General features: G+C 38.0%; 2 protein-coding genes across 2 annotated transcripts; both read left to right on the top strand.

Moving 5' to 3' along the window:
• The first annotated feature begins 28936 nt into the window (after positions 1-28936).
• LOC145055141 (Aha1 domain-containing protein) lies at positions 28937-31085 on the top strand. Its single transcript, XM_079003432.1, has 3 exons — positions 28937-30022; positions 30579-30658; positions 30768-31085. The coding sequence occupies exons 1-3, from the start codon at positions 29153-29155 to the stop codon at positions 30859-30861; spliced, it is 1044 nt and encodes a 347-aa protein (XP_078859558.1). The 5' UTR covers positions 28937-29152; the 3' UTR covers positions 30862-31085.
• Positions 31086-33075: 1990 nt separating this feature from the next.
• Positions 33076-34158, top strand: LOC145050925 (uncharacterized). The gene has a single exon (XM_078999103.1). The coding sequence runs from the start codon at positions 33076-33078 to the stop codon at positions 34156-34158; it is 1083 nt and encodes a 360-aa protein (XP_078855229.1).
• The last annotated feature ends 37931 nt before the right edge of the window (positions 34159-72089 follow it).

Below are 72089 nucleotides of genomic sequence, written 5' to 3' on the forward strand. Positions count from 1 at the left end.
ACTATGACATGACCCTTAATGATCTTATCTATTTGGTTGGTGTTGCTGAATCAGTATTGATTTGGAGCACTTGAAAACAAATTTGATTAGAATATCAACTTCCCAAACTACCATGTACATTGACAATGGTAACATTGGATATCCAGAAAAGCTTTCTCTTCCCAATGGAAAGGCATCGGCCATAGTCGACTCGGTTGACCAAATGGTAAAGAGAAAGGCTAAGTCTGAGAAATTCCCATGTACCATTCCCAAAGGGTCCATATGTTTCTATTGCCAAAGGAAGAGGCATTGGTTGCGAAGCTGCCCTAACTACCTGAAAGATTTGAAAAAAGGTCAAATCAAAAAGTTTGACTCTACTTCAGATATAGGATCGATTGCATGTGCTATAATATTCATCATTTCTAAATTTTCCAAATGCTCAGGGCATTAATATAGGAAAAGTCTAGAAATGGATATGACTAAAATGATTAAACAATTGTCGAGGAAAATCTAAGGTTACCAAAGATTGGTTGCTCAAGGACAGTTGGAAGTATATTGTTAATTTTGGGAGGACCATTTTTGACATATTCTGAAAAGAGGCAACTCTTGTTCAGAAGTGATAGTCAGAATGGAAATATGGAAATGACTCCATAGGTGGAAGTTATTCAATCTGTGGAATATTAGGCTCTTAGGCTCCATGGAATCAAGCTACATGAAAAGGTATGTCTTCTAACTTGTTTATATTACCCAAGTATAAATGGTTGTATGCTAGTTAGGGTAATACCTTGGAAAGTTCAATTTTGCATGTATAATAGAGAAAACATAGATCCAAGGCATTTAGGGTTGCATGTACACCATAGGAGTGTTAGAATGCTCAAAACCCTTTAGTGGTATCAGAGCCTAGGCTTGTTTTAAATTATACTTGATGCAAATTGCTGAAAAATATTGAAAATTTTGATTTTCTGTTGTTGTGGACAGTGGACTCGCCGAGTCCACTGATGGACTCACCGAGTCCAGGCATAAAATCATCCAAGTCGTCGATTAGGTTTATGCACTTGACGAGTTGGACCCCCAGACAACATATTTTCGAGGTTTTTGGATGGAATTAGACTAGGAACATTACCCTAAGCTGTTTTTGAACTTGTAAACTTGTTTTTGATGTGGTAATGTTCATGCTAATCCAATTTCATAGATAATTGTCAATAGATTCATGTTTTATATTAGTTTAATGGTTAGGCTAATTACATGAAAAGTGTTTGATTTGAATTATCTTGTTCTTATGAATTGATTTAGATTAATATAAAAGTTATGTAATAATATGTTTTCAATCCAAATTAATCTAAAAGTTGTTCATAATATGTGTTTTTGTAACTTGTCCTCAAGTTATATGAAAATTCACATTTATGATTATTAAAACTCATAAGATTTCCATAAGTTATGAAAAATGGAGAGTCTCATTTTTAAATGTTTTAAAGTCTTCCATAAGTTGTCCTCAAGTTATGGAACTTGAAGAGTTTTCCATTAAAACTACTTTAAACACATAAGTTATGGAATTGAAAAGTTTCCCCTCATGAATATTGTAAAGTTTGATTGGAATTTGTAAAGTTTCCCCTCATGAATATTGTAATTCCAAATTAAACCCTTAGAATTTTAAAAGTTAAAATTCAACTCTTATACTTTATAATATTATAAGTTAATAATATGTATATGTATAAGACAAAGTCAGTCTTACCGTTAGTAGGCCTCGTTCACGAAGCCGGTCTATAAGGGGGTATAAGGTTACTGCCTATAAAATGGCAGTTTAATGGGTGTCCACTCTTACCCACCGCTTCCTTGACTGGTGGAGGGTCGTTAGCCGAACGGGTAGGACAAGGACTAGAACTTTCCCTTCATTAAAAGTATTAATGATAAATACTAAGTAACTAAACTATTATGAATTCCAAATCTTATTTACTTTAGGAAAATGTGAATTTGGTGCTAACCCATGAAATTACACTTTGCTTAAGTCGGTTAGTGGAGCGTGTGTGGTTAATAGGCACACTAGCTTGATTTAACAAGGTAGGCAAAGGGTAACTTAATGTTTATCATAGTATCGGTGGAGCGAGTATGGTTAACCGGCACATTGATTGAGGGGTATATATTAAGGGTACCAGGTATATTTGCATGGTTATTCACACCTTGTTTTGTGATCCTCAGCATCCCAGTCACAAAAATTGAGAGGACACAATCGAGATTGAAACATGCCATTGAAAAGTTCAATGAATCCCAAAAGATCTAGGAGTTTCAAATCCAATTAAAACCTAATAAACTATTTCGTTTTTCGTGGTGGAAATTGGTGAATCGTCATTTGCCTACCTTCAAATATTATATAGCTTGGATTACAGCATCCCTCTTCCAAGTTATAAAATATTGTGTTGGCTCCTAGCCTTAATATTTCATATTGGGTGTTATATTAAGGACTTAAATCAACTAACTTGAATATCTCCCATATTATATGTCTGGTTTAGACATCTATGATCTTCCCAAATCTCTTGGAACAAGCTTTCCTTTTGAAGATGATGTCCCGTAGTTGGATCATGGAAATCATACTTCAATTCCTCCACCTCCTCCAATTATTCTCCCTAACCCACAAGTTCAAGGTCACTCAAGCCCTGTTGGAAAGCAAGGTCTATGTTTGCTCACATCTTGGAGATGAAGTCACATATTGACAAGCCGGGAGAGTTGGGTGTCAAAGTCTTGAGGAAGTTGGATGTTCAATCACTCCCTAAGTCACATAGTGAGTTCTTTAAGGACTACTATGTAATAGACTATGGCATGATCCTTAATGATCTTATATATTGGCTTGGTGCTGCTGAATCAGCAATGATTTGGAGCTCTAGTAAAGCAAATTTGATTAATAGATCAACTTCCCAAACTACCATGACATTGACAATGGGTAACATTGGATATCCAGAAAAGATTTCTCTTCCAAATGGAAAGGGATCAGCCATAGTCAACTCGTTTGACCAAATGGTAAAGAGAAAGGCAAGTCTGAGATAGTCCAGTGTACCATTCCCAAAGTGTCCATATGTTTCTATTACCAAAGGAAGGGGCATTGGTTGCAAAGCTGCTCTAACTACCTGAAAGATCTGAGAGAAGGTCTAGTCAAAAAGTTTGATTCTGCTTCAGGTAAGTCCACTATCTAACTCAACTAAGTTTCTATTTGAAGATTCTTAATACATTTTTATGTATGGCATGATCAAGCAAAGGAAAGGAACCTTAAAGGAAGATTATGTTGAATCTGATCGCGAAGATGGATTTCAAACGCATGGTTCGAAGATCGGATTCTTGAGCTATTACTTAAGGAGTTATGATAGATTGCTAGGAAATATGTAATAGCATAGTTTTCATTTAAAGCTACATTGTAAGGAAAAAGTTTTTCCGCATTTTATAAATAAATAAAATTTTGATTTTATTTTAGTTTATATCTCCTTGCAATGACTTTTATTGAAAATTGATATTTGTGTGTTTCTAGCAATAATGGAAATGTGAATTTGATTCTTTCATTTGTGATAATGTCTAAATTTACCAAATAAGGAAAGATTCTCATCACCCAAGTTCTCAATTGGACCGAAACTTGGAATCATGCAAGTTGTATAGTATGATGAATAAGAACTTTTAGCTTTGGAAAATTAAGACTAATTCCTTTTTCACATGTATATGTGAGTCAAGTGAAGGACTAAGGGATCGAGTACACATTCTTGTGCACTGATCAAGTCCACCACAAAAGACCGATAAGACTATTCGTCATGATTTACTAAAGTTTAGTAAATATGGTTATACTTACAAGTTTAAGTATAATTATGAAACATTGGAAATGTTTCGATGTATGGAGGAACGAATAAGAAGAATCAAATTAGGCAGAAAGACAAAATTTTCTCAAATCTGAAAAGATGGGAGAGTCCTTTAGTATCATGTTTTGTGATCATCTTAATGATTAAGAAACCATATCACAATTGGTTCTCTAAGGACATCTTAGTGCATTCCTATAGCTAAGAAGAGGGATCGTGAATTGTTGAAGTGGTTAAATCAAGAAGATGAGTCATACTTCGTTCCAAAACAAGTCTTAGAGTCATACTCCAAGATTGTAATTTGAGTGACACATCTTAAAGAAGGTTTATTAACACTTTTCAAATGCAAGAGTAAAATGGGTCCTACTCTTGTACATTTGAAATGGGTAAGTTGTGATGTTTTGGATGAAACAATGACCAACTAAGGCCAATTGTGTGAAGTGTTTGTCTTGATAAAGAATCTACACTATCTCTTGAATATTTGGCAAGTGAGTCTTATATGTCAAGAGGACAGTGGGAGTCTTAAAAATCCTGAAAGAATTTCAAGATTAATCAAGAGTAAAACCTGTAGTTTATCACCAACTCACGACTTGAGGTTTATAACCTATCGTGTTGACATATTCCTATTTTTGTGCCCATTCCAGTTAAAGTTGGCTTTGCATATGAGTTCTGAGAGTTCTCAATTGGTTTTATAACAACTTGGAAGCAATGGCAGACCCTTGAGCTGCCAGGTGGCAAGAAGTTAAGACTGCACAAGTTCAGTCCATATAAGTTTAGATTTGTCATTAACCTTGTCTTGTGATTTTGGTTTTGACAAATTCACATGGATAGGAACACATACACCATAAAATCTAAGTGTCATAAGGTTTCTCTCTGATTCATGAAAATGATGGTGAGGAAACGCTTTCACTAAGTAGATTTTAGGTAGATAGCAAGTGTGATATTTGCATTCTCAAAGTCGTTAGTGGAGCGTGTGTGGTTAACCGGCACACTAACATGGACTTGTGAGGAATGCCAAAGGTCTAAACAATTGAGACTATGATTACGACATCCCTTTTCATAGTTCTGAAATTATTTAGACAAACATGTGTGATATCTAAAGAAAGGTGTATGATTTCGATAAAGTTTTATCAAAGCATCTCGTATCAGAAATCTGAACTTTGGAAAGAAAGTCAATAAAGTATTGATTTCTAGAAGTCCAGCTGATTTCTGAGTACATGTCAAAGCTAGTGGGAGCATAAGTGTTATGCTGATAATTCTCATGTTAGTGGGAACATGATAATTATGATAAGTGTTGCAAGTTAGCAATGTTAATTATAGAAACAAAAATTTCAATTGAGAAAAGTTGTTTTGCTATAATTAAAGAAGAGGGAATTATACTTCATTTCAATCCTAAAAGCTTAGATTGAGGTTTTAATCATCTTTAGTCAAGGATATATATATATATATATATATATATATATATATATATATATATATGAATTTTATGTTGGAATGGCTCAACATAAGGAAATTGTATATATGAGTCCATTATTTGCGTTCTAAAATTCAATTATGATTACGACATCCCTTTTTCATAATCTAAATTATGATAACTTGGCAAATAAAAATAGAATATTATAGCAAAAAGATTGGTCTAGTATCATGCCCTTATGTGAGACATCATGAATCGTGTCCCATATACTTCAGATATATGATCGATTGAATGTGCTAAATTTTCCAAATGCTCAGGGCATTAAGATGGGAAAAGTCTAGAAATGGATAAGACTAAAATGATTAAACAATTGTCGAGGACAATCTAAGGTTTACCAAAGATTAGTTGGTCAGGGACAGTTGGAAGTATATTGTTAATTTTGAGTGGACCATTTTTGACATATTCTGAAAAGAGGCAACTCTTGTTTAGAAGTGATAGTCAGAATGGAAATATGGAAATGTCTCCATAGGTGGAAGTTATTCAATCTGTGGAAGATTAGAAAACTTAATGCAAGAAGGATGTTCAAAGCAATGTACTTTGAATATGAGACTTTGGTACCATGGAGTTGATCTCCATTGGAATACTATGTAATGTCTGTTGACAAGTCTTTATGGCTTTGTGCATAATCATTACAAAGGATCAATGCACATAAGTTTAAAATCTAACGGATTTCGGTAAATGGCAGGAATTTGGAATTCTTGCATTTGCGGTAAGGATTTGGGATTATGAAATGAGAATCATTGGAATTATCTTCAATCGATCTATTTCACAAAGTAACGATCATAGACAAACTTAGTGTGCATACTTAGTGTATGGCATAACTATTGTTTGGAAAAACATGGTGTGCATACTTGGTGTATCGCATAACTAGTGTTTAGAAAACATAGTGTACATGCTTGGAGCATGGGACAACTAGTATTTTAATTCAAGTATTAAGTTGATAAATTTGAAACATTATAATGTGTAATCAATATGGTGATAAATAAAAGGTGTTCTATTTATATTCATAAGTTTTGAGACCATATTGGATTCGATTATTCTTGTGTTTCACTTTGCATGTTTTGACTTCCAGAATAACTAGGTCGTTCTTCCTGAATGACTAAGTTATTCAAACCATCCACAGTCGGTCATATGTTGGAAGTAGATACGAATCAAGACAGTCATGAAGCCGGTTTGCAGATGTCCAAGGTAGTGGACATAACAAGAGTTGCTGCAACATTCATGAGTGCTCATAAGTTCTGAGGCTGGATTGAACCCACGCTCATTTGACTCACTTCATGAATTTTATAATGAGTGATCATGAGACGATAATATCTTATATTCTTCAAACCTAGAGATACGAGTTGTTGCCTATGAGTTGGTTATGCATTGATTGTACGAAAATGCATTGGTAACTCGATGTTATAAAACGTGCCTTTGTGTATGATTCAACAAGTAGTAGAACAAGCATATGGGTCGAAGTTTATCCATTCCTTTTACCCTTGGAGGTATAAAAGCGAAATATGTGGGCCCCTCGATGATTTAGTGATGACACCCCGAAGTGCTTGGCCAAGCCTGGACTGATTTGATTTGTTCAATTAGTCGGTTGTCATAAATCGGAAATCGAGAAACAACAGATGGACAGAGAGAATGATTATAATCCATGTCTCAGTCCATATGATATCTAGAATGGAGGAATATATGACCCCTTATCTAATGGACGCGTCATTGATTTGTTCAGAGTACGGCAGCGGCTTTAAGAGCTACAATTGCCAGTCGGGTTTTGGAGTCATACGCAATGATAGTTTGACTTATCCAAGTGGGAGACTGTTGGATTAGATGTATAATCCCATAACTATTATTGGTATGTATTCGAACCGACTTGGCATGGTCCATTTGGGTTGCACTTCAACGAAACAATTGGATATACAAAATGAGAAAAAAGATACTAGTGATTTATATTAATGTATTATAAGTTCTAATATATTAATATGAAATCATATTATTTAATTAGTATTGATCAAGAATTAATTTAGAATTAATCTAGTGATCAAAAAGGAACTAATTAAATATGGACTCTTATATATATATATATATATATATATATATATATATATATGTGTGTGTGTGTGTGTGTGTGTGTGTGTGTGTGTGGTGGACCAAGTTCATTTAGGTTGGGCTAAGCTTTCATGGATAGTCCATGGAGTTTTTAACCCATGGATCCTATGGAAATGAAAGGTCATGGGTATTAGGGCTTACATGAATGTAACCCTAATCCTCCACACTATATAAAGAGGTCATTGGTTCATGAAAATGACACTAGTGAAAAGAAATGAGGGCAAGGCCGATTTCATAAGAGGAATCTAAGAATCCTTATTCTCTAGTTATTCCAAGTTGGTTTTGGTGATTTGTGATTCCACTTGAGGCTTCCACACTATTGGGGCTAAGCTCTTAAAGATCAAGACTTCAAGCTTCATCAAAGGGTATGTCTTATAACTTGTTTATATTACCCAAGTATAAAAGATTGTATGCTAGTTAGGGTAATACCTTGGAAAGTTAAAGGTTGCATGTATAATAGAGAAAATGTAGATCTAAGGTATTTAGGGTTGCATGTACACCATAGGAGTGTTAGAATGCTCAAAACCCTTCACTTAGGATCATGAAAGAGATCACCCTGGCTATGAAGGGAAGATTGCGGATTCGCAGGTGTTGTAACAGGGGATGCTTCAGTCATATTCGTGTGATGCAATACATCATCAATGTATTTTGCTTGAGACAAATTTATTCCCTTCGAGTCTCTAGAAATTTGTATCCACAGGAAGAAATTTAGATCTCCCAGATCTTTAAGGTGTGAAGACCTAATGAAGTTGATTGATGAATCGCTGAATCTGATCAGCTTTTGACCCTATGATTATTAAATCATCCACATACACGAGAATATATATGATAGAGGTAGTAGAACAATAAACGAATAAGGATGTGTCTGACTGGCAAGCCCTGAACCCATGAGTCACCAGATAATTTTTGAGTTTAGTAAACCAAGCTCGTGGGGCTTGTTTAAACCCTTAAACTGCCTTGTGTAAGCGACATACATGATTGGGTCGGGATGGATCTTCGAACCCCTGTGGCTGTTTCATATAAACTTGTTCCTTTAAGTCACCGTGAAGGAACACATTGTTGATGTCGAGTTGATGGAGACACCAGCCTTTGGATAAAGCAATAGAGAGGACCAAGCAGATGGTTGTTGGCTTAATAACTGGACTGAAAGTCTCGAAATAATCAACATCAGCTTCTTGATTGAAGCCTTGAGCTACCAACCGGGCTTTAGGTCGTTCAATTTTTCCATCCGAGCATCTCTTTATCCTGTATATCCACTTACAACCAACAAGATTTATGTTACTAGGACAAGGGACTAAAGACCATGTTTTATTTCGCATAAGGGCATCATGTTCAAGTTGCATGGCTTGAAGCCAACAAGGATGTTTGATAGCTTGTGCAAAAGATTTAGGTTCAAACTCAGTATCAGAGGAGATGAGAGATGTGGTGAAGGTTTTGGGCTTTAATGATTTGGTGCGAGCTCTGGTAGTCATGGAGTGAGTATTGAGATCAGCTGCACGATAATGAGATGTGGAGGGTTGTTTTTGCTTAGATTGAGAGCTGATGGTGGATTGTTGGTGGGAGGGCGTTGAGACAGTCGGGGTAGGAGATGGCGATGGTTGAGGTGAGGGTGGTTGTGGTGAAGGGGGTGGAGGTGCTTGTGGTAGAGTGGCAGTGTGTGCTAAAAGGTCAGTCGAAGTAGATGAAGGATGTGTGGGAGGAATAAAATGTGAGATAGATGAGATGTTTTATATGGAAAAACTTCTTCGTTGAAGACAACATGGCGTGAGACATAGAAACGGGAAGAAGGTTGATGAAAACATACGTACCCCTTATGGGACGTACTGTTCCCGAGAAAAATACAAGGTAGAGTTCAATAATTGAGCTTGTTCTTGTTGTAGGGTCGAAGGAAAGGATAACACAACCAACCAAACGTTTTGAGGAAATCATATTGGGGGGGGGGGGGGGTTATGATACAATTTCTGATATGGAGAGTTAAACTGAAGAAGAGGCGTGATGGTGCGATTATGGAGATAAGTAGGGATGAGCAAAATGACCGAACTGGACCGGACCTGGGAACCGGCTTCGGCCAAAATCAAGAACCGAACCGGCCTGGCGGTTCTACCGGTTCTTATCGTTTCTTCAAATGTTGGAATCGGTCCTCGAAAAATAGCATCATACGGTTCCGGTTTTTGCCAGTTCTACCGGTTCCGGTTCCCAGTTCCAAAAATTCACAAAAATAACGTCCAGGTCCCGGCTTGACCGGTTCCATCGGGTTCCAGTTTCGGTTTTCGGTACCGGTTCCGGCCGGTTCCCCGGTCCATATGCTCATCCCTAGAGATAAGTGGCAGCTTTGAAGGCGTGTTCCCAAAACACATGCGGGAGGGAAGATTAGGCTAATAGAGTAAATCCTTTTTCAACAATGATACGGTTGTGTCTCTCGACTGCACCATTTTGTTCTTGGGTATATGGGCAGGAAATTCGATGCTCAATGCCATGGTGGTGAAGAAAAGTAGAAATGTTTCTAAACTCACCACCCCAATCAGATTGCACACTCTTAATGTCACGCTGAAATTGAGTTTTAACCATAGTTTTGAAATGGAAGAATGTAGAGAACACTTGAGATTTATGAGATAAAAAATAAATCCATACGAATTTTATGCAATCATCGATAAATAAAACAAAAAACCGATTTCCATTCATAGACAATAGGGGTGATGGCCCCCAAACATCAGAATAAATCAACTCAAATGGTGTTTGTGATGCAATGTGAGAAGTGGGGAGAGAATCGATGACTCTTTGCTAATTGTCATGATTCGCAAACATTCGGGAATTTATTGGACAAAACAGGAAGCTTAAACAAAGAAACTAAATGACGCAAAAGCGGTTCATGTGGGTGAGCAGGTCTTTGATGCCAGCCATGAAGAGATGTCCAAAAACTAGAGAGGGCCATGATGGAGGGCTGCTTATTGTTGCTGGAAGGAGGTAGGCGATATAATCCATGCTTAGTGTCCCCACGGAGCATGGTGTGACCCTAAAAATTCTTAACAACACAGTAAGTGGGCCAAAATTCCACAAAAGCATTATTGTCAAGAGTTAATTTTGAGATACTAGGGAGGTTTTTGGTAAGCTTTGGAACAACAAGAACATTATGAATATTAAGTTGATGCAATTTACATGAGCCCATATGAGAAATAAAAAGGTTTTTACCAGGAGGGATCCACGTATCGAAATGGTGCAGTCGAGAGTAACATGATTGAACTGAATGAGCTTGGAGAGACTGATCACGTGGGTTAGCCTTGCGGGAAGGAAAACCAGCTTGATTATTCATTGCTAGCATTCAATGACTTCGTGGCCACGTTTGCTACAAAGTTGACACATTGGGTGTCGTCTGTGATTGTCAGTGTTGCGGTTGGGAGAGGAGACAGGGCCTGGATTGGAGGAAGTAACCTTCCTGGGAGAAGAGCGATTTGCAGAGTAAGTCGATGCAGCAGAAGTAGCAAATAAAGATTGTGTATTTTGTTGGGGGTAGGAGAGTACCCTGACGAGTAATCTCTTGTTCCAAACGAGCCTCTTCTTGAAGGAGAAGACCAACGAGTTCATCAACTGAGATAGGATCAGACTTCATCATGACAACAGTGTAAAATGGTCCGTAAGAGGAGTCGAGGCCAGACAAGATGTGACCAACGAGGTCCTCTTCAGATATTGGAAAGAGGTTTTCTGCAAGGGAGTCAGCTATTGATCGTTTCTGTTGAAGATAGTCCATCATAGATAAAGAGCCTTTGACAAGAGTTTGCAACTGAACCCTCATAACCATTCTTCGTGCCCTAGTGTGTGACTGGAAGGTCTTCTCGATGGCTTGCCAGGCCATGTGTGAAGAGGTAGCACGAACAACAAAGGCTAGGGCACTCTCAGATAATGTAGACTTAAGCCATAGGAGGACAAAACGGTCTCGTTTCTTCCACATGGTAAATTCAACATTGGGTTCGGTGGTGGTAACACCCTTATCATTAGTAACAAAAGTGGTTTCTGGTGGAGGACGAGGATCAAGAATGAAAGCCTCAAGATCGAAGGTCTCTAGGGCTGAGATGATTGTGGACCACCAGAGTGAGTAATTTTCGCGATCGAGTTGGGTGCTGATGGAGGGAATCTGAAAATTGAGAGTAGATGAATTTGCGATGGCAAGATTCAGTAGAGATGAACTTGGGTGAGCCATTGAACAATAGACAATCGGGAGAAGATGAGAAAAAGAATTGTGTGGCTCTTGATACCATGTAAAGACTGACAAAGATTGAATTTCACTGTGTGTTTTGATACAAGAGAATACACTGGTATAAATGCAAATGTGAATGAGAAATATACAACACTGGCTAACCACATACATAAGAGTAGGTAAATAGGTTTAGACTGGTTCAATAGAACTCCTATACTAGTGGAAGTATTTTACACGTTGTTAGAGATGATAGGTTCAATCCTTATATGTTAGCATATTAGATTTTATTTTTGAAACGACAAACAATTAAGTGAAAGTCTACTTGCAATATTTCAGTAAGCACCTTGAGTTCGAGCTCCTTTACATGACAAACTCAACCCATAACTTATCAAATTAAACGTTACATTTTCAACAAACTATGTATTTTAATATCAATTTTTTTGTAACTTTTCATATTCTTGTTTGTAGTACTAAAAATATTTAAAAATCTTAATTGAGATAAACTATAAATGAGAAAATTTTGTATAACATATAATTTCTTATCTCGTTATAAAAATCATAAACCCTGTTCTTTTCTTTTGTATTGCCTAATGTTTATGCATTACCTAATAACGTATAAAATTTAACATAACTGTGAATTAGCATTTATACTGATAAATAAAAAATAATTTTTTCAAATGTCATATTATTATTGAATTTGCTAATTTGTGATTGTTTTAAATGAATATAAATCTACATGTCATTTGTTGTTTTTTTCAATTAAATTCAATTAATATTCGACGTAATACTAATATTTATATATGAAATGTATTAAACTCATTGAATGTGATAATACATGCAAAGAATCTTAGAAAAAATATATATATGTAACGTATTAAATATATTGAATATGATAATAAATGCAAAAAATCTTAGAAAAAATAAGATGAAAACTCAGGGCCGGTCCAAGCCAATCTGAGGCCTGGGGAAAAATAAAAAATGAGGCCCTTTAGGGCTGTGTTTGGCGCGCCACAGCTAGCTGATAAGGTAGTTTATTTTTCGAGCTTTTTTATGTTGTCGTGTTTGGTAAGCCAAAAAGTAGCTTATAAGCTAGCTTTTTGAAAAGCTACTTAGACTAGCTTTTTAGGAGCCTTTTTAAAATTTTCCAAATACACCCCTTAATTAATTATAGAAACACATATTCTTACATGTCATTTTATGTAATTTTATATATTTCAGCTAGTTTTACCAAACGTTATTTTTTATCAGCTAGTTTTTCAGCTATCAGCTAGCTTTTTATTTAACAGCTAGCTTTTCAGTCATCAACTAGCTTTTCAGCTAACAGCTAGCTTTTCAGCTAGTCCGCCAAACATAGCCTAAATATAAAAAGATATGGAAAAGAAGGTATCTCAAAAAAAATATTAACTAAAAAAATTAATACAAAAAACAAAAAATATTTGTATGTAAAGATGTTGGACTTAGATAAAATGATTCTTGTAAACCCATCAAGAACAAACATTTAAAAAAAAACACAAACGATAAGTGAGTTAATTACAACAAATTTTAGCTCTTTTTTTACCGATTTAGTTGAAAGACATTACATATCTTAAGTTCAAAAAACCATTGAGTCAAGTGAACCTACTCTTACAACACCAAGGAGTATTATAAAAAAAACTACCCCAAGGGCAAAATGGTAAAGACACCAACCAAAAAGAATTAGGCCAGCAACATGAACATTACGAAATGAATTTTTTGTAGGTAACTTAACATTTTCAACACATCAACAACATCATATTAGGCCCAGAACGCCTCTAAATAGAATCAGGGGTAAAATGGTAACCGGTAGGTAAAATACATCAAACTTTATGAATTAAAATTGTAAATGCAATTAGAGATCCACGATTGTTTTAACTCTATACACAACACCTTCAGGTAACACACAACAGGACCGAATAATCCCCAAGGGCAAAATGGTCCTGAACCAAAACAAAAATAAAAAACCACCAGAGTATGCTTTGCTGGTTTATAGGAAGGAGCTTTTTATGAGGCATTAAAATGTTGCAGCAACACCAACGAATTTGAGTCATAAGCCAAAACAATTCCTAAGGACTTTCATAAACTGAACAAGATTTGTAAGAATAACCGAAGACCATCTATGCAGGTAAGTAGGATTCAGAAACCAATCTAAATCAAAATTAAGTACTTGTAGATTAATTTATCAATAAAAAACTAAAACTCGGATTAAGCAATAATGGATATGTATGTATTAAAAAAAACTGCACAAAAAGAAACAAAAGAATGGAGAAACAAGATGGCAGGTTTTCGATTTTTTTTTTTTACATATTTATGAAACAAGCAAGATGTCATGATGAATTCACTTCTTGAAACTATTGTGAAGTCATGTATAACGAGGGGACTTCATCAGACATTCATGATGGATTCTTGAAAAATGAAGCGTCATTAGTGAAGGCACACCAAAAAGAAAAAAATAAATAAATAAGTGAAGTAAAAAAAACAAGACAAACGCAGGGCCTCTACTATACAAATATATGCGCATAACCATCTCAACTGCCAATGACTTTGTATCTTTTCTTCTGATTATAATTTATATTATCTAAAACTATATATATACTAGTAATCGTAACTCGTAGGGCCCCCCGATTTTTCTGAGGCCCGGGGCGATCGCCCAGCTTGCCCGTGCTCTAGGGTCGACCCTGTGAAAACTAGGGATGATATTTAGAAGCGAAACGGTTCGAAACCGAAACCAGTTTTCCTATATAATAAGAACCGGGAACCGGACCGCCGGTTCCGGTCCCGGTTTTTCAGTTATTTTTCAAGCTAGAACCGATTGAAATATTATAGATGATATGTTATCTTTCGGAGCGCGTAAATGATTCAATATTTAACCAAATTATGACTTTTTATATTCTAAATTGAAGTACAAACACTAAATTACACGATGAAAAAAGAATCAAGTAATTTTGAATTCATATGAGTGACTTATGTACATTTCAAAAGCGGGACAAATCCCAAAAAAAATGTTGAAACAGAAAATACACAGCATTGATATGTTGTCTTCCAAGGTCTATAACTGATTCAATGCCTAACCAAAATATGTGTTTTTATAGTCTAAAATGAAGTACAAACACCATATTACATGCTGGAAAAAAAAATTAAGTAATTCTGACGTCATATGAATGAGTTATGTAAATTTAAAGAAATTGAACAAATTCAAAAAAACAAAAAATGTTGAAATAGAGAAAACACAACATCAATATTCTTTCTTTCGGGGCATGTGTTTGATTCAATATCTAACCAAAACATATGTTTGTACAGTCAAAAATGAATTACAAACTCCAAATTACATGTTGGAAACAAATCAAATAATTCCAACTTTATATGAGTGAACTATACACATTTTAAAAAACGGGAAATTTGTCAAACCGGTTCCGGTTTTTAGAACTGGGACTGGTTTTCATAAAAATGGAGAACCGGTAACCGGACCTTGTTACCAATTCCGGTTCCGGTGGTCCTAATGCTCATCCCTAATGAAAACAATTTGCACAATAATTATTGTTGTATTCTCGATGATATATATGTAAATTCATATCTATAGTAGAGCCTCTATAATTTAATACTTGATAAATTAATAACCTCGATAAAATTAATAATTTGTTCGGTTCCAACTTGGGATCGGTACAACATTTGACCCAATCGATAAAATAATTAAAATAATATTTTTTTTGAAATCCCAATGTAAATATATTAGTTCTAGTGAAACTATAAATTAATAATTATTAAAATATTCTAAAATTCTAGAATTGCTTAGTAAAAAATAAATTTATAGTCACTTTTTTTTTTTGTGTGTGTGAACTTCAAATCTATATTAAGTCCATCTTTCAATCTCCAAATTACATGTAAGAGTTGAGGCACTGTATTCTCATCTGGCAACAAAAAATTGTGAAGAGTTGTTGCTGCTTGCAGTACTTCTTTCCGAGTGACCGGTTCCAAAGGCACTAAATATAAGCCAACTCTTTAAATTAATAATTTAATAATTTATCGATATAATAGTATCTTGCTAAATTAACAAAATATCTCAGTCCCAACATTATTAATTTATAGAGGTTTTAATGTATATATATTTGTGTTTTCTAATCTTACATGTTAAAAGACTAATTATTGGACAAATATAGAAAACACATATTTTAATGTATTTTTTGGTTTATAATTTATATTTATAAGATCATTGTTTTAAGGTTTGTAGATTAGAAAACAATTATTAAGTTTCACTTTGAAAAAGTGAAAAATCGTTTCTTTGGCACATTTATAAGTTAAAAGATCTCATTATTTAAAAATTATCCATCAATTTAAAGTTATCATATTTAATAATTACATTTAAATTCCACTAACAAAGCAAAAGCCCAAAATTTAGGATTGAATTATTGAAGGAGACATCACACAAATACTTTTATATTTGTAGATCTTTTACCAAATAATGCATAATTAATGTTGGCTACATCATTTATACAGTATTAATTTTGCAGCAAAAAAAAAAGAATTTTTGGGTCTTTTAAATGTTTATTCACATGACAAGGATCCTATCTAACAAGTTTGTGAATATTTTTATTCTCAACATGTTGCCTCACTTCTTAATGATTGTGCAATGGTTCCAAACATCCTAATATATTATAATTTGGTTCATAATAAGCAATAAGGATCATTTAATTTTTATTTTCACAATTAGTGTCAATTTCATTTATAAGGTAAAAAAAGTCGAACATTTATGTGAATTTGATAATGCAAACATATCATTTCATAGTTGATGTAAATACTTAAGCATATTTTTCACCATGTGAAGATGATATGGGAAGTGAAATGAACACTTGCAATTTCATGATTTAGTTTAAGTTATAGCAAACTATGGTTGATGCTTCAACGATTTGCTATTATTAAAGGTACTTATTAATTTCTCATTTCATGATTACTAGAGTGATTTGGTTGACACTAACAGTGTGATTTGGTTGCCAATAGAGGCTTTGCATCATAGATTGGAGGCCCCGAGTTTTAATCTGGGTGTTGGCGAATTGTACTAACATGGTGATTGTAACATCCGGATTCTTGGAGGTACTTTAATTTATTATATGTTGAGTTTTGGGCAGTACCACGTCGTGGTGAAGGAATCCCATGACGTGACGATGGTTGTTGTATTGCAGGTTTTAAAAGGCCGCCACGGTGTGACAACTGTTTAATGAGAAACCCTAATATCTAGGGTTTGCGCCATGTTTAATGAGAAACACTCTCCCAACCTCCATTTTTACTCTCTAAAATTTATTGTGATTTTTGAGATGTTACAAGTTTGTATCAGAGCCTTGGTTTGAGGGAATTGGATGAACATTCATGTGAATCTAGACTCAAACTAAGGAACTAAAAATTTTTTTAAACAAATTTCAAAATTGTTTTCAAAAGCAACCAACGAAGGATGCGATGTGTACGATCAGCCGGAGTAAGAAAGTATACCCTAAGTTACCACATTGTTATTTGATATGATGTTTATGACAGAACAACATGCTAGTGATAGGCTAGAGATCTTTAGGAATTGCATAATATAATTTCCTGATGTATGATGCCTGATAGCCTAGGGTTACTTCTTGTATGGAATTGACATCATTACTGTAGTTACTTAGTGTATGCATCATAGTTGTACATAACTAAGATTTTATAGTCTAAGAATGTTTGTTTTAGCGTTATTTCTAGTTCTTGTTTCATGAAGGGCTTAGGGTAGAACCAAGCATTCGAATGTCTATAGGATCCAATGTTACGTATGATTAGCATACGCGAGCGTTGCAGGGTTGGCAGAAGTATCATGGATGAGTATATGTATGGGCAGCCGACCAAATATGGAATGTTTAGCCACTCTCGAGAGATTGAGGATAGGATGTATGCATATCCTAGTTGTTATATTTGTGTTGGGAGGTTGTGATGATCCTTGAGACAAATATGGGTAAGTGTGGAAGGTAGTATGGGCCCATACTACTGAAAACATAGGACTCGTACTCGTAGCAAGGAAGTCACAAACCCCAAAGGGTTTAGTCTCATATCATGATTATAGCTATGTGTATAGTGGCATTTCTGAATTCTGATATATTTTGGTTTATTTTTAGTATGGTGCTTATGAGAGGATCTGGTTCCGGGTTTGGAATGAGTGGCGATGATAAGCCAGGTTTGATTGATGATCAGATTCGGGAGATCATTGCCACTGAGGTGGTTGCTGCTGTCTGGAGGTCTATGTCGGAGATGTTTGGGTTTATCAAAACCGCTATGATTAAGCTCTTTGACAATCGATATATTAGTCTTTCTGATGCTACTTTTGCTACAGGTACCGCGATTGTTTCTGCTATAGGGGTTCGAGGGGAGAGATCTTTTCAGTACCAAGACTTCGACAATACGAAGCCCCTGGTGTTTGATAGAGTTTAGGACCAAATCGTGGCGATGAGGTGGTTGTATGATATGGAGGGTTGTTTCTTCACATGCTCTTGCCCTGCTGACCAGAAGGTCAAGTGCGCCCAGAACCTCCTCCAGTTAGGGGCGAAGGATCGGTGGAGATTGGTAACTAGTTTGTACACTCCTGAGTAGAGGGATGTTGTGACTTGGGAGCAATTCTCTGAGATGTTTCACATGAGGAATCTTCCCTTGGCGGAGAGGAAGAGGTTGGCTCAAAAGTATCTGGATCTGAGGCAGGGGACTGAGATGGTGACGGAGATCACCAAGATGTTTACTAAGAGGGCTCTTTTCTGCCCTGAGTTTTCTTCTTCTAAGCAGGCCCAGATGACTCGGTACTTAAGCATGCTCAAGATGGATATTCGATAGTTCATATCCACCCAGTGTTATGGTACCCTCACTGAGCTACATGATGCCGCAAGGAGGCGGTAGATTGAAATAGAGCTCTAGTCTATGGAGCTGAGGCAGGCTCCTGTTCAGTCACAACCTACAGCGAAGCGGTTCAAGCCCGCTAATTTGAGATATGGGGGAAAGAGGAGTTGTAATTGTGGAAAGTATGGCAAAGTTCATGATGGCGTTTTCCGATCTTCATCTAGATGCCACAAATGTGGCAAGGAGGGGGATTATTCCTAGGATTGTTGTCAGTAGGTCCCAGTACCGAGTACTCGGATTTGTTACCATTGTGAGTAGGTTGGTCATGTGAAGGCCGATTGTCCCTTTCTTGTTGCGAGGTCAACGCATGCTTTAGCACTGGCTACATTGAGGATCACCGATTGACGTTAGGGTAGGAGGAGCCCAAATGGATCGAGGTCGTGCTTTCCAATTCACTACAGAAGAGGCCAGGGCGGCGTTGGACGTTGTTACCGGTATGTTTCTAATTATTATTTTGCCAGTTATTTTATAGTGTGCTTATGTTTATGATTCTGCTAGGTACCTTCTTAGTGAACTCCTTGCCTACTCTTGTGCTTTTCGACTCGGGTGCGAGTCGGTCTTTTGTATTTTAATCTTTTAGTAGGGGTTTTGATATGACTCTTGGAGAGTTGGAGTGTCCTTTGCGAGTTTCTATCGCCGACGAACATGGGGTTTCTGCATCAAGGGTTTATCAGGGTTGTGTCCCGAAGATTTTTGGGGTGCCTTATTCGATTGATTTGATTCATATCCCCATGGGGGATGTGTGTGTTTTGGTAGGGATGGATTAGCTGAGCATATTTGGAGATACGATTGACTATGAGGGTCAGCGGGTGGTAGTTCGAAACCTGAGTGGGGGAGAACTGTTTATTTTTAAGAGGGTACCAGGATTGGGTCAACTTTTTGTTATGCTGCCAGGGCTTGACAGTATATTCATAATGGTTGTATGGGCCATCTTGCGTATATGGTGGATACTCGACCTGGGAAGAAGGTTTCACTTTCAGATGTGCCTGTTGTTAGAGAGTTTGCAAATGTGTTCCCGGAGGAGTTACCCGGCGTGCCTCCCGAGAGGCAGGTTAAGTTCAGGATTGATTTGGTTCCATGTGAGACCCTAATTGCCAAAGCGTCGTCCTTTTTGGCACCACATGAGATGCAAGAGTTGTCCTATCAGCTTTAGTAGTTGTTGGGTAAGCAATTTATTACACCGAGCAGTTCGCCGCGAGGAGCATCGATTTTGTTCATAAAGAAGAAGGATGGTTCACACTGGATGTGCATTGATTACCTGGAGGTTAACAAGTTGACGGTGAAGAACCATTATCCCCTTCTGTGGATTGATGACCTCTTCGATCAGTTGCAGGGTGCAGCTTGGTTCTCCAAGATCAATTTGAGGTTGGGGTATCATCAGATGAGGGTTAGAGAGGAGGATGTGGAGAAGACCGCGTTCTGGACTCGTTATGGTCATTAAAAGTTCTTGGTGATGCCATTTTGGGCTCACCAATGTACCTGCGACATTTATGGATTTGATGAATCGGGTATTCAGGTCGACACTCGATCAATTAGTTATTGTTTTCATTGATGATATATTGGTATATTCCAAGACTAGGGAGCAGCATGAGGAGCACCTTAGAGACCTTCTAGGAGTTTTGAGGCGCGAGCAGCTGCATGCCAAGTTCTTGAAGTGCGAGTTTTGGTTACTAGAGGTCCAGTTCTTGGGGCATCTCGTTAACCAGAACGTGATTTTAGTCGATCCACCCAAGATTGAGGCCGTGATGCAGTGATCAATCCTCGCTTGATGTACATACAAACATATAAACAAATGCATAAAAATCACATAGATAAATAACATACAATATAATCATCAGGCCCCATCCAACATCGGGCCCCGCCCGATAAACATATAAACACATAACACATACAAGAGTCATGCACACAACTAGCATACTAAACATAATAAACCATGGGTTGGCATTGGTGCCTTTGACCTGCTCAACGCTGTGAGTTTAACGTTGTGAGGAAACTCACCTCAAGCTGCAGAATCTCTCAGATAAAAATCTCAGTTTGCTGATCCGGAAAATCCCCATGCTAACATCATCAAATAATATCCAATTAATAATTGGATCTCCACCCATAATCGAGAATCTATGTTACTTGTTACAATATCCAAGGTAAAAGACCATTTTACCTTTTTTATTACTTGGCGCATAACCAAGGCCCGACCCATCTACTTAAAAGGCCCAAATTCCTTAAATGGCATCCCAAGGCCCAATGTGGCGCAACTTCCTAATTGGGGCCAAAAACTATCATGGACCTAATCCCAAGGAAGTCCATAGTCTATCCATGGCCCAACAAGGCCCGAACCCTAAAAAGCCCAAAACATGGCCAAACCCGATGAAGTCAAACCGAAAGTCAATCTGCTGAGTACGTGGGGCGTACTCAGCTCATATGCTTAGCGTACTCCTTCCGGGACCAATACGTGCAGCGTACTAACTGGGTATGCCCCGCGTACTCCCCAAATTACCAACCCAACTCATTAAGCACTTATTTGATTAAGCCAATAATCCAAACTTCCAGATCTAATCCTAAATGGTGACTTAGCATGTAAAGTTGGCAACTTTACACCCATGCATGACTTAATAAGGCTCAAAACTCAAAACGAAGCTTGATAAGAATCTTAGACTTGCATGGACCAACATCTTACATAAAGTTTGCATTTTTATGGACAAGGGACCTTAAAGGAGCTAAGATCTAACATCCATGGCTTATGGAGTAGACCATAAATTCATCTTTAGATCAAAATACCCAAAAATACATAAACAAGGCCCTAAACTAGATCTAGCATAATGAATCATCAAGTAGGGAACTTTATACCTTAAATAGCTTGCAAAGATGATGATGAGTCTGGCTCTACAAGCTCAAGCTATCCCAAGGCAATCTCCAAGAGTTCTTCTTCATTCAAATCAATATAAACACAACCAAAACTCACTTCCAAGCTCCAAAAATCACAAAAAGGCACTAGGGTTTTGTTATTAGGGTAGAGGGTGATGGAGGCCGATCAATAGAATGTACAAAGGTAGTTTATGTTGCTTAAATAGGGTGCAAACCCTAAAATTTAGGGTTTGCCCCTGCATCACATACGCCATACGTACTCTGAAAGATCTAGTATGCTTAAGAATCATATTAAAGTGATATTTTTGTTTAACATATGATCCTAAGGGTCACACTAACAATAACTTGATATAATTAATTATTTATTGGAAATTGATTTTAATAAATATTCAATAAAACTCTTCTAATTAAATTGGAAATTATTTATTTCATGGAAGTAATAACTTTCATTAGCAAGGAACATATTATTTCATATGATATGAATTAATAAGGCATGTACAACATTTTGGACTAGATAAATTCTTTTGTCTTTTACCAAAAAGTTAAAGTTTATATTTTATAAACTTGGTTTATAAAATATAAAGCTTTTGTCTTCTTATTTTTATTATTTTAATAAAATAAGAGTCAAAAGACAAGAGTATGACTTTCATGTTAATTTATTCAAAAGTAATAGGTATGGGAGAAAGCATGGGGAAAAAGCTTGTCTAAAGGGATTAATGGTTAAGGACCTTTAGATTAAGTCTTCACTTTACCTAGCTTAGAGGTTTTCATGTTATGTGTCCTCTTTTACATGCAAATTTCGAAATTCCTAATATCTCCCTCTTTCTCTCTTGTTTTGTTAAGAACACTTGAAGATTACTTGCATTTATACTCTTTTGAAGTTCATACTTTGGTTAGGAACTTCAAGCTTAAGAGTTAAGAGTTTATGGACTAGCATCTACATCAAGTTGAGTCATTGGTGGTGTTTTAAAGGTTCCACATTCTTCATCAACTTCCATGCCTCCCAAGAGGACTAAAAGAACAACAAAGGTTGTTATTTCTTCACCCTTTCTTTGGTTGTAGTTTAAATCTTTCTATAACTTGCAAGATGATCCTTGGTGGGTATAAAATGTTTATGTTATTTTCGAAGTTTAGAGTCTTCTGTTTGCCATGATATGGGTTTTTTGAAACTATTTTTGAACTAAAACCCAACAATTGATATCCGAGCGCCACCTTGCAAGTTTGGTTAGATTTTTTGATTTTTGGAAATCTTAGTTTTTTGAGAATACGGATAACTTGCTTTTGTATAAAAATAAGTTCATACATATTTTCTATCACAAATTTATATTTGTTATTTTATGTGACAAAAGTTTCATGCATCTTTTGTCATTTAAAGTTGTATTAGAAAAAAAGTTGTGTTATGTGTATGTTGATGTATATTATGTGCATAAACTAGCCAATGACCATTATGATTGTTGTGCTGTTGTGTTTGTTGTTTTTTATTATAAAAATGGTTGTAATAATTTATTTATTCATATGGTACGTATGTATATTTGGTCCCTTTAAATGTCCCTTTAGGAATGAACTTGGCATCTTTTGTGTTGGCTCACAAAAAATGTCATTAGTTGATTATGTTTATGAGCATATCTTTTTATGCATGTGTGTGTTGTTTATTTTATGCAATTATTATGTGTGGTTGGCAAATTAGTTTTTCACATGCTAAAATAATTTTAGACAAAATAAACATCACATAGAGTTTGAGTTTCAAAATTTGACATAAGATGTAACAAGTTATTATCTTTAAAAATAAAACTGTAACGACCGAAAATTTCAACTAATTTAAAATTTTTCAAAAACAACCTAATTCCATTAAAGTTATTACAAAAAGGTTTTCAATACAATTTATTTAAAGTATTCCCAGAATCACATCACGACGAAAACATGAGGAGCGGTACGATCACGCCTTCGCCTTGCCACGGTCTCCTGAAGAACCTGAAAAACATTAAACCACAACTGTAAGCCCGAAAGCTTAGTGAGATATCCCCAAAATACCAACCACATATACCATACACGCATAACATGTCATATCATATCCGATCACAAAACAACCATGCACTTCGGGTCTACTGTGTGACTGGTCCGCCGCACCGGCCAACAGTCCACCTGGTCCACCCTCCGAGTCTAGCCATATACATCGAGTCTGCAGTGTGATTGGTCCACCCGCACCATGCCTTCAATCCACCTGGTCCACTCTCTGAGTCTACAATATGACTGGTCCGCCCGCACCGGGCCTTCAGTCGGCCTGGTCCACTCTCCGAGTCTACAGTATGACTGGTCCGCCCGCACCGGGCCTTCAGTCGGTCTGGTCCACTCTCCGAGCCTCGGCACGTCTGGTCCGCCCTCTTGGGGCCTACAGCCTATCCGGACCGCTCGCTAGGCCTACGGGACAACCGGTCCGCCCTGGGTATCTTGGCCTACAGCACAAAGCAGGACCCACCTCAACCCAACCCCAGTCCAACAACCATGTGCACATAAACATACAATCAATAACAATTCACAGTCAATAAGCCGATCTAGCAGATCACATAACATATCATCATCCTAACCAGGATACCGACCTAACCGGTCACTAGCATAACATCATCCTACATAACAGGATACCGACCTTCACCAGTCTCTAACATATACCATCCTAGCTACCAGGATGCAAACATATCAAAGCAATAACATAACCACAAATACCCGGATCTCAATCCGATAAAGGGCCGGGCTTGGTGCCTTAGACCCTGTAGATATAGTGAGGATAACTCACCTCGAAACTGCCGACTGAACAGATAACCCAAGCTGCTCTGATCACTACTGGAAATCACTAGTCAACCCTTGGTCAAAGTCAAAGTCAAAGTCAACCCCTGACTGACTCTACTCGCCGAGTTAACCCGATGACTCGCCGAGTCCCCATGCTCAGAATTCCCCAATCCGCGACTCAACTCGTCGAGTCACCCCGAGACTCGCCGAGTCCAACAACTCTGAGTCCACTCACACACAACTCACCGAGTCATCCCTTGACTCACCGATTCTTGGCTCAACCAGAAAAGATTGGGACTCTTCGACAAGACTCGCCGAGTCCAAGAACAGACTCGCGGAGTCTAAGGCTATCTTCAACTTACTCGCCGAGTTGTTCTTCCAACTCGCCGACTTCCAGGCCATCTTCATCCAACTCGCCGAGTTGTTCTTCTAACTCGTCGAGTTCCAGCCTATCTTCAAGCAACTCGCCGAGTCCACCCATGTGACTCGCCGAGTACCACCTGGTCTAAATCCATACAGAGGCTTTCCAAGCCATGCAGATGATCCAAACCATAGATCTACCCTTCCTACGGCCATCCATCACGTAAAGTGGCAAACTTTATGTGAATCCAAGGAGATCTAGGCATTTTCACTCTAGGGTTTGGGTTTGGGACAAGATAGCTCCTTCAATCACTCATCAACAGGGACTTTATGACATACAAGACCATCCCAAGCTTAGATCTAAGGTAGCATCCTCAGATCCAAACTTCTATCTCAATTTAGATGTCATATCAACCACCACACATGAACCCATGAAGAAAATAGCTTAAGGAAATGGTTCCTTACCCTTAGAATGAGCCCAACCAACTGTAGATTCCTGATTCCCCCAAGCTTCCTGATACAAGCCTCCAATATTCAAGCTTAAAGCACCAAATATCCTTCTCCAAGCTCTAATTCACTCAACAATGGGGTCTCCTCACGAATTTAGGGCTTCTGGAACTCAAGAAATGATAAGGAGACTGGGGAGAAGATATGATGTTCTTTATATAGGGCTCAACCCTCGAAATTAGGGTTTTCTCCACTCAGCACCAACTCGCCGAGTCCACCCATGCTACTCGCCGAGTTGGTCACTTAACACGCGTCTAGAGTCGCGACCCTACTCGCCGAGTCCACTCGTGGACTCGCCGAGTTGCCCTTTCCCATTTACTCTTTTAGCCCTTCAACTCTACTCTTGATATTCCGGGATGTTACAAAAACCCTATTTTATAAAATCATTAATAACGGTAAATTTTGAAATACTTCATTATAAATTTTAAAATGGTGATTTTTGTAACTTATACAAATTCCAAATATATAAGTAATAAAATGAAGTTTTATTAAAGATGTAAAAGGTTCAAATGCACTTAAACTTAATACCAGTTATTAAAATTGAATTGCGTCAAATTATATAAAAACTAGATTTTTATGTAGAACCTTTAAAAGTGATTTTCTTTTGAAAATAGATACCATGGTTTATTATATGCATGTAATAACCATGATATCATATGTTTTTAAACCAGAATTATAAAACATACAAAGACCTTTTTTTTACAAACCTTAAACCTTAATGTATGCACTAGTGGGATAAAGGATATTTAACCACTTAGTGTTATATTTTGATGGCCAGGGTGTCTTCGCGATTTCTATAACCAAGTTATAGGCCGATTACACATGTTTTTCAAATTGGACAATTTGATCGGAAACCTTTTGTGATAAAGGATACCTAAGCAAGAGAGTTCCGAGGCATAGATGAGATCAAACATGTCTAATTGAATTTATTATTAGAGATCCCATAAATCTAGAAATTATATAGCAAGATATAATTGATAATTGATATCTACCGGGTTGGATTCAAATGGATGGGATAAAGGATACCAAACCATTTATTTGTTTTGCAACTTGGATCCTAAACTTTGATAATTAATGTTTTTAGAAACTAAAAGGGTATTCATTATTAAAGATTAAATATTAAAAATACTAAATGAATTTTGTTAAAAAAAATTTAGTTAAATAATTCATTCTCATTATCATGAATTGTCATTTTCTTTAATGACTTAATGAAACAATAACATTCAATAGATACAACTTCAATGAATAGGTTCATATCTTAATAGACAATCTCGTAAGAGATATGAAATTGTATACACTTAAAGGTCATAGTCATAAACTATTTGCTTTGAGCAATAAACCTGAACATGATACCTAGTGAAGGCATCACTGTAATGCTAAAGACGCTTCTAACATCAAGCTAGGAATAGTTATTTATAACTTCTAGGAAGTCTTGGATAATTTAAACATATATATGATGATATAACAGGTCAAGAAATATTCCAATAAATAGAGTGATATTTTATTTAAAACTAGTTTAAACATTGGAATAATGCAAGGCTAAAAGAGTCACCTAGTGTGATCTAAGAGACCCATGTTTTATTAACTGAACACCTTTAAGCCCAAGAAATCTACTAAAGCCCACATAGATGAATCTTGTTTCTTTTGTGAATAAACTGGACATTGAAAGATGATTTACCCCTCTTATTTGGAAAGAAAGTCTGGAAGAGACTAGTACTTTTAGTATCTACTAGATAGAACTCATACTTTTCATATAACACTTAGTTACTTGGTACTTGAATGTTAATCAAATATTTGTAAATGACTTGTAGATATTTAGTGAAGAGTAACCAAGCTGAGCACAACCAAGCTGGAACTACACTCTCGGAGTTTAGTTTATTATTTATGTTTAAAACATAAAGTACTTGTAATGTAAAACAATATTTGTTTTGGAACAATTTTGTTTTAATTTAGCATGTCTAGATTTATGTCTCAGTTATTTTATTCAAATGTTTGATAATTACTTAGTCGTTTTTTATAACGATAATATTCATATCTTCCTTGACTTGATGTTAGCTCTATGTAGGATGAGAATTGTCCTTTTTATTGACTGGTTAGAAATTAGCTGCAATGATATCCCATTTTGTAAAATTCATAGTGAATTGTAGGGATATTGTATTAACCTGTGCAAGTAGTCATCAGAAAGCTAAAGGACGGAACTTTTGGAATATGGAAAATATTATAGCTTTGTCAGGCTTTGGTGGTGTCAAAGTAGTCTTGAATAGACTGCTGTTTCGGGACAAAATCTAGAAAATGAGTCTAGTAGCTTATCTATATGTTTAGGGTTAAGAATACCCATTTTTAATCTTGATTGCTATTATAGGAGTGTTTCAAAGTGACTCGGAGTAATTGGATTCTTGGGCTACTAATTGTAGTCTACTCTGCAACTCGTGGTGAGTTCCTCACTACATGACATTAGTGTTTTATACCATTTGCTATAGCTCGCATGATTTATTAGGACATGTATGATTAGCACTAGATTGTATGGCTTGTATTGCTTGTATATGGTATGTTGGGTTGAAGGCTGTAAGGCCGAGCTGTTTGACGAAGGTCATGACACCAAGTCAATAGACTGAAGGTGGTGACGCCGAGCCTAAGGACCGAAGGTAGAAATACATAGTCCTCTAGGAATGCTCGCTTATTGATGTATTCTTGAACTAACGTGTATTGTATGAAAGTGTTTGTTTATCTGTGATGCATGTTAGATTATTACCTGATGGCATGACATATTTACCTGTATGGTAGGAGTAAGAATGTAAGATATATTACCTTGATGTGATGTTGTGCTGGAATTCACAAAACTTTGTGCTTACCATTTCCCTCTTAAGATTACTGTTTCAGGAATTGCAGATGCTAGTAAGGGGAAGACATAGCTTTATGATTTTTATAAACATTGGACCCCTAGTTTTTATTTCTACTATTTGATTTTTGGTTTGTGAACAAAGTGGATGTTATTACTTATTATTATGGTTGTTTAATATTTAAAACTTAATGGATTTTGGTTAAGTAACATATCGAATGAGATTTTATATTAATCAAATGTGTTTTTAAAAATTTAAATTTATTATAATTTTTGGGATGTTACATTTACATCACATCTTGCCAACCAAAACGAACTTTGGAACGGACTTTACTATTTGGAATACAACTTTCCAAAAATATTAGTTATTTTCAGTTTCCGAAAAATAAAGATTATTTTTGTTAATAATCTTGTTAGTAGGAGTTATTAGTTAATATACCCAAAAGTAATCTTACAAGGTATTATAATTAGATATGAAAAAAAGACCGGTCTCAGACCGGTTAAGAAAAAAAATATATACTGAATCAATCTAATACAAGACTAGACCAAAAAAATTCCGGGCCAGTTTGAAAAAAGAACAGACCGTTTCGAAACCGATTCCAAAAAAGATCAGACCCGTTCTGATACTGACGCAAGACCGCTCTATGACCGACTCGAGATCGGTCTCAAAACGACCAAAAGCGAAAATTTATATAAATATAATTTTGTGTTAATTACATATTTTTTATTCACACATTACCCAACTTCTTACATTATTTATTTTAATAAATTTTAGCGTATGTGTTAATCATACACTTGTTAACTATATTTTCAAAACCGAAACGAAAAAACCAAAAAACAACAAAATCGAACCGAAACACCCAAAACTGATTGTAAAGGTGAACACTAAGAACACGAGACCTGATTGAAAAAGACCGAAAAAAAAAGAATCAATTAAAAAAAACCAAATCCGTATCATTTTTAAACCGACCCGAAAGCCGATATACATCTCGTCTAGACTCTAATCACTATAAGGCGGGTTGACCCATCAAAACTCAAATCATGGTAACCAATCAATCAAGATTGTTTAGAAACCCAGTAAACGGATTCTGTTAGTCTTCTAGATTCTTCTTTGGCCTGCTCACCACTATATCCATTTGAGTTCATTCACAGATCTAGGGTTTCAAAACTCTAGAATCTTCCACTCCTTGAACCCTCTAGACATTCCTTTTCTTGCCCTTTATCTCCTCCATCGACATCCCATAGCCGCCGCTTCTGATTTCCATAACGAGTACCTACCCTGTCTCACACTTCAAGTTCTCTGTTCTTCAGCAACAGTAATGGCGAAATATGGAGAAGGGGATAAGCGTTGGATCGTTGAAGACAGACCAGACGGAGCGAATGTTCACAACTGGCACTGGGCCGAGACCAATTGCCTTGAATGGTCCAGAAACTTACTGTCGAAGCTCCTCGCGGACCAAACAATACTCGACGGCGAAGGCAACCTCTTCATCAAAACAAAAAAGATTGAAAAAGTGGAAGGAGAGGCTTACGTTAATGTTCGAAAGGGGAAAATTATTCCAGGTTACGAGTTAAGCGTTTCTATCAATTGGCAAGGCGAGGCGCGAGATGCTGAAGGGAAATCTCTCTTGATAGCCGATGGAGTTGTTGAAATTCCTTATATTGCGGATGAAAACGCCGACGAGGATCCTGATCTTAGGGTTATTGTGAAGGATGAAGGTCCGATCGGGAGGAGATTGAAGGACGCCTTTCTGGCGAAGGGGAAGGATTTTGTTTTGAAACAGATTCGGGTTTACGTCGATGCCATGGCAAAAGGTGGACCTGCAAAAGATGAATTGGAGGTGAAGAAGGTAACTTCCAAGCAAGCGGCAGCTCCTGTGTCGGCTCCACCGGTTGCTGCACCTGTCAAGAAAGTGGAGGAGAAGAAGGAGAAGAAGAAAGAAGGGTTTAAAACGATTAAGCTGACAGAAAAGTTTAGCTGTAGGGCGAAAGATATGTTTGAGATCTTGATGGATGACAACAGATGGAAGGGTTTTACGCAAAGTAATGCTAGAATCAGCAAAGAGGTTGGTGGGGAGATTAGTATCTTCGATGGATCGGTTACTGGAACAAATTTGGAGTTGCAGGAGGGCAAATTGATTGTTCAAAAATGGAGGTTTGGAAGCTGGCCTGATGGCATCCACTCTACGGTATGTTTGTTTTAATTCAGTATCTTCGTTCTTTTTCATGCCACCTAAAGATATTATTCGATAATTGTCTTCTTAAGGCGATATTCATGTAAGTGGCAATATCTGTATGGTTCTGTGTATTGATCTATACACTTATTGACATGACAAAGGAGTTTGCAGGTCTATAAGAATTAAAAAAAACAGAATATTAGTGTGCCCATGTGCCTAGACGAACGTAAAGCTTCATTCTTTTCACCATGAAAATCAAGAAAAGAATACACCCATGAACATGTGTCATGTGATTTAACAGAAAAACCCAAGGAATCTGATTTTTAGGTAGAAAGGGATTTCAACATTAATGGTTAGCTCCATGTTTGCATCATATATGGGAATTCTTTTGTAGATCTTGTTTTATTCTGAACATTTGATGATTTGATTAAACCAAAGTTTCTTTATTCATGTGGGGTTCCTCCTATCTCACCACTCAGATCAAATCTTGAATCTTCAAACATGTTATTGACCATAAAAATGTCAAATGACTGAAATGAGTTGCAATTTTTTGTTGTTATTTTTACAGGTTAGGTTGGTTTTAGAGGAGCCTGAACCTGGAGTCACGGTTGTGAAGTTGACACAGACTGATGTTCCAGACGAAGACAGGTTTGTTCTTAGTCAGTCATCAGAAACTTTTTAATTTTTAGGATGAGATAGCGAGGGCATTTATGTCTTTTCATATATAGCATAACAATATTTGGAAGCTGTGATGCAGGTATGGTAATTCAACTGTGGTGGAGAACACAGAGAGAGGATGGCGGGATCTAATTTTCCACAAAATAAGAGCGGTTTTTGGGTTTGGTGTTTGAAAGGTGCACGACTTAAGTAATGTATTTGGTGAAATGTAGAATTATCAAGTATGAAAGTTGGAGTAATAAATTTGATTATTGTGGATTGGTTGAAGGACACTGAATATTAATGTGTCAATTCATCAATGCGTCGAATTGAATTTGTCTTTCTGTCAAAACTAATGCTTTTGTGTTTCAACATTACAACACAGTTGATTTTGTGGGTTGGTTGTCTTTGTCTTCAATTGTGCGTTTAGATCAGCTCTTTTGAAAATGTTTTCTTTTTTATGTTAAAAAATGTATTTACAATATTTATCTAGATAGTGTTTATGTTAGGTATAAAGTGTTTTGACTATATCTGATTTGGTTTTGTTTCAGTTGAACAAGTCTTGAGTCTCTAGGTGAGGCTATTCTTAAGGCAAATCACAAAAAATCAAGGGATATTTATTTGTTTAAGTTTTATGATAGTTATAGATATAGCCTTGTTCTGTTACTTCTTAATAACACATTCCTTCCCTAGCTTTTAACTTGCCCTAGATAAACTGACCAACAACTTAACCACCTGGAAGTTTGGCATGTAATTTTCTGTCTAGTTACCAACCCACCCTCCTTCATGGATTTACAAATGCTGTCCTAAGCAATCCAGTGGTGCTTGTGCTCATCATTGGAATCCCATAATAAATTAGCCATAACACTTTTCATCTTAAAAATTTATGGGAGGGTCAAAGTTGTGTTGCCAGCTAGCGAATGCTCGGATGGTTATCAAGTCTGTAAGGAAGCTGCTGCCACCACCTCAAGTCTATAACGAAGCTGCCACAACCTGTTGCCATGCCATTCCTTGAAGAACCATCTTTGTGGCGGGGCACATTTGATCCATTTGCGCTTTGCGCCTCGACTTAGTACTTGATAGACAATCCAATGAAGAATCTACGGATCCCAAGAAATCCATATCAGTCTACTACATGCAAATCCGAAGAAGTTATCACGGATGAGCCATGTGTTGGGAAACTTTAATACACAAAAGACTCCCTACCTTAGGAGTGGGATGAGTGATCCATCCGACGAGCGCCGATGAAGAACACAAGAAAAGCAGGAGCTTAGGTATTGATATATTCCATCAATAGAAAGGAGGAAATATGGAATGAAAAGTACGATATTCGCTACTATAATCTCAAACAAGAACGGAGCGCATTTCTTTTCCTTATTGCTAGGCATATGTATAGAACTAATTTTGGGATTGGGCACAGTACAAAAGATCTTTTAGATGTACATATCTATCCGGCAGGGCGATTGAGACGTGGGCATAAGGGCCTTTATGACAATTAATAATTAGCTTCATTTTCAATTAGGCCTTACTATAAATTCTTTAGGGGTTAATACTTCTTTGGTAGCTCTCCCTTGTCTTAGAGTAGGTTTTTTGGGAGATCTAAAAAAATATCCAAAACCTCCTCGATAGATGCTTGATTCTATTCCTTGGACTAGCTAACGAGTTAGTTTAACAACTTTCGGTAACCCCTAATTAGCTACTCCCTCCGTCCCATTTTTATTGTCCACAGACAAAAAACACAAAGTTTAAGGAAAACAATAATTACTGATTACTTTAATCAGTAAAATGACATTTATACCCTTTTTTTTTTAAAATCTTACATTACTTTCTTTTAAAATTCTAGATTTTTAATTACTCTATATACAATAAAAACTTTGCGGTAAAATATTTACTCAACAAAAGTAATATTCCTATTTTAAAAATTTTGTTTTCTTTTGGTAAACAAATGGAGGTAAAAGTGCCGCCATGTTTTAATGTCAAAATGATCTAAATTATTGACTATTCCGTATAAGAATTTTAATCGTCAACTTTTTTTCAATCACTTTTAAATTTCATATTCTTTTGGTGGCAAATATGCCGCCATAACTACGCACATAACAATAAATTTGGCTGTATTTATTTGCATCTAACAGTTCCTAATACACCATATTCAAGTTTATTCTCATTTCACACTTAAATTTCATATGGAACATTCCACAAATCCACTCACTAAAAAAAACACTACTATTGCACAACGTCAAGCTATATTCCAAGTCTTATTGCAAGAAAGTTTGGATGGATGATTAAAGAAAGGTTCCGCAAGTGAAGTAGCTTCATTATTCTCGGTTTCTAAACGGACCGTTAGTCGTATTTGGCGTCAAGGTAAAAATCAAGTTGACCAAGGATTACCGGTTGATTTATCTTCAAACATGTCAATGGTTGTCGGGCGGAAAAGGATACAAATAAATTTGAATCAAGTTTCAGAAATTCCGTTACGTCGTCGATCCAATATACGATCTCTTGCAAAATCTTTAAATGTTTCAAAATCAACTATGCATAGACAGATTAAGGAAGGTGTGCTTCGACCGCATACAAATGCCATCAAGCCGACTCTAACTCATGAGAATAAAAGAGCAAGGTTAGAATTTTGTTTATCAAAGATTACGTTGTCATCATTATTTAGTCCACTTCCTACATTCTATGATATGTTTAACGTTGTCCATATTGATGAGAAATGGTTTTACATGTCAAAACCATCAAAACGTTACTATCTAGTCCCCGGTGAGGATGAACCATTAAGAACATGCAAAAGCAAAAAATTTATCACAAAGGTTATGTTTCTAGCGGCGGTAGCAAGACCGAGATTTGATTCATCGGGCAACGAAGTTTTTTCGGGAAAAATAGGTATCTATCCATTTACAACATTGGAACCCGCTAAACGTTCAAGCAAAAACCGTGTTGCGGGAACATTGGAGACAAAGCCTATTCTATCGGTAAACAAAGAGATAACAAAGTCATGGTTGATAGAAAAAGTTCTACCGGATATTAGAGCTAAATGGCCGCGAGGTCATACGGGTCCCATATTTATTCAACAAGACAACGCAAAGCCCCATGTTGATGTTAATGATAGCGAGTTTCTTGAAGCGGCATCTCGAGATGGGTTTGATATTCGACTTTGTTTTCAGCCCCCAAATAGCCCGGATTTGAATGTGTTAGACCTTGGATTTTTTCGGGCAATACAATCACTTCAAGAACAAGAGGCTTTGCGTACAATTGATGAATTGGTTGATGCGGTTCAAACATCTTTTGAAAGAATGCAATCGCAACAATTTAACAATGTTTTTTTAACTCTACAAACATGCATGAAAGAGATCATGAAGATTCAAGGTGGCAACAACTATCATGTACTGCATATTGGTAAAAATAGGTTAGAACGACAAGGTAACTTGCCATTCCAAATTGAGTGTGATCAGAGTTTAATAGATGATGCTATAATGTTTTTGAACCATTAAAAAATTGCTTATCAAAAGTTTTTGTAAAAAACACTTCACTGTGTTTTGATTTTGTTGTAATGAAAACGTAAAGATATTTCTCTTTTGGAATTGAAGCTCACCAATTTATTGCCACTTTATCTTTTGTTTTCGTAAAGTACATATTCTAATTTATTCTTATTTTCCTTCTCAAAAATTAGAATATTAAAGATATGATAGATGACTCAAATAAAGGGTAAAATTGTAAAAGTGCACATTTATTTTTAGCAATGACAATAATTTTGGGACAACTAGAAATAGGAAGGTAGACAATAAAAATGGGACGGAGGGAGTACATAATAAGAGAAAGATTACGAACCAATCTTTGAATCAGGCTATCACTTGCCTAAAAGAAAGCTCTAGCCACAGAGCTTGAAAATGGTTTTCGGATCGGAGATCCATGGATCACAAGAATCTCCCCATGGCTAGGGATGAGCATTTGAACTGGTGAACCGGTACTGGAACCGGATAGAATCGATCGGGTCGGGACTTGGACGATATTTTTGTGGATTTTTGAAATTGGGAACCGGAACCGGTAGAACCAGAACCGGTGGAACCGGAAAAAATTGGAAGAACTGGCAAAAACCGAAACCGTATGTTGCTATTTCTTGAGGACCGGTTCTAACATTGAAGACACAGCAAGAACCGGCGGTCCGGTTCGGTTCTTAATTTCAGCCGACTTTGGTTCCTGGGCCGGTTCTAGCCGGGTCGGTTCCTTTGCTCATCCCTACCCATGGCCTTTCGCCTTTGAAAGTGTCCTGGTTACGAATGACAATTGGGAACCAACCCTACTTTTAGTAGAGGGAGATACACACCTAGGAAAGCGCAGAATAGGCCTATGTGTTGGCCTGTTGGGAACAATCTCTCTCCGCTTGAATGTTATCGCTTCCCTTGCTTTAACCCGACATTAAAAGGCTCTTCACTTAGACTCTTCATCTTAGCTTGTAGTTGTTTGATTGTCCTTTGATTCTGCTTGGCTCTTGTCCACCTCAGTTGTTTATTTCATTTTCCGACTTGGACAACCAATGACTCTTCATGTTAGGTTCTCTTAATGTGATATATATATATATATATATATATATATATATATATATATATAATATCACATTTTGTATTAAGGTCCTTTAAGTGTGGGCGAGTGAATCTCACATGGCATGATCAAAATGTCAACTTTAAACAAACGTTTGTGTTACTTGCCATTTTGAAGTTTGATCAATGATAATGGAAAACTTTTTAAGAAGCCGAAAATTTGGAGAGTGGTGGAAGAAGGTTAATAAGTACTTGTTCCAGCCGGTAGGGAAATTCTGTAAACCACTTAGCATTGAAAAAGGAGTTTGAATTGTTGGCTATGAAGGAAGGAGATAAGGTGGACAGTTTCTTGGGAAGAACCTTAATGGTTGTAAACAAAAATGAATCCTAATGGCAATATCATGGAGCAACATATGGTTGTTAGCAAAGTACTTAGGTCCTACAACTAGATTTAATTAAATATAGTTTGTTCCATAGAAGAATCAAATTGATGTAGATACCTTGAGTATTAGTGAATTGCATGGAAGTCTCCTTGTTCATGAAGAAAGGGTACAAGGAGACTAGAAGGTGTTAATGAACAAAGGGTGCAAGGAGACTAGAAGGTGTTCATGAACAAAGGGTGCAAGGCAACTAGAAGGTGTTAGATAAGGAGTCGAGGCTCAGTTAGAGCTAGGCATGGTCAAGGAGGGGGAAAATGACCTTTCAACAAATCAATCATCAAGTGCCATAAATGCCATAAGTTGGGGTACTTACGGTATGAGTGTTGACTGCAAAGACTATACCAAATTTAAGGAAGATGAAGATTACGACTTAAAATAGATTTTTGAAGTAGGCACCCATGGCCTGGATATGTGTGTCCACAAAACCCATATGTTGGTGTGAACCATTTCCTGTATATTCTTAAGTGAAAAAGACAATCTTGATGTCCAGATGGTGAATGAGCCATGACTTGGAGTTCCAATGGCTATACTTAGAAGGACTCATATTGTGATCAGAATGACAACATGACAATGTTACCAAACAATCAATACCAAATTGTTGGGAGCGACCATCAACAACAAGGCGTGCTTTGTAACTCTTAAAATTCCCATTCGAGTTCATTATATGTATAAAAATCTACATAAAGTGCATATCGGACGTATCCATATGTCATGGGATGGGTATCAAAGCCTTGCAATTAGTTAGAGTGCTAAGTTCATTGGTCATGACATTTTTCCAATTTTGGATCGGATAGGGCTTCCTTAGGCTTGCAGGGAATGGGAGAGATAGAGGAAGTAGAGAAGAGATTAATTTAAATTTTAGGATTGGTAATTCCTACATGCTTAGCATGTGGATGGTTGAGACACGTTGTGTTAAGATTTATGGAGTCATGAACATATTGACAAGTTCCTAAGAGCTAAAGGGCCATAAATGTAACTTGTCAATTAACAATTGAATCAAATTGTTGGGTAAATCGTCACTATCACCCAACATGTGAAAAAGGAAATTTGTTTCGGCTGCAGAAAAACAACATTAAATGCATAGGAATTATTTCAAGCTACACATATTTTCGAGGAGGCTATTTTCTTTAACAAATGTCAAATGGTGGGTATTCACTTTCACATTAGAGTGAATTATTGTTACGACTCACAACATATATATTAATATATGTGTGTTGTAAGTAGAAATAGCATAGAGCACAACACAACGATCATATATACATATAAAAGAAATAGTGAGGTTGTATTTTATTTTCGACAGTTAAAATATGAGTGATACCTTACAGTGAGCGATCAGATTACAAGTGCAGTTTTTAGCCTTGTATGATTGTAATTTTCTTTGGTGTTAATAAAATCCCATCTCTCTCGTACGCCCGTGGATGTAGGTCAGATTAGACCGAACCACGTTAAATATTGTGTTCAATTTCGTTTGCAATTTTTCAGTAGTTTTATTCCGCGAGTGTTACCGAAATCGTTAATCGTTTTGTTCGAAGTGCTTAACTTGTTTGGTATATTCCCAACAAACTGGTATCAGAGCTATGGCTGAAGATGAGAAAGTTAAGATTGAAAAATTTGATGGTCAAGATTTCGGTTTCTGGAAAATGCAAATAGAAGATTATCTCTACCAGAAGAAGTTACACCAACCTTTGTCCAAAGACAAACTAGAAGCAATGACGCAGGAGGAGTGGGACTTATTAGATCAACAGGCACTCGGAGTGATAAGGTTGTCATTGGAAAAGAATGTAGCTTACAATATTGTTTATGTGAAGACAACCTACAATCTGATAAATGCATTGTCTAATATGTACGAAAAACCTTCAGCGACAAATAAGGTTTTCTTGATCCGACAACTTGTAAATTTGAAGATGAAGGAGGGTAGCTCGGTGACAGACCACGTGAACGAATTCAACTCAATAATATCAAGATTGATATCTGTTGATATTGGATTTGAAGACAAAGTCATGGCATTGCTACTATTATCATCGTTACCCGATAGTTGGTCCGACACAGTGACGGTCGTTAGCAGTTCAGCTGGAGGTGCCAAGCTATCATTCAAAGGTATTCTCGATTTAATCCTTGGTGATGATGTGCGCAGAAGGAGTGCCGGAGAAGCTTCCAGTAGTCTTCTAACTACTGAAGGCAGAGGAAGAAAGACCAACAGAGGAGGTGGTGGTAGAGGAAGATTGAAGTCAAGAAAGAGAGGTCAGTTGAAGAACATGAAATATATTACATGTTGGAACTATAATGAGAAAGGTCATTTCAGAAATTAGTGCCCAAAGAGTTCGGTAGACAAAGGCAAGAAGGAAGTAAATATGGCAGTAGATTCTGAAGATGATGCGCTCATTTGTTGTGTCGAAAACTCAACTGAATCCTGGATCATGGATTCTGGTGCGTCGTTTCATGCTAGTCGTTCCAGAGAAGTAATGCGTAATTTCAAGCAGTACAAAGGGAAAGTCAGATTAGCAGATAACGAGAGCCTGGATATTACTGGAGTTGGGATGTGGTCCTCAAGACAACCTTGGGTACGAAGTGGACTTTGAAGAATGTCAAGTTCATTCCAGACTTGAAGAGGATGTTAATATCTGTGGGGCAACTTGATGATGAAGGTCACCATGTTACATTTGGTGATCATCAGTGGAAGGTAACAAAGGGAAATTTAGTTGTTGCTAGAGGTCAGAAGCGGGGTACACTATATATGGTGGAAGTTTCTGATGCCGAAGTACATGCTGTTGAAGAGGTTGGGATATCCACTCTATGGAACCAAAGACTTGGACATATGAGTGAGAAAGGAATGAAGATGCTAGCATCCAAAGGAAGAATACCAGATCTGAAGACTGTGACAGTTGACTTCTATGAGCCATGTATTATGGGCAAACAGAAGAAGGTTATTTTCACAAAGATAGGTCATCCGCCCAAGTCCATGAAGTTGGAGTTAGTTCATTCAGATGTTTATGGACCCACTTCAGTTTCTTGAGTGGGAGGGTCCCGATATTACGTTACTTTCATTGACGACTGCACAAGGAAAGTTTGGGTTTATTTCTTGAAGCATAAGTCTGAAGTTTTCAGCACATTCAAGAAACGGAAAGCTATTGTAGAGAATGAAACAAACTTGAAAATCAAGTGTTTTAGATCAGACATTGGGGGCGAATACAGTAGCAAATAATTTGTTGATTATTGTGTTGACCAAGGAATCAAAATGTAGAAGACGGTTCCGGAGACACCTCAACAAAATGGAGTAGCAAAGAGGATGAACCGCACATTGAATGAGAGCTCTAAAAGCATGAGACTACATGCAGATTTACCCAAGATGTTCTGGGCAGATTCAGTCAACACAACTGCATATTTAATCAACAGAGGACCCTTAGTCCCCATAAGGTTCAAGATTCCATAAGAGGAATGGCAAGGTCGAGAGATTTCGCTCAAACACTTGAAGGTATTTGGTTCTGTCTCGTATGTTAAAGTTAAAGACTCGGAGAGAGACAAGCTAGAGGCAAAGGCAAGGAAGTGCACCTTTATAGGTTATAGGTTGGATGGCATGGGGTACCGCTTTTGGGATAATAAGAATAAGAAAGTTATCAGAAGTCGGGATGTGTTGTTCAACGAGAATGCTCTATATAAGGATGAACTTGCATAGAGCTCCATTGGTAACAAGCAACCAGAAAAGAAGGATCAAGTTGAGTTAGAAGAAATATCAGATGATGATGTTGTAAAACCTATTAGTACTCCAGAGATAGGTGAAAGTTCAGGAAGCAGTGGGAGCTCCGATGTATCTGGAGATAGTGAGAGCACAGTGGATAGTAGTTCAGAGGATGAGGTTGCAGATGATGCAGAAACCAAAACTCCTATTATCCGTAGATCTACTAGAGTGCGAAGACCTCCAGTCAGGTATTCTCCTTCAGCTAATTACTTGTCGTTGACTGAGAATGGTGAACCTGAGTCTTATCTAGAGGCCTTAAGGATGAAAGATTCCATACAGTGGAAGAAGGATATGGAAGACGAGTTGAGCTCACTTGATAAGAACCATACTTGGTCCTTGGTCAAGCTCCCGACAGGGAAGAAAGCACTGCATAACAAATGGGTGTTTCAGGTTAAAGATGAGATTGATGGCACCAAACGATACAAGGCAAGGCTGGTAGTCAAAGGGTTTCAACAAAAGAGAGGAGTTGATTACAATGAGATATTTTCTCCAGTTGTAAAGATGACTACAATCAGAATGGTCTTGGGTATTGTAGCCTCTAAAGATCTCCATCTAGAGCAGCTAGATGTGAAGACAACTTTTCTCCATGGTGACCTGAAAGAAGAAATCTACATGACACAACCAGAGGGTTTTCCCACAGTTAGTAAGGAAAATCTGATGTGCAAACTGAAGAAAAGTCTGTATGGATTGAAGCAAGCTCCAAGACAATGGTACTTGAAGTTTGATAGCTTCATGCAAAGGAGTGGGTATAAAAGATGTGAAATGGATCACTATTGTTACTTGAAGAAATTCAACTCCTCAGACAACATCATTTTATTGTATGTTGATGACATGTTGATCGTTGGGTCCGACATGCAGGAGATCAACAAGCTTAAAAAACAGTTGTCCAGAGAGTTCGAGATGAAGGACCTAGGGGCTGCTAAGCAGATATTGGGCATGAGCATAGCCAAGAACAGAGGTATTGGTACACTAAAACTTTCACAAGCTAAGTACATCAAGAAAGTTTTAGAAAAGTTCAGCATGGCAGATGCTAAAGCCAGAAGTACACCTTTGGGAAGTCATTCGAGACTCTCAAAGAAGCAATCCCCAAAGACAGAAAAAGACAACAAACAGATGACTAAAGTTCCCTACGCATCTGCAGTTGGTATCTTGATGTATGCTATGGTATGCACCAGACCAGACATTGCTCATGCAGTGGGAGTTGTGATCAGGTTCATGTCAAATCTAGGAAAAGAGCATTGGGAGGGAGTAAAGTGGTTGCTACGCTACTTGAAAGGAACATTTGAGGTTACCCTATGTTTCAGAAGAAAGGGTGTGATCTTAGAAGGGTTCGCCGATGCTGATTTGGGTGGATGTGTGGATTTAGGAAAGAGCACAACAGGTTATGTGTTCACGATTGGAGGTACATCAATCAGTTGGATGTCCAGATTACAAAAGAGTGTTGCTCTCTCAACCACAGAAGCAGAGTATATGGCTATTGCAGAAGCAACCAAAGAGCTTATATGGTTGAAGAACTTTCTATCATAACTTGGAATGCAACAGGAGGATTGTGTACTGCATTGTGACAACCAGAGTGTAGTTTACTTGGCAAAGAATCCAGTGTTTCATAGTAGAATGAAACAAATTCAGATGACGTACCATTTTATTCGAGAATTAATTAATGATGGAACTCTAAATCTGAAGAAAATCCTTGGAACGAAGAATCCAATAGATATGTTCACCAAGGTGGTTACCACTGAAAAGCTGAAGCTTTGTATGGCTTCAACTGACGTTTTAGAAGTTTGAGAAAAAGGCATGGCAGAGAGAGAGAGAGAGAGAGAGAGTGATTAAGGAACGTTGCAAAGTTTTGGATGGCAGAGAAAGACTAAGTTGTTCAAGCCTCCAAGTGGAAGATTGTTAAGATTTATGGAGTCATGAACATATTGACAAGTTCCTAAGAGCTAAAGGGCCATAAATGTAACTTGGAAATTAACAATTGAATTGAATGTTGGGTAAACGTCACTATCACCAACCCTCATGTGAAAAAGGAAATTTGTTTCGGCTGCAGAAAAACAACATTAAATGCATAGGAATTATTCAAGCTACGCATATTTTCCAGGAGGCTATTTTCTTTAACAAATGTCAAATAGTGGGTATTAACTTTCACATTAGAGTGAATTATTGTTACGGCTCACAACATATATATAAATATATGTGTGTTGTAAGTAGAAATAGCAGAGAGCACAACACAACGATCATAACATAAAAGAAATAATGAGGTTGTATTTTATTTTCGACAGTTAAAATACGAGTGATACCTTACAGCGAGCGATCAGATTACAAGTGCAGTTTTTAGCCTTGTAGGATTGTAATTTTCTTTGGTGTTAATAAAATCCCATCTCTCTCGTTCGCCCATGGATGTAGGTCAGATTAGACCGAACCACGTTAAATATCGTGTTCAATTTCGTTTGCAAATTTTCAGTAGTTTTATTCTGCTAGTGTTACCGAAATTGTTAATTGTTTTGTTCGAAGTGCTTAACTCTTTTGGTATATTCCCAACAACTTGTATGGGTGTGTTTGTAAGTTGGTGTGTAGGGGATGGTGTTCGAAGGGTTTAGGGGCATCGAGGTTGATGGCGGGATAGTGAGGGTGTGCGATGGGAGGACAACATGGCTTCGGTGTGCCTAGGAGTTAGTAGAGGGCTTAGTGTGCAAAGTAGACAGACTAGTTAAGTATGGATTAGTGTAGGTAGTATGTATAGTTATTGTTGTGTAGAAATGTGTATGAGTCCGTTTGAGGTGTTTGTTTTGTGGAAAAAAGGAATAAGTTTCATTAAAAATAAAATGATGTGATATAATTATTTTTGGGTTTTCATATCATATAATTTGAGACCATGAAGGTTGGTGGGATAAACGATAAACACACACGGTGTAGAGCAGGGTTGAATCTTATAGATAGTGGTGGTCAAAATTTGTGGGTAACATAGACGTCCAAACATGTAAAGATGTGAGTAGGAATGTGATTGACGGTATAAAAGTTGGGTTGTGGAGTTATGATTTAGCAGTTTAAAGGGAAGTATATTTAATAACTTGGTGGCCATTTGTAAAACGTGATGCCAAAAGTTTACTGGTACATGAGAATGGGAAAGAAGGTTACAAATGATATTATTTATAACTTGTATTTTTCTCTCAAACTTTACCATTTTGAGGGGAGTGTGTGGACAAGAAAACAAAACGTCATGCCACTGTTTTGGCAAATGGCATGAAAGAGTGAATTATTGTATTATGTGATTTATCACATTGAAAAGTTCTTTTAGAAAAGTGAGTTTGGATAAAGGTGCGAGTGGTGGGATGTTGGAAAGATTTTAGATTTTTGACTGATTGGAAAAGTCCAAAGAAAGATGGTAAAATCATCTTGAAAAAAGTACATAATAACGATGCCCTCTGAACTCAAAACCAGGGAGGTCCATCACGATATGTATGATCAAACAAAGAATAAGTAAAGACTCGAACTATAGAAAAAGATGTTCAATTTGTTTGCCAAAATAAATGCAAGGTTGACAAGGAGACAAAACTTGAGTACCACTATAAGAAATATAACAATTTGTGCGTAAATAATTTAAAAGGTTTGTCGCAGGATGGCCGAGAGGATAATGACAAAGCTTCTGTGAAACACCCGCAAAAGGAGATGATTGTTGAAGCTTTGAATTTCAAAGAGGATATAAGTCACCATTACTATTACATCTCATTAGTTGGATCTCTGTTGGTATTATTGTGAATAGTAAGGCGTCAAATATAAATATTTTTAACAACATTAGTAATGGTGTACCCGACCCGACGTATGAACAATTATACAAATTTGTTGCTTAGCTGGGAAAATCATCCACTTGGGAAACCTGAATAGCCGGGTAACAACAAGACCAACAAAATGCACAACCGTTAAGGACTTCCGGCTAACATATCATTAAAACTGTGCACTCTGTAAAACGAAAAGTACAAATATGCTACATAAATTAAATATAAAAGTACCAAGTACAACTTATATTTAATTAATAAAACTCCAAAAGATCGGGTAAAAGAAAGCGCCCATCCTCCCAAAAAACCATATAAATAAGAAGGCAGGTCAATTGAGATGTGATATATCTTCTCTCTCATCGTTAACTTGTCAAAACATGCAATCTCACCCTGAGTTAAATATCAAAGAGCAATACCAGGGAAACCCGCTATGGCCCCTGACGCATTGTTTATGTTTTCTGGCCTCACCAAAGAACATTTCAACTTTCGGATGATAAGGAGGTGGAAGATGAGTATGCATGTATCCGAGGATTGGAAACGTGTGACTATTACGGACAATAACGATTTATTTAATCGCTTGAATTGACATAAGAATAAAGTTTACCTTGGGAACCACTCATGAGGAAGGAGACTCCGGTATCTAGGTATTAATTTGCATCTGGTAGTTACACCGACATGGTGTACATGGGTTGTGCAAGATTAGTAGGAGTGTAGGTATGTATTGAATACATATAAACTGAATAATCTTGTTTTGGATGTTCACAAAGAACACTAAGTTTCTAATTGGAGCCAATTTTGTGGCATGTGGCCATTAATTTATCAGATATGGCCATGGTGGGGCTACCTAAAGAAGTTGGGTCCCGACCTCATGGAGAAACCGATCCCTAATTTTGCTGGTGGGGTTGTTGGGTGTCAAAAATATTATGATAGCGATCTCTTTCGTGTCTGTGTCCATGACCACATTGAGCTTATAGATATGTGCTATTTCTATTACATGAAATATGTTACGACAAGTGTTGGGCGACAGAGGGTTGGAGTCAGTGTTGATGGTAGTAGGTAGTAGGGTGTCCGAAGAGGTGTGGTTGCTTTGTTTAGCACATTGAGTTTCTTCAAGAATAAGTTTTGACCTAGCTTGATATAAATATGGTAATAGATTGATTGCCGAATATGGTTAGTAATACCATTGTAGGTTTGGTTAAGCCAACAATAAGTAGAAGTACGAGGGGATGCTCAAATACTGAAATACGGGTGCACCAACATTGGAGAGTTGGTCGGAAAGAGATTTTAGTTCTTGAAGGTACGACAAAACGTTAGGGAATCTTTCTAAATGAGTGTAGGAAAACCGATGCTCCAGATAAATTACTCGACAAAACGTTAGGGACCTATTATAGCAGGTTTCAGTTACATAGATAAATTGATTATTTTAATTTTTGATAATTGTAAAAAATAAGTAAACGTGGATTTATAAGAAACCTAGATAGTCAACACCATCTTCACGCCTCTTCTCTTTTCTTCTACAACATCCGTTGCACTGCCTAATGAATGTCGATGAGACTCTAGGTAAAACTCATAATGAAGGTCAAATTCCGTTACCCAATCACTACACTCCTTGCGACTTCGTTCTCTCGATCTAGAAACCCCGATCTGTAATCATTCTTGTAAAAGCAGGAGCGCCGATTTACCAGAAAATTGAGGCTTTGGCGGCTCATATGGAACCAGGTGACATGATCATCGACGACGGTGACAAGTTGTACGAGAACACCTAACGACGAACTACTGAAGCGTCTGATAGAGAATGGGAGTCTCCGATGGTGAGAAAAGGACGAAATAGGCCGTCGTTGATGCCAGGTGGGTCTTACGAAGCTTGTAATAACATTAAAGATATCATTGAAAAAGTTGATGCTCAGGTTGAAGAAGGTTGAAGATGGACCTTGTGTTATATACATTGGAGAAAGTGGGTATGGTAATTTCGTTTAATTGGTTCATAATGGGATCAAATATGATGATATGCAATCGGTTTCTGAAGCTTATGATGTTCAGAAAAATGTTGGTGGGTTAAGCAACACAAAATTAGTTGAAACCTTTGACGAATGGAACAAAGGTAAATTAGAAAGCTTCTTGATTGAAATCACAACTGATATTTTCAAGGTGAAAGATGAACATGGTGAAGGTGATTGGTAGACACGATTCCAGAAAAAACAAGGATGGAAGGAACGAGTAAATGGACAGTCCACATTTTAGAAAGCATTTACTTTATTTCTGTGACAACTCGAAACTTTGTCCGTTTCTGTCACGCGATTTCCGTTAATAAAGTTTCGAATTCATTAATTTTTCCGTCAAAACTTTGGTTTAATATAATCTAGTTATATTTAATTAAACTATTAGCGAGTCGGAACAAAAAATCGCGCGGAAACCCGAATATCTCGAGAAAACTACATTTTCGGTCTAAAATGGGATTACGACCGTAAACTAGTTTACGGCCATAAAATCGTTTACGACCGTAAACCTGTTTACGGTCAGTGGAAAGTGGATCCCTCACCTCACCCCTATAAATACGATGCCTCCACCTTCATTAGAACATTTCTGGCCAAAAGCTCTCTCCCTCTCTCTCTCTAGACCTCGACCGTAAACACTCAAAACGCCTTCAAACTTCGGAGTGCATCGAGAAAACCACGTTTGGAGTCTTTTGGGACGTCTGGAATCACTCAGCTAGTCGAAATCAGCATCCAAACCCCATTTTCCGAGTTTACGGTCCAGCCTTCAAAGACCGTAAACTCGGCAAACTGCAGAAACCGTAAACTCGTGTTCTAGGGCCGTAAACTCATTCCTTCCATTCAAGCAAGTCTCGGTAACATTCCTCAACAAAATTCAAGTGTTTCCGACACTTTATTTATCGAAATCGCGAATTTAGATATATATACGTAATTATTTGATAATAGGATTTCGTTAAGTGTCATGCGCAACAACTCGGGAATCTTCATTTCAGTCAACAACTCCACGCATCAACAGTGAGTTCATACCCCTACGTTTTTTCCAAGTTATTTTTATGTTTTTAGGGGGGGGGGGGATACAAGCAAAAGTACAAGGAAACTTGTACTCAAAATATATTATTTTGTTTAAAATAACCATATTTCAACGTGCTTTTGACACGAAAAACAGTTTTACCAAACGATTAAGACATCAACTCGTAGAAACAGTTTTTTTTTTCAAAACTAGAACAAGGAACTTGTGAATCATATAGTAAAACGTATTATTTTATAAAGAATTCATGCAAATCATAAACAGGATTTTCGGTGTTATTACTTGTAAATTTGTTAGGCTATGTTTGAAACACGTCCTTGGTAACACTCACCACATTAAATAGAGTGGAGGACTAGCCCTCGTGACCAGAATCTCTTGTAGGGAGAGCGTGACTGTTGTGTATAGATCTATATGCGATTGACAATCCCGCACCTCACTGCTAGCTACAGTTGGACCGACAAGTCTGCGTGTGACAAAGTCATTAAGGATATCGGCCGTTGCGGTCCATGTCCAGTCAGTTATGGTTACGAAACTCACAACCTAGATAACAGGAATTTACTTTGTAATAGTGAATCAAATGAACTAACCTCAAAGTAACAACCGTTAGATTACTGGAGGGTATTAATAATACCTTCAGGACTTAGTTCATCACGTTTTCTTTTATTTAGCTGTTAAGACTAATATATCTCTGGGTGTAACCAGGGCCTTTAAAAGAAAACTGCTTTTGTATATATACACAAGTATGGTAGATACTTGCAAACCTCAGTTTAAAACGGATAATCAACCAACCACCTTTAGGGAAAATATAGGATTTTCCCGGGATAAACCGGCTATTCCAAACGGATCGTTTTTCAACCAACGGATATTCATATTCATATTCATTCCACGACACATTGGATTGTACACGTTCTGTACGAACCTGGAAGTCATGGAATGAATGGGTTTTCAAACGCACTTTTCATAAGAAAATATAGGATTTTCTTGAGGAACACTTTTCAAAAAGGATTCAAAGAACACTTTTCCACCAAAACTAAATGCTTATGAACTCACTAGCTTTATGCTGACTTTCAAACTGTTTGTATTCTCAGGAAATTAGTAGACAGGTACTTCCAGGAGTTCGGAGAAGTCGAAGCGTTAGTGTCGTGAATTTCTATTTTACTTTTGATAAGAACAAAACTATGTATTAAACAATGTAAACCTTTTTCACACATGTATTCAATGTTTGGTTGTGTTTACTATGCTTGCTGTTATTCATTGGTTGTGATGCTATACATGACGTCACCTCCGCCCCGGAACATTTCCGCCATCGGTTTCGGGGTGTGACAGATTGGTATCAGAGCCCTTGTTTATAGCGAACTAAGTATAGTGAACCTTACATGGTATACAACTATAAACATTAAAGGGCCTAAGTGCTCTAAACTAAAAAGTATACATTCGAAAATACAAGTATTTTTATAAAAGTATGTAAGTATATCCGAGTATTAGAATCCGTGTCGTGAGTAGAACAAAACAAAAGTATTTGGATGTTGGACATTGTGGTTAAACGTGGGCAGTTATGTAATCATGTCTAGGGTCAATATAGCCTGATCAACTATATTCATTCGAGACATGACCAACATATGCTTGGGAGTAACTATGGCGTTGCAACAAGTCTAAAACTTACCTAGATACCAGAAGAGTTCTAGAACCAAGCATAATGATTAAAATACTGTAGGAGTATTTTAGGGTGCTATAACGACCGAACCAGAGTTTTACCCAGGAGAATCAATCATGTAACTATAATACATTAGGAGTATTATAGATTCGATGTCTATTAACTATTCCTTTACCCTCGCCTCGCGTAGATAGCATGGCTGGATTCCATCTTCCTGGCGATCCGTACTTTCCTAACCAAGGAGATGATGGATGGATCGAACCAGAGCCAGAAGGAAACCATGAAATCCCTTTTGATGATGGCATTGCCGAACCATTTCCTGAAGAGACTGACTCGGAACCAGAAGTCGAGAACTTACCCCCAGTGGCCCCAATACCAAATCCCAACCCTCAGCTTGTACTCGAGGGTCCAACGCCCATGTGGGTCGGAAGCATGGATAGGTGGAGTCACGAACAAGGCCAACCCCGCCCGTATAATGGGGATCGCTGCTTCTACAATGTGGACGGAAGAGGCTCCATAGATAGAGCCCTTCCAATCATAGTCCGCCGGGTAGCCCGCAATGTTGAGATGAACGTGGCGGCCATTCAACGAATTGTGGAACTCGAGGCAGACTCGGATGCCAACACAAACCGTATTCGCAGTCTTGAGGTTGCTTATGGGAGGATTTTGAGAGACAACGAAGCCCAGCAGCGAGAACTAGTTGCAACTCGAGCTGAAGTCGTGGAGCTCAAGCACGTCAATCAGTATACGAGAGTCGCCTGCTTGAAGTGGAGCGCCAGTTGACTAACCTAAGGTTCCGCCCGAGAAGTGCCCGTCGCCAGTAGGAAATATTATACCTGTCTTTCCTTTTGGTCTAAAGAATAGCTTCCCTATTTATGTTCCAAGTAGCTCCTTTCTCTGTAGACATTCTTGCCTTGCAAGTACCGATTTGCTAGTTCTTTATGTTGTCAAATTGTTCCTCTGTTGGTATGTGGTAGACCTACCCCTAGGTCAAATTCTTCAAACTATGTATAATCTTGATATCGATAATGGTGGCAACTATCATATTTCAGTTAAAGATTTTCATTGTCAAAAGCGTACCTTAGATTGATAGCATGAAAAGTAAGCAACTTTATCAAGGTCTCATCACTGTTTTATCCTAAAAACGTGAATCATAAGATGTACTTAGACGATTATTCCTTTCCCCATCAATTTCGTGTCAGCTTCGATATCCTAATTCACACGAAATTGTTAAACCTCAAATCATGCTGATATCCCTTGCTTCGGGGAAAGCGATTCGTCCCTTCAACGAAATCCTCACTGGTCTCAGTGATAAGATTTTTCGAACCTTCGTATCATTTCCTGCGTCAAGTCTAGGAGCATCTGCGGAAGGAATGTTATGCATTCCTGGCTCATGTTGACAATGAGACACAAGAAGTTAAAGACCTCGAAAGCATCTTCGAAGTCAGCAACTTTCCCGATGTCTTCCCCATAGACATTCCAAGGATTTATTTCGAGTGCCAAGTTGAATCCCGTATCGACTTGATCCTCGGAACTACCCTTATAGCCAAATCTCCACATCGTCAAAAGTCGACAAAAATGTGAGAGTTACTTAGCCAGTCCGATGAGCTGAGCAACCAGGAGTTCGTAAACTTATTATATGCGAACTTTGTGTGTTCAAATATTTTCTATCATAGCCAAGACCACATCATGGGGATGTGGGTCGAATCACTGAGAGTCTGATAGCTTAACGGGAAATCTCAACGCATAGATAAACATTTAGGATATATCCGGGGGCAACCATTGTTGCTCACAATATTCTTTTCTTGATATGTAGCAGATCATACCTCCGAAGAAACGTAACCAACCCACCAATAAGACACCAATCCTCCAGATGGACTCAGCTACGTTCCCAGCTACCGTCACAACAGCTGTAGCAGCCACCCTAGCTGTTCTTAACGCTAACAACACGAATGTGGGTGGAAGTGTGAATGGCAATCCGAATCTTGGTGTTAACCAAGTGCCTTCTAGAAAGGACACACCTAATCTCCAACCTAACATCCTAAAACGAAAGTTAAACGGGAGTTGTTCAACCCAAAGATCTACTGAGAGGCAACGAATTGGGACAATCAGTACCCCAGTCAGCCCTGCTGTTCCCACACCAACCATACCCTACTGTGGAAATCTCCCGCACTGCAACAAATGCAACTACCATCATCATGGGGTCTGCCGAGTGTTGCATTGCACCAGATGCAATAGGAAGGGACACACCTCCTACGGTTGTAGAACCCTAGTCAAGTTCATCACTCCGACCACCAATGTTGGGACAAGTCCAACCTGTTACCTCTGTGGAAGTTTAGGACATTTCAAAAGAGACTGCCCAACAGAAAAGAACAATGGGGAAACAGGAGGAGTCTGACCTCAGAGAATGAGGAAGCATCGAAGAACCCTGCTATGTTTTGGTACGTTTTCGAAAACCCCTATAATTGTTCATAGTTGTGATTAAATTCTCGTCCAAATTCAATTGCGACATTCCTATAAGATTTAAAAGCCCTAATGAACAAATTATGATAACTTAGTGAATACGTTAGGGTCAGTTGTAATTATACAGGGCTTGTGTACACAAAACGATCATAGGTAAATCTAGTAAGAACCATTTCATGAAAGTTCATAGATTCAAGACATCAGAACCCTCGTGTTAGTAGTACCTGTTAATTTCGAATCAAACACAACAAACACCAGAGACATGCACCCGAATGCATCAATGTGCTAACGAAACGATCTTTTCGGACGAACTTAGCGCGCGATCCTACGACGTCGTCCTGTTTAGTCTGATCGAGTCTATGTCATACTAAACCCTTTTGTCTTAAAATCGTTCGATCGCAAAACTCCCGTCGCTCGTAACGGCAAATTAAATGCGAACCTCGAAAGTTCATCCCTCTTTGAAGCCCTCTATGGTCGTAAGTATAGATCCAGTATGTGCTGGGCTGAGGTAGGTAACACGCAACTAGTCAAGAGTCAAGTCCCCGATAGCACTTTCGCAAGTCCTAAAATCATCCGAAAGACGATTGAGAAGATCGTGCAAGAGGGGCTACGTCGATGAGAGACAAAAACCATTGGAGTTCCAGATGGGTGGACGCGTCTCTTGCGGGTCTCACCCTGGAAAGGCCTGATACGCTTCGGAAAGCGTGGAAAGAAAAAATCAAGACACGTTGGACCGTACAAGATCCTTTCTAGGATAAGTCCCGTAAGCATACAAACGCCTGTTACCCCGAGAACTCAGCAAAGTCCATCCCTTCTTTCTCGTGTCGAACCAAAAAGAGTGTCCGTCCGATGAGACACCTGTGAATTCCCCTCGAAAACCACAAGTTAGACGAGAGTCTACACTTTGTGTGAGAATCACTTGAACTCACGGATCGAGGAGTCAAGCGAACGAAATAACGTCGCATCCCGATAGTGAAGGTCCGCTGGAAGGTTAATCAGGAACTTGGATTCACTTGGGAGCAAGAAGATTAGATGAAATAGAAGTATCCGATCTCTTTCCAAATCCATGATTTGTAATCCATGTTCGAATTTCGGGACGAAATTCCCTCTAACGGGGGGATGATGTGACAACCCGAAACTTTGTCTGTTTCTGTCATGCGATTTCCGTTAATAAAGTTTCGAATTCATTAATATTTCCGTCAAAACTTTGGTTTAATATAATCTAGCTATATTTAATTAAACTATTAGCGAGTCGGAAGCAAAAATCGCACGGAAACCTGAATATCTCGAGAAAACTACATTTTCGGTCTAAAATGGGATTACGACCGTAAACTAGTTTACGACCGTAAACCTGCTTACGGTCAGTGGAAAGTGGACCCCTCACCTCACCCCTATAAATACGATGCCTCCACCTTCATTAGAACATTTCTGGCCAAAAACTCTCTCTCCCCCCCCTCTCTCTAGACCTCGACCGTAAACACTCAAAACACCTTCAAACTTCGGAGTGCATCGAGAAAACCACGTTTGGAGTCTTTTGGAACGTCTGGAACCACTGAGCTCGTCGAAATTAGCATCCAAACCCCATTTTCTGAGTTTACGGTCCAACCTTCAAAGACCGTAAACTCAGTTCTTGAGTTTACGGCCGTAAACTCAGTTCTTAAGTTTACGGCCGTAAACTCGGCAAACTGCAGAAACCGTAAACTCATGTTCTAAGGCCGTAAACTCATTCCTTCGATTCAAGCAAGTCTCAGTAACATTCCTCAACCAAATTCAAGTTTTTCCGACACTTTATTTATCAGAATCGCGAATTTAGATACATATACGTAATTATTTGATAATAGGATTTCGTTAAGTGTCATGCGCAACAACTCGGGAATCTTCATTTCAGTCAACAACTCCACGCATCAAAAGTGAGTTCATACCCCTACGTTTTTTCCAAGTTATTTTTATGTTTTTAGGGGGGGGGGGGGATACAAGCAAAAGTACAAGGAAACTTGTACTCAAAATATATTATTTTGTTTAAAATAACCATATTTCAACGTGCTTTTGACACGAAAAACAGTTTTACCAAACGATTTAGAAATCAACTCGTAGAAACAGTTTATTTATTTTTTCAAAACTAGAACAAGGAACTTGTGAATCATATAGTAAAACGTATTATTTTATAAAGGATTCATGCAAATCATAAACAGGATTTTCGGTGTTATTACTTGTAAATTTGTTAGGCTATGTTTGAGACACGTCCTTGGTAACACTCACCACATTAAACAGAGTGGAGGACTAGCCCTCGTGACCAGAATCTCTTGTAGGGAGAGCGTGACTGTTGTGTATAGATCTATATGCGATTGACAATCCCGCACCTCACTGCTAGCTACAGTTGGACCGACAAGTCTGCGTGTGACAAAGTCATTAAGGATATCGGCCGTTGCGGGCCATGTCCAGTCAGTTATGGTTACGAAACTCACAACCTAGATAACAGGAATTTACTTTGTAATAGTGAATCAAATGAACTAACCTCAAAGTAACAACCGTTAGATTACTGGAGGGTATTAATAATACCTTCAGGACTTAGTTCATCACGTTTTCTTTTATTTAGCTTTTAAGACTAATATATCTCTGGGTGTAACCAGGGCCTTTAAAAGAAAACTGCTTTTGTATATATACACAAGTATGGTAGATACTTGCAAACCTCAGTTTAAAACGGATAATCAACCAACCACCTTTAGGGAAAATATAGGATTTTCCCGGGATAAACCGGCTATTCCAAACGGATCGTTTTTCAACCAACGGATATTCATATTCATTCCACGACACATTGGATTGTACACGTTCTGTACGAACCTGGAAGTCATGGAATGAATGGGTTTTCAAACGCACTTTTCATAAGAAAATATAGGATTTTCTTGAGGAACACTTTTCAAAAAGGATTCAAAGAACACTTTTCCACCAAAACTAAATGCTTATGAACTCACCAGCTTTATGCTGACTTTCAAACTGCTTGTATTCTCAGGAAATTAGTAGACAGGTACTTCCAGGAGTTCGGAGAAGTCGAAGCGTTAGTGTCGTGAATTTCTATTTTACTTTTGATAAGAGCAAAACTATGTATTAAACAATGTAAACCTTTTTCACACATGTATTCAATGTTTGGTTGTGTTTACTATGCTTGCTGTTATTCATTGGTTGTGATGCTATACATGACGTCACCTCTGCCCCGGAACGTTTACGCCATCGGTTTTGGGGTGTGACAATTACCACCACAAACCAACACTTTGACGGTGACTCATTGGTTATCGACAGTGAGCCTCAACCGAAGAATAGTTGGCTTGATGGTGGGTAGTTGCGAGATCGTCCTTGCATCACCAAATATTCTCTCACCTTTTTACATGTTTGTGGATTAAAATTAATAGCCACATTTGTTCTTAAAACTCAGATGTAGAAGGGAAGTGATGATCTCTCTCTCTCTCTCTCTCTCAATATATATGTATATATATATATATATATATATATATATATATATATATATATATATATATATACATACATACTAGGCGTAACCTCGCACGTTGCACAAGAATGAATTTAAGTGGTTAAAATAATTATGGGAAAAAAGAGAAATATGTTGAAATTTACGTTTTTAGTTATGTTTTGGGCATTAACCGAATTATCAAATAAAATAAAAATTCATCAACTTATATTTTGATACTATCTAATATAGTCCATACCTTTTAAACTTTACTTTTACTTTTATAATATCCAATATATATTATAAGTTTTTGTATAACATTAATGTAATCTACTTTTCTTATATCCGATAATATTTTTTGGATAAAATAAGAAATAAGTTGTTTTGAATGAACTATTAATAAACAATATTGAACTAATAAACTTTGTATTACACTATTTATATTTCACCAAAACATCCCAGGTTTCATATATGAACTTTCAAATATTACACATTGAAATTAAGAATGAAGTCATACAAAATGTATCATTATACATAAATGTCATCAAGAGTTTTAAAATAAGTCGATTAGTAAATATGCTATTTAATTTTAATTACATATTTTGCAAGGCGTACGTTTGACTTTATGTTGGTGCGCCGAGACTCGTCTTCCTTAATCAGTACCTAAAATATTAAGGTGAATAGGAATATAAAATAGCTACTACTAAGCATTAATATAAATACTTAAAAAGGGTATGTGGATCTCCTACCACCGGTTAAAGACAACATACCTCTCTATGGTATCGATTCATATGTGAAATTGAAGTAGTCATTCTATGTACACCTTGTTTTCTAATTACATAAACAAATATTAGTAACCTAACATAAAAGTGTTATCTTTATGTAGGAAAAATATTTTAGTTAACTAACAAATTAAATAATATAAGTTTAAGAGTTAGGAATTTCAAAACATTAATATTTTTATTAATCAATCAATTACGTAACACATGTTGAAACTTTTACAATCATTATTAAAAAACATAAAATATCAGATTTTAAATGAATTTTGGGTGTTTTGACCTCTATTATAATATATATATATATATATATATATATATATATATAGTGAGAGAGAGAGAGAGAGAGAGAGATAAAGAGAGAGATGGTACAATTACAAAACAAAAAAAAAACATATTTAAAATATTTAATTAAATATTTTCGACATCACCCTATATAACATATGATCAATATATTAACGATTAAACCATAATATATAACGACTGTATTATTATATTCCAAAAACGAAGAAAATATAAAAACAAATTAGTATATCAAACTTACAAATTAAAAGCTCTAATATAATAACATATCTCCAAAAGTGGTCATAAGAACTCAAACCAACACAAAAACCTTTAAGTTTGTTTTCTTTCTGAATTTTGTATATGATTTGTATGCATGTCTTCCTAAAAGATTGACCTTTTATAGTAAAATTTTCACTAAATGCTAATTAAACATAATATAAGTTATAAAACTTTTGAGTGTTAAATCATAATTAAGACAACTTTTGATTTGCATTAGTTAAAAAAGAGGTTTTAAATGAATATGGTTTGAGAAAGTTCAAAAAGGGGGTTTCAGATGCATGAGATTCAAAAAAAAAATGCTAGCTTTATAAGTATGTATGATATATATATATATATATATATATATATATAGAGAGAGAGAGAGAGAGAGAGAGAGAGAGAGAGATGTGGGTCCAAGGGTAGGGAAAAATCCAAAGTCAATGTGGGAATATTGGTCAACAAATATCAATTTGGCAAAGGGGTAACCGGATAACCTCTTTACTTTGGCCAAAGGACGTAATCGACGCGACAAAAATGAGTTCGTTACCTCACAAAGTCACAAAACTAGTTTAGGGACTAAAATGACCAACCTTAGAAAGTTCGTAGGGCATTGTGTCATTTCCCCTTATTTTGTATTATATAAAATGTCGCTAATGGAAGAATTAAGTTTGTGTCCGGTGGGTGTAAATTTAAATTGTTCAAGGGCAATATTTGATAAAAGACCATTAGGAGTTGCAATAAACAAAAATACACTTATACTGTAACCATCATAGCTATCCATTATTGATAAAAAAAGACGGCAACCTTGTCTAGTCAGGGATGAAACATTTGTGGAACCGGACCAGAACCAAAAAAAACTGGAATCAAGGTATACAATGCCTTTGATATACCACGGTTAACATGAGAAAAAGTAAATCATAATATGCCAACATCAAGAAAAAACAATATTCATGGTTATTATCTTTACGATTGAACTTTTATTGGATTTCTTTTACAACTTTTTTACTACATGTTGTACCGACGGAAAGCTGCCTAAAAGAATATCACTAAACGTTTTCGTCGATAATCTCCATCAAAAATAGATTCTCTCGGTAAACCATCAAACCAAAAAAAATTAGCAGGACAACTTGTTGTCTTAGCAAATCTGTCGGAAGAATTATTTAGTGGGACCATGGTGGAAAGAAGAATAACTATTTTCATGAGCTCATTTGAACTCATAAATAAACCTCGACTGAGAAATGCTCAAAGATTCTTGTTCAAATTCCAAATCCCTTAGATTACTCAACATCTCCTGATAACTAGTTCTGGTACATTATGACAAGCTTAGCCCCCATGACATTGTGGAATACTGCCTTTTACCTTTAAAAAGCCACAAGAAGTACCCTCTCCACCTAGAGGCAATGACTGGTTTCTATTAAATTAAATTCACGACTGAAACTTTATGGGAAAGCGTTACATAAACGATTTACCGTTCGAATTTTGATCTTGACATGCCGATGGTTTTTAACAGTAGCTTTCTTGCCCTGAACTAAGTCCAGGAACTGGATCCTTTTTCCTAGAATGATCAAGGTCAAATGACATACTAGGCGGTATCCATTCAAAAGCCTAAGAAATGATGCCCTAGTTCGATACCTATTGACTTGCTCTACTTATTGTCTAAATCGATTGATTGAATATCTGAGTTAGGACCTTCTTTTCCAAAGTAATAATTCCTTACAAGAAAAATGAGCATCTGTGACTAAATTTTCCCCTGGATACCGTGTATCTAAGATTGACGAATAAGTCGTTGATTCTATCTAGGATTGATTTTAATGTATGAATAATTCAAGACTGACTAAATGTACTTGTAACACTCTAAAATTTCAAATAAGATTTTCATTTTTAATTCCACACAAAACACAGTTTAACATCTATCATATTCAATTTATAAATGTTTCCAAACCCAAACATGAAAATTGTTTGTCACATATCCCAAAATCCTCAAAACATAAATCAATAAGCTGGTGTATACAATCATGTCGGCGCCTTCCCGCGATCCTGAGATGTACCTGAAACACATTTCACACAACACTGTAAGCACAAAGCTTAGCGAGTTCCCCAAAATACCACACACAAATAGTTAACCTTTCATGGCTATATCTTGTGAAGGACCCTCCGATCATGTGTCTCAGTGAAGACCCTCCGGTCTCACGACTCGGTTTGGACCATCTGGTCCTATCTCAATAAATGCACAGGATAACATACAACATAAATCACGAAGACAAAATGCATAGTATCACATATCTCAATATAAGCACATAAGACCCTCCATTCAGTAACACAAATAAGACCCTTCGGCCGCACAGTAAATACCACTCAGATAAGTATAGTGAGAAGACTCACCTCGTAAGTAAAGCAAGTATGTCTCGTACCCAAACTGTAGGTCTAGACTCTGGCTACATATATCAAAATCATCTCTAATTAACAATTTATATTAACAACTCCAAGGATGTTAAGCTAACTCCTCTACTAAATCTCAGAAAAGGTGAAAGACCATTTTACCCCTCCATGGTCTCCAAAGTCCCCAACTTGACCAAACCCTAAAAGTCAACGAAAGTGAACACTCAAGTCAACAGTCCATGTTGACTCCACTCGTCGAGTGCATCTATGCGACTTGTCGAGTTCCTTCTGTTCTCAGAAAATCGGGAAAAATCGAGTCAAATCGCCGAGTTGTCTCACCAAATCGTCGAGTTTGTACAGTGTCCAGAATATCGGGGAAAACCCTAACCAACTCGTCGAGTTAGCTAACCAACTCGTCGAGTTCCTTCAGTCCTTTCTCTCATTCAGACGCTTTTAAGCGAGACTACGACCCTAAACTATAGATCTAGCCTTCTAGGGCTGAGATACCGTGTAATGCTGCAAGCTTTACGTCCATGCATGGCATTTAGGGGATAACTTTTCCAAAACAAGGCTCAACAATGGGGTTTAAGGCATGAAGATTTGACAAAGCTTGATAAAGCTTGAGTCCTTAGGCCTAAAGGGCCTAATAGTGTCCAAATCTGAAGTCTTAGCTTCAATGCATGCTCAAAATGAATAATGACTCAAAAAGAAGCTAGAAATGGCCATAAACTCTCTAATGGAGAGATATAACAAATAAGTGATCAAGGTAATTACTTTTTACCTTCAAATGGCTGCTACAACTGAATGGATGTCGGATCTATGGACTCCTTCTTGTTCCATTCTCTTCACTCCTCAAGGAATGCACCAAAACACACACTCTTAGCCTTACACACTCTGAAGATGGAAGGTAAATTGATTAGGGTTTGTCTCTGGGTGATAAGGTGATGAGGGAGGAGGGGTAAAGGACACAAGGTCCTTTAAATAGGGTGCAAACCTGAAAATTTAGCGTTTTCACACTCAGCTCCAACTCGTCAAGTTGAGTCCACCAACTCGTCGAGTTGGTTCTAAAGTCACGTGGCCAATCTCAGTCTCTACTCGACGAGTTAGGGCATACAACTCGTCGAGTTGTCCTATCAAAATGAATATAAAACAATTTAAATTTATACCTGGGAGTCGGGATGTTACAATCATCCCCCACTAGAATCAGACTTCACCCTTGAAGTCATTCTTTGGAAATAGCTCTGGATACTGCTCACGCATCTCAGACTTTGGCTCCCAAGTCCACTCGGATCCCGTACAATGCTGCCACTGAACCTTAACCAAGGGCACCTCCTTATTTCTCAAGATCTTCACCTTTTTATCCAAAATTGCCACCGGCTTCTCATTGTAGTTCAGGCGATCATCAACTTGAATATCCTCTAAAGGGACCATTTTTGTCTCGTCGGCTACACACTTCCTCAGCTGGGATACATGGAAAGTGTTATGAATCTGGCTCAACTCTGCAGGCAGCTCTAACCGATAAGCTACCTTACCTACTTGAGCAATCACTCTGAAAGGACCAATGGATCTAGGGCCTAGCTTGCCCCATTTCCTGAATCGAATCACCCCTTTCCATGGGGATACCTTCTGGAGGACAAAATCGCCGACCTGGAACTCTAGCTCGAAACGTCTCCGATCTGCATAACTCTTTTGACGACTCAGTGCCGTCAGCAATCTTTGTCTAATCTGCTGGATCTGCTCTGTTGTCTTGAGCACTATTTCAGTGCTCCCCATCACTCTCTGTCCGACCTCCCCCTAAAAGATGGGAGTCCGAAACCTCCTCCCGTATAAAAGCTCAAAGGGAGGCATCCCAATACTAGAGTGATGGCTGTTATTGTATGAAAACTCAGCCAAGGGCAGGTAGGAGTCCCAACTCCCATAGAAATCCATAACACATGCACGTAACATGTCATCGACCGTCTAAATTGTCTGCTCGCTCTGACCACCTGTCTGCGAGTGGTATGCGGTGTTGAAATGTAGCCGGGTACCCAACTCCTCATGAAATTTCTTCTAGAATCTGGAAGTAAAACATACATCACGATCTGACACTATCGATGTTGGCACTCTGTGCCGTGCCACCACTTCTCGAACGTAGACCTTGGCCAATTTCTCCGTAGAAGAGTTCTCACTTATAACCAGAAAGTGAGCACTCTTTTTCAACCGATCTACAATCACCCATATCGCACCGACACCCTTCGCAGTCCTCGGTAACTTGGTAATAAAATCCATGGAGATCTGTTCCCACTTCCACAGAGGAATCTCCAAAGGCTGCAACTGGCCATGGGGACACTGGTGCTCTGCCTTGACCTGACGACAGGTTAAACATCTCTCGACTACCCGTGCCACATCTCTCTTCATACAGGGTCGCCGATAATCCTTTTTCAAGTCCAAATACATCTGGTGGCCCGAGGATGGATTGAAAATCTCGACCTATGGGCCTCTTCCATCAAAATCTGTCAGGCTCCACCAGTATATGGCACCCATATCCTCCCCATGGAAGGTCATAAGCCCCCGTCTATAAGTCTCAAACTCAAAAATCTACCCGATCACCCGCTCTCTCTTACGGTTCTCTGGTTTCATGGCCACCGCTTGGGCCTCTTGGATGGTATCTAAGGCAGGAGTCATCGCCGTCATCCTCATACACACGTCTCAGGTCAGAGCACTTGCGGCTCTATGACTCAGGGCATCGGCTACCACATTAGCCTTGCCAGGATGACACAAAATCTCACAACCATAGTCTTTCACTACATCCAACCACCTCCTCTGTCTCATATTCAGGTTGGGCAGATCCATAAGGTATCTCAGGCTCTTATGGCCCATGTATATGGTACATCGGACACCATAAAGATAGTGGTACCAAATCTTGAGGGCGAATACTACCGCCCCCAGCTCCAAATCATGGGTAGGATATCTCGTCTCGTGAGGCTTCAGCTGCTTCGACGCATATGCTATCACATGCCCCCTCTGCATCAACACGACACCCATTACTGATATGGATGCATCACAGTAGACTACGAAGTCCTCTACTTCCTTTGGAAGGGCTAACATTGGAGCTTCGCACAATATCTGGCGAAGAGTCTCGAATGATGCTCGCTGCTCAGGCCCCCAAGCGAAGATAACACCCTTCCTGGTCAATTTGGTGAGAGGAACAACAATCTTGGAGAAGTCTATGATAAACCTCCGATAGTAGCCTGCCAGACCCATAAAACTCTTGATCTCGGATGGGGACCTCGACACCTCCCACTGCATAACTGCCTCAATCTTGGCTGGGTCGACCAAAATCCCATTTTGGTTAACGAGGTGTCCCAAAATCTGGACCTCTTGTAACCAGAAATCACACTTGGAGAATTTGGCATAAAGCCTCTCCATCCTCAACACCCCAAAAATCTCTCGAAGATGCTCCTCGTGTTGTTCCCTAGACCTCGAGTACACCAAAATATCACCGATGAACACGATCACCGACCGATCCAACATGGGCCTACACACCCGGTTCATGAGGTCCATGAACGCTGCCGGTGCATTGGTGAGCCTGAAGGACATCGCCACAAACTCGTAATGCCCATAACGAGTCCGAAAGGCCGTCTTCTGGATATCCTCCTCGCAGACCCTCATCTGATGTTACCCAGATCTCAAATCAATATTGGAAAACCAAGATGCTCCCTGCAACTGGTCAAACAAATCGTCGATCCTCGGTAGTGGATAACGGTTCTTGACCGTCAACTTGTTCAACTCCCAGTAGTTGATGTACATAAGGTGTGAACCATCCTTTTTCTAGACAAAAAGGATCAACACTCCCCACAGCGAGCTACTCGGTCTAATGAAACCCTTCCCCAACAGCTCCTGGAGCTGCGAGGATAACTCCTGCATCTCTTGCGACGCAAGGTGATATGGTGCCTTGGAAATAGGCGCCGCCCCCGAAATCAGATCGATACGGAACTCCACCTGTCTCTCAGGAAGCACACTCGACAATTCCTCTGGGAAAACATCCGGGAACTCACATACCACTGGAACATCGGAAACAAAAATCAGCCTCTCAAAGACGACCCGCTTGTCCACCTTATATGCTAAAAGGCTCGTGCATCCCTGCTGTAGACTCTGCCTTGCCCTGGCGGTAGAGCATAAAGTTGATCCCAATCTAGTCCCCTCGCCAAAAACCATAAGCACTCCCCCACTAGGGTCTCGTATCGTCACCATCTGATGCTCGGAGTCAATCACGGCTCCAAACCGGCTCAACCAATCCATGCCCATTATGACAAATACATCTCCCATCGCTATCAACACCAGATCTATCCGAAACTCAACATCGAAAATCTCCAAAACACATCCTCGGAATACATCAGTGGCAAAAACTGCATGCTTGTCGGCTATAGAAACCTCAGTGGTCGACTCAAAGCTTCGAGTCAAACACTAATGCGACGACTAAAGGATAAAGACATGAAGGATCGACTTGCACCCGATTCAAAGAGCACCAAGACAGGTACATAATTCACAAGGAAAGCACCTATATAAAATGCAATATATAAGCATAAACAAATAATAACAATAAAATAAGGAGATACATACCAGCAACAACGTCAGGCGTTGTGTGCACCCCCTCCGTACTCAACTGGAAGGCTCTCCCATGAGCTCTCGGAGCCTCGGACTTCACCGGCCGGCCATCAGTAACGCACAAAGCAGCAGGAGCAGAAGCTTGGGCTGATCCTTGAGTGAGATGAGGACACTCGGCCTTCCAGTGGCCAACCTGGTTACAATGAAAGCAAACCGAAAATCCCTTGGGGCAATCCTTCGCCATATGCCCCTCCTTGCCACATTTGTAGCAAATCCCTGCCTGACAAGATCCCTCATGACTCTTGCCGCACTTTCCACAAGTGTGGCCCTTCTGGCCTCCTGCTCTCGTATCAGCAGGTTTAGCTCGCTTGGTTGCCGGCTGTGATTGCACGAGTTTCCTGTCTCTAACATGAGACTCTCTCTCCTCTCTAGTCTGAATCTCCAGCTCAATCTCCCTCCTCCGGGCATTGGTCTGTAGCTCAACCAATGTCCGATATGATGAGTTCGCCATGAACTCTCGAATATCTTGCCGTAAAATGCTTAAGTATCGGCTCACACGTGCTCAGGGCAAAACAACGCTCTCTCATGAAGCATCCTCATAATCTATATCACGGTTTCTTTCTTCTGCTTGAGAGACAGAAACTCCTGGGCCAATCGTTCCCTCTCTACCTGGGGAACGTACTTATCTCGGAATAACTGGGTGAACCTCGCCCAAGTCACTGCTGCATGGTCTGTAGGAGAATAATCAGTCTTCACAAACCTCAACCAGTCCTTCGCACAAATCGAACCTTCAGGTCCTCAGGGCATGAACACGTATAGAAACATCCCTAGATATAAGAAATCCATCTCATAGCAAAAATCGGGTCCTGGGTTCGGTCGAACTATGGTGGCTTCGTTTTTTGAACTCTTGGAGCAATAACGAATCATCCTCCTGTGGCCTTGCAGATGTAAGGGCTGCAGCAACAACAACTTCCATGACAACAGCATAATGCTTGTCAAAAGTCTCAATCTACGTGGTCTTAATAGACCCGAACATCTATGGAATGGCCTCCCTAATAGTTGCGGCCACCTCCTCAACAATGATCCTACGGATCTCCTCGCCATTGACACTCCCCCAGGGTTGATGTGAGTAATCACCATAGTATCTCTGAAACACAAACATAGAAATCATCAGGGACTGACTAAAGCGCACAGACAATTACCCACCCCTACATGCTTCTTAGTATCCTAAGGTTCTTACTTGGGTCGCGTACAGATCCAATGCTTTTGGTAGTACGGGCCTAATACTACCTTCCACACCAGCCTGTAGTTGTCTCAAGTCGTCCTCCTAGGATCCTAATTCACAAGTACTCTATCCCTCATGGATATCAAATTCCTCTCTCAATAGATCCCTGAAATGAACATCTACGTATCCCTCATAGATTACTCTTTCACTCAAAACTATCTCTCATAGATTTCCTCCCACGTACCCCTACTCAGCACACACACATAGCAAATAGCAGATAATGTCAATCAATAGCACCATCCTAGGGTAAGGGATCATGAATCAGGAAACTCTAGCTCTAAATTATTGAAATACCTAGCCTATCATCGAGCATGCATCTCTAATATCTCATATGTATCTCATCTCATGATATAAACAAGTAAGGGTATTTTGGGAAATCACTGTTCGGGCTCTGGCTGATTGTACACACTACTTCATCTCTATTCCTCTTAAAATCTCTTGCTCGTTTAGAAAATCATTTCTTTTTATAAAAATTTCTCAAATCCTCAGTTTGAGTCCAAACATACCCGAGGGTGCATTCGAATCCCTCAAACCAAGGCTCTGATACCAACTTGTAACACACTAAATTTTCAACTAAAATTTTCATTTTTAATTCCACACAAAACACAGTTTAACATCTCTCATATTCAATTTATAAATGTTTCAAAACCCAAACATCAAAAAAGTTTGTAACATATCCCAGAATCCTCAAAACATAAATCAACAAGTTAGTGTGTACAATCATGCCGGCGCCTTCCCATGATCCTGAGATGTACCTCAAACACATTTCACACAACACTGTAAGCACAAAGCTTAGTGAGTTCCACAAAATACCACACACAAATAGTTAGCCTGCCATGGCTATATCTCGAGAAGTACCCTCTGGTCATGTGTCTCAGTGAAGACCCTCCGGTCTCACGACTCGGTTTTGATCCTCTGGTCCTATCTCAATAAATGCACATGATAACATACAACATAAATCACAAAGACAAAATGCATAGTATCACATATCTCAGTATAAGCACATAAGACCCTCCAGTCAGTAACAAAAATAAGACCCTACGGTCGCACAGTAAATACCACTCAGGTAAGTATAGTGAGAAGACTCACCTTGTAAGTAAAGCAAGTATGTCTCGTACCCAAACTGTCGTTCTAGACTACAACTACATATATCACAATCATCTCTAATTAACAATTTATATTAACTGTTGGGTTTTGAGCATTCTAACACTCCTAAGTGTACATGCAACCCTAAATACCTTGGATCTATGTTTTCTCTATTATACATGCAAATAAGAACTTCCAAGGTATTATCCTAATCTAGCATACAAAACAATGAGTGTAACAAGATAGAATACATACCTCTTTGATGTAGAAAGTCTTCATGAAGCTTGAGTGCCTAGTGCCCCAAGTGTGACACCTCAAATGGTTCACACAACACCAAATACACTTGGAATAACTTGAGAGAAATCTACACTTCATGAAATCGGCTAGCCCTTCTCTAGAATGATACTAGTCGCATACTAGTGGCCGATTTTGTCAAGAATAAGATCTTTATATAGTGTTGCAATTAGGGTAAACCCTAATTGTCATGACTTTCCATTTCCTTGGATCCATGGGTTCAAATACACCATGGAGCATCCATGGACCATCCTATGGGTTTTAGCCCAACTTGATTATCCATGGAGCATTAGCCCACTATACAAGTATGGATGATTTACACAATCAACCCATATATTTAATTAGTCTTCTTTTGATCACTTAATTAATCCTAGATTAATTCTTGATCAATACTAATTAAATAATCTTATTATTCTTATTATTAATATACTAGAACTTATAATATATTAATAACCATAAGTGTCTTATTTCTGTCATTATATTCTATCCAAGTGCATGATGCCATGCAACCCAAATGGACCATGCCGGGTCGGGTCAAGTCTTACCAATTATAGTTATGGACTTAGACATTAATCCAACATTAACAACTCCAAGGCTTTTAAGCTAACTCCTCTACTAAATCTCAGAAAGGGTGAAAGATCATTTTACCCCTCCATGGTCTCCAAAGTCCACAACTTGACCAAACCCTAAAAGTCAACGGAAGTGAACACTCAAGTCAACAGTCTATGTTGACTCCACTCGTCGAGTGCATTTATGCGATTCGTCGAGTTCCTCCTGTTCTCAGAAAATCGGGAAAATTCGAGTCAAATCGCCGATTTGTCTCAGCAACTCGTCAAGTTTTTACAATGTCCAGTATATTCGGGAAAACCTTAATGAAATCGTCGAGTTAGCTAACCATCTCGTCGAGTTCCTTCAGTCCTTTCTCTCATTCATACATTTTTAAGCGAGACTACGACCCCAAACTCTAGATCTAGCCTTCTAGCGCTGAGATACCACGTAAAGTTACAAGCTTTACGTCCATGCATGGCATTAAGGGGCTAACTTTGCCAAAACAAGGCTCAACAAGGGGGTTTAAGGCATGAAGATTGGCCAAAGCTTGATAAAGCTTGAGTCCTTAGGCCTAAAGGGCCTAATAGTGTCTAGATCTGAAGTCTTAGCTTCAAAGCATGCTCAAAAGCAATAATGAATCGAAAAGAAGCTAGAAATGGCCATAAACTCTCTAATGGAGAGATCTAACAAACAAGTGATCAAGGTAATGGATTTTACCTTCAAATGGATGCTACAACTGAATGGATGTCGGATCTATAGACTCCTTCTTGTTCTAAGCTCTTCACTCCTCAAGGAATGCACCAAAACATACACTCTTAGCCATACACACTCTCAAGATGGAAGGTAACTCTATTAGGGTTTGTCTCTGGATGATAAGGTGATGAAGGAGGTGGGGTAAAGGACTTAAGGTCCTTTACATAGGGTGCAAACATGAAAATTTAGGATTTTCACACTCAGCTCCAACTCGTCAAGTTGAGTCCACCAACTCGTCGAGTTGAGTCCACCAACTCGTCGAGTTGTTTCTAAAGTCATGCAGCCAATCTCAATCTCTACTCGACGAGTTGGGGCCTCCAACTCGTCGAGTTTCCCTATCAAAATGAATATAAAACAATTTAAATTTATACCTGGGAGTCGGGATGTTATAGTATTCAAGACTAAAATTTTGCCATAATACATGTTATAAAATGAATGAGCTTTACTTTTATAAAATAGGTCAAATATTAATGTGGGAAAACACAATTAAACAACCACACGAACATGACGATATAAAGTGGAAAACCGAAATCGAGAAAAACCACTATTAAAACGACACTCTTATTAAAGGTTACAGTGCTGCTAAATCTCTAAGGAGAGATGGGAGAAAAGAAGATGTTGAAATGAATAAATATGACATTTGAATGGATTTATATAAAAGCCTTACAAAGAGTCCTAAACAAACTCTAAAACCCATAAATAGGAAACATTCATATTAGATAGCTAACTTGATAGGCATGTAAAAATGGTTTAGGATCATTATCAACAAACTCCCCTTTGAGACGAAACTGATCTTGAACAAAAGAACCTTCAAAATTCAGAAGACATAAGTCAAAAAATAAGCAGTGCCAAAGTCTCTAAGGACTAAACCTTTCTCAAATGGTGAAAGATCAAATCACCAAAAATGTCAACAGATACGAACCTTCAAACTCAATGCAAGTTCCTCGAAAAGATCTTTAAGGTATTATAAACACATTAAAGACAGTTGTAACAATGCCAAAACGATTGTGGCAAAATGGTCTTCATGTCATAACAATAACATGCCTCTGAATATACTCGGGAACTAAAACCGGTACCTTGCTAAAATAAGGCTCTATGCAAATTAGGGATGAAAAAATTCCCCATACCCGATGGGGAACCTGAAACCCGTACCCGTTTTGACTGGGGAATCCCCAAGTTGATCGGGGATGGGGAATCCCCAAATAAAAAGTGGGGATGAGGATGGGGAAGGGGATACTCCTAGACCCCAACCCTGGACCCAACCCCGGTATATGTATATTAATATATAAAAAAAATACAAAACATATATTTATAGTATAATTTATAACATCTAAAAGTTTATCCAAATAACCGAACTCATTAGTCATTACTTGGTTGAAATTGTACTTTTCTTTCTTCTTTTATCTAATTTAACATCGTGTATAATTTTTTTTTTCCTTGGTTTATCTATTTTACCTCAAATATCACTCTGATAATTTTTTTATTTAATTTTTCATGTATGTATTTAAATTTGGTAGAAAATATGTTTATAGTTTTTGTGCAATCCATGAATATTTTTACGTTTTTTTAAAATATTTAAACTTATGTAGGTAAAATTGTATTTTCATTTTTTCTTTATGTAAAAGTTTTCATATTAAAAAGAAAAAAAAATCCCCGATTACCCGCTGGGGATCCCCGGTCCCCGTTGGGGGTGGGGTTGGAGTTTAATTTATATTCCCCAGTGGGGAAGAGGATGAGAACGGGGATTGGAATGAGGATTTGGGGATGAGGATGGTGATTGGGGTCCCCTGTATTCCTCGCCACCATTGCCATCTCTAATCCAAATTAGAGATGAGATGTTGTAACATCCCAAAATTTAAGACCAAAAATTTCATTTTAAATTAAATAATTATAAAACCATTTGTCTGAAAACATCCATAGCATCTACTCCTATCAAAACCAATGTATCAATATTCAAAACATGTCATGATAAAATAGCATCAGCGTATAACTTCCGAAGATCTCCTGTGCGGAAAACATAGCGTAATGCGCTGCGATCATGTCGACTCCTTTCCCTACGAAGAGGAAGTACCTGAAACCAAAACTGAAAACTGTAAGCACAAAGCTTAGTGAGTTCCCCCATCATATCGTATACCATACAATACACATACTACCAAGCATATCTGGGTGCTGACCTACCCCTTCAGTCTCTTTTAACCAAAATCGCCTAGCATATCAGGGTGCTGGCCTACCCCTTCGGTCTCTTTCAATCGGTAACTACCTAGCATATCTGAGTGCTGGCCTACCCCTTCAGTATCTTTCAACCGGTAACGGGGACTATTTCACCCTTATCACTACCACATATCATCCTAGTACATAAACACATAAGTCACATACTGCCTATCATATCTGGGTGTTGGCTTACCCCTTCGGTCCTTTCGACCGGTTACGGGGTCTATACCACCCCTCCTACCACTATCACATAATATCATAGCATACTAGCACATAAAGCATAATAGATAGTGGCATACCAGAAAATTATCATAAATACAATCATCTTTACTATAATCAGCTACTAGTGGGTCGACATTGGTGCCTTCGACCCACTTCTACTGGAAGGTAACTCACCTCGAATACCGGAAAGTAGTTGAAAATCCTGGGCTCCGACAATCAACCCAACTCAAGCTCCTATACATAAAATATTTCCTTAATTACCCTTTCATACTCATAACCCCTTAAGGGTCAACTTGGTCCAAGTCCAAGTCAAAGTCAACACTCTGTTTAAAGTCAACATTCCGAGTTGACTCAACTTGCCGAGTCCATAAATTAGTAAACTCTGAAATCATGATCCAACTCATCGAGTTCTTTCATGAACTCGTCGACTTCCTCCTATCAATAGAATTGGGACTTTCCAAATCAACTCGTTGATTTCCCTTGTGGACTCGCCGAGTTCCATTAATAGAATCAGGAATGTTCGACCAAACTCATCGAGTTCCTCTATGAACTCGCCGAGTCCCACGTATTTCTATTCTATTCAGCCCTTTCCTTAGATCTAAGGTTCTAGAATACAGATCTATATTGTTTCCATGGCATATTCCTGTAAAGTCGACAACTTGATGGCTTTGCATGCCTCAAATGGGCCAAATATCGAGATATAGCAACCTACTTTTATGCACATGGTCTTTTCTTGGACAAGAATGGGTTTAAGACCCTTTTTATGAATCTAAGGACCAAATAAAACTAAGATTGGGAGTTTTTAGCATCAGAAATATGGAGGTTATCAAGCTTCCCACAATGGGGTCAAAAAGACCCATAAAACAAGACTAAGAGAGATCTAAGTTATGAATCATCAAGTTAGGGACTTTTTACATGAGAAAGTTGACAAAGATGGACGAGATCCCAGATCTAGTGCTTCCCCTCAAGCTCAATGACCTTCTAGTTCTTCCAAGTCCTTCACCAAGGACAAAAACACACAGAACCACTCAAAAACCTCAAGTTTCTCACCAAGCAGCTCACAATACGATTTAGGGTTTCAGGGAGGCTGATGAGAGGTTGTGGGAAAATATTAAGTCCTTTAAATAGGATGCAAAACCCTGAAAATTAGGGTTTCATTTATGCCAGCCTACTCGTCGAGTCGTGGCATCTCAACTCGTCGAGTAGGTTTCTTAACCCGCGTCCCAAATAATTCTTACTCGACAAGTTTGGGGCTCCCAACTCTTTGAGTTCCTCTATAAAAGTGCATAAATTATGATTTTAAATACATACCAGAAACCAGGCGTGACATATATTAAAGAAGTAAAAACTTCAAACTGAATGTCTTACAACATAAACGTCTTTCGACCAAAATACATTTCGATATCATAATACTTGAAAAATACACCATGGTATTAAAATCCTGAAAATATCTTATGATATTAAATGCTTGAAAATACCTTACGGTATTAAATTCTTGAAAATACATTGCGATATTAATGTCTTGAAAATAGCTTATGGTATCAATTTCTTGAAAATACCTTGTAGTATTATAATGCATGAACAAGCCAAACTATCTTTGGAGGAAAACTTATTAGGGACTAAATTTCAGCCAGTTAGTTTATAAGGGATATATCGAAGTGAAAGTTGTAGACATGATATTTTGTTAAATTTGGAACTTTAAGGTTTAATTATAGGCTCATTAATTATTCTTTTCTCTATTGTTTATAGTTTTGATATGATGATGCTAAAGATGAAATTTCTACATTCCCACCAAGAATTTTCAAAGGAAGATCATATTAAATCCCTGTTAGGCTGCAAAGTTCTCATTGGATGTGATGTAGGCTTACCCTCTTAGGAATTTGTAATGGGCTGAACTTTTCCTATAAATAGGAAGTGAGATGCTCCCATTCATGTAACAACATGAGAGATTATTCTAGTGAGAGAAATATTGCAAGACTCACTTTGTAATAACTATCTAGATTATTGAGAGCTTAAACCATTTTATTTACTTCTTATGTTCTTGATATTGTTTGATTCAAATAATCATTACCATTCACCATTCGTCACCAATCTTGGGATATTACATGTGGTATCAAAGCGTGTGCCTGGAGTTTTCAAGAAATTGATCCATGATAACATTTGTGACAACCCGATATTTCAAGTCAATGTAATGACCTAAGTCAAGTATTGTAATCTATTTTGAAATAATAAATAAATAAAAATAACATAAAAAATGAAATGTTCAAAAGTCTCAACTGGGATAAATAAAGTAGTAAATATCGTAACAAGGATTTCAGAAATATAAAGAATAAAAAATCCGAGTTATAACGAAGAAGTTATGATCAATCGAAAATCCACAGCAAAACCGGTAAAACACTATTAAGCGTAAAACGCGAAATTTCAATAAAATACTTTTTAGCCTTAAGTATCTAAACGAATGTTGTAGATATCATTAAATCATGAATGTACATAAAAAGAACGTCCAAATCTGACTTCATATGAAGAAGTGATGATTTTTCAAAGTTTTGGAGTAGCGGTAGACAACTAAAAACTTGAAATAGAGATCGAACGATATTTAGCCGAAACGACCTAAACGAGAATTGAAGATATCGACAATAGTAGTAAAACGGTAAAAAGACAGACGAAAACGGACATTGGATGAAGAAGTTATGAATTTTTAACGGTCTTTTCCTGTCCCGGCCTATTAAAAATGTATAATTAAAAATAAAGTCAAAATTTGCCAACGAAGTCTAAATAAAAGTTGTAGAATATATTCGCACCTACGCGTGGATATAAAGAACGTAAAAAACGGAGCTCGTATTCGAAAGTTACACATTTTAGAAGATTGAGGCACACAAACTGAGGGGGTACGCCCAACATACGAAGGTACGCCCAACATACGAAGGTACGCCCAACATACACCATATGGGGCCTCGAATCCACCATGTCTCCCCTACACCCCTATACCCCTGTCCCATCCGAAGTCTGGCAGCCAAGGAAGGCGTCATGCATGACGTAAGCACCGCATACGCAAGTACGCCTAGCGTACGAAGAACGCCCCACATACTTCGGAGTACGCCCAACGTACGAGGCCAGGTTCCCCTCCTATAAATAGGATGCGAGGGTTCCGACTTTTAGATGCAAATTTACCACCTTCTCTCCCAAATTTCATACTACTACCCTCTCGAGACTATTCCGACATCCCGGTTCCATATCCAAGCTCCAACGAAGGTTCGAAGCCCCGAGATTCCCGAGAACTTTTCCACTTTCCAGTCGAAGTGCTGCCCGAGAAAAGTCTTGTTTTCGTCAAATTATCATACTTTCTAGGTGAGTTCATACCCCTATATTTTCACGTTTTTACTATATTTAGGGGGAGATATACAAGTGAAACGCAAGAAAAACTTATGCTAAAAATGCAGATCGTTAGATACAATATCAAATGCTTTATCTACATTTTGTGTATAAATGCTAAATATGTAAAATAACGTTATTACAAATGTTACACTTTACATGCAAAGTTGGTAGTACACTAAGGTTTATTATTCAAATGAAACACACTTTTGAAAAACTATAATAGGTATAGTTTACGAAATATTCATGATATTTTACACTCTATGAACACTATAGA

Source organism: Lactuca serriola, chromosome 5, assembly GCF_051521515.1.
Source record: "Lactuca serriola cultivar US96UC23 chromosome 5, Lser_US96UC23_V15, whole genome shotgun sequence".
Taxonomy (NCBI): Eukaryota; Viridiplantae; Streptophyta; class Magnoliopsida; order Asterales; family Asteraceae; genus Lactuca; species Lactuca serriola.

What these genes read in the sequence shown, in the direction of transcription:
- LOC145050925 (XM_078999103.1), top strand. Translation starts at nt 33,076, where the DNA reads ATGTCAATGGTTGTCGGGCGGAAAAGGATACAAATAAATTTGAATCAA.
- LOC145055141 (XM_079003432.1), top strand. Translation starts at nt 29,153, where the DNA reads ATGGCGAAATATGGAGAAGGGGATAAGCGTTGGATCGTTGAAGACAGA. An exon ending in CTGATGGCATCCACTCTACG is followed by an intron (nt 30,023 to 30,578) that starts GTATGTTTGTTT and finishes TTATTTTTACAG; the next exon opens with GTTAGGTTGGTTTTAGAGGA. An exon ending in GATGTTCCAGACGAAGACAG is followed by an intron (nt 30,659 to 30,767) that starts GTTTGTTCTTAG and finishes GCTGTGATGCAG; the next exon opens with GTATGGTAATTCAACTGTGG.